The sequence below is a fragment of the Pleurodeles waltl genome, chromosome 6 (genome assembly GCF_031143425.1).
Source record: "Pleurodeles waltl isolate 20211129_DDA chromosome 6, aPleWal1.hap1.20221129, whole genome shotgun sequence".
Classification (NCBI taxonomy): domain Eukaryota; kingdom Metazoa; phylum Chordata; class Amphibia; order Caudata; family Salamandridae; genus Pleurodeles; species Pleurodeles waltl.
In genome coordinates, this window is record NC_090445.1 from 668,211,797 (window position 1) to 668,283,885 (window position 72,089).

At 45.2% G+C, this 72,089-nt stretch overlaps 1 long non-coding RNA gene across 1 annotated transcript; it reads right to left on the minus strand.

Moving 5' to 3' along the window:
* Positions 1–18,070: 18,070 nt before the first annotated feature.
* LOC138302015 (uncharacterized) lies at positions 18,071–55,932 on the minus strand. Its single transcript, XR_011205219.1, has 3 exons — positions 55,848–55,932; positions 49,251–49,353; positions 18,071–18,140 (listed from the first exon to the last, which is right to left on the minus strand). It is a non-coding gene; the product is annotated as an uncharacterized lncRNA (long non-coding RNA).
* Positions 55,933–72,089: the final 16,157 nt, after the last annotated feature.

The following is a 72,089-nucleotide window of genomic DNA, read 5'->3' on the forward strand; positions in this document are numbered from 1 at the left end:
CAACTTGTAAGTCAGCCAAAGTCAGTGAAATAGCATGCCAGATTATAGAATTCATGATTATGTATGCCCTGAGAGCAGGGAATGGACGCTTTCCTTCTGACAACCCTGCGAAGCCGACCTCTACTCAGGGAAATTATAGCAGTTTTATTGATTACGTTCTCATTGTTTTAAAGATATGGCACAAGATATTTGATCTGAGGAAAAGTAATCATCAGGATAGTGACTATTTCCCTATTATGGTAAATTGGGACATGTCATCCTTTAGACGGGGCGGGGGTGAGCTGAGCAGGACTCACACTCCCGGTAGTGGTGTTCAGTAATTAGCACTCTATCAAATGGGACAATTTTGTTAAGTCTGAGGACTTAGTAGCAAAATCTCATACTATGTTTATCAGCCAACTCTCAGAATTTACATCAAATGGCCTCTCTCCTGATCAAATAGTTGCTAAGCACACATTTTATTTCCATTGTCTGAAGTTGTTATATAGTAAGGAATCAAAAGGAAGAAAGCAGCCAAGTTTATTGAGGGCAAATAAGTGGTTTGACAATAGCTGTGGAAAAGCTAAAAACAGCCACTTACAGGTGATAAAACAGACGAATAGACCTGCGATAGTCCAAGCTAGGCAAGTCTATGTAGATGCTATTAAGGTGAGTAAAGCGAATTGGGAGGAAGCCATATGGAATAAGCTATTAAGAGCCTCAAGAGAAAAAAATAGCAAGTGTTTTTGGCTTTTGGTATATCAAAATGGGCAAAGGGAGAACCCCAGACCAGATTGTCATATTTCTGCTGAGGACTGGGCCCTTCATTTTAGTACCCTATACAGAGCTGAGTTTCAACAAACAAATGCTGCCGGTGATGTAACTATGTTTTGCAATAAATGGAAGGAAGAAGGGCCTATTTCTGCCATGGCTGCCTTCACACCTAAGGAAACTGAGGCGGCTATATACTTTTAGATAGAGAGGTCCTCAAAAGAGCTCCTGAGTTTGATTACTTGGGCATTCGATTACCAGACTCCCATAGGTGGATAGGCCAATTGGCAAAGTGTACTATGTCCCTAAAACATCAAGCGGGGGCATCCTAGGGTTTGCTAGCAGAGCACCAACTCTTCCTATCTCTCTGGCTTTGGAGATTTATAAAAGCCAGAGTTTGTGGGGCAGCTCTTTATGACACTGAACTCTGGGGGCATTGCAAATTGGATGTTGTGGAAAAAGCTGGGAGTTTTTTCCCAAAAATGTTAATTAAGATTCCCCAGAGCTTGCCAACTCTTCCCATTCGCCTAGTCTCCAACAAATTATCCATTGCAGATATTGCTGCCCTAAAGCCATTAAAGTACTGGATAAGGATATGGTCGATAGATGACCTACAGCCTTATAAGGAATGGCTTAGGGACTTATGGGAAGGTCCTCATGTTGATAAAACTAATTGGTGGATTAAAGTAAACAACTGTTTTTTTAAGCTAGGTCTGGGAATGTACTGGTCATAACCCTTAAACCTACTGAGCGATAAATTGCAGAAACGTAAAGATACTTCTTGGGGCTGTGTCCAAAGGGAGAAATTAGCAAATGTGCCTTCAGTCAGTTTGACCAACAGTTTTCTGTCTGTCAAATGCTCTTTTGAATTTGAACACTTTTTTGACACCGTCCTGCAGCCATTCGCAAGAGCACTTTATGATAGATTTAGAATTGGGTCTTTACTCTTGCGCACTTTTACTAGCAAATGAAAAGAGAATTCTGAAGTGTCTGATACTTGTCCTATGGGATGTGCAACCCAAGAGAATCTTGAGCATGTTTTTTTAGTTTTTTTGTTGCTTGTAAGAGACAATGGGCACAGTGGATTAAACCCCTCTGCAAACTGCTGGGACTTAACGATCGCCACTGTGCCTTGTGGATATGTAGAACCAGCTACCATGTGCTGTAGCTAGGTTTTTTACTGCTTTTTGGTATATTACAATGAAGAAATTAAGTGCTAAAGAGAGGCCATCCTGATGAAGACTGCATTATTGTGAAAGTTGGAATTCATATGTTTTAAAACTTTTAATGTTTTTGAATATGTATATAATTATTTTTTATTCAGTTTTATTTGTTGATCTGTTTTATATTCCTGTTTTTTTATATGCATCGGTCTACTTGCTATGTTGGTACCTTTTGTGATTCATATAAAACGAAATAAAGGAAATTAATTAATGAATACCAGTGTTACCATTTACAGCTTTAACTCAAACTTAGATTGCTCTTTCTGCACATGGATTGGTACCTTAATGTGAACCAAATCTCCAACCTGAATCTTATGATGATCATAAGGAACTCCATGTTTGCTATCAAACCATTGTTTCATTTTGTTTTGTGCTATTTCAACAATGGGAAGTATAACCTAATTCGGTGACCTTCTCATGAACAGAACGTGACTGACACTCCTTCAACTATGGAGGACCCATCTCACTTGCGGGCAAACAACCCCTCAATTTCAAAAGGTGTTTTCCCTGGGAAGGGCACTTGGACTCGTTCAGTGAGAAAACAACATACTGTCAACAGCTAGTCTTACATCCATCCTCTTTTTGACTGACCATTGAGCACAATCAACTAAAGTGTGATTCATCTTCTCTACCAAACCATTTGCTTGGGGGTGGAAATCCTTCATCTCTTTAGAAATAAACTGAACTCCAGTGTCAGAGACAAACTCTCAGAAACAAACCTTCTGGCATAAATATTATTTTGAAAAAATTGATCAGATTGTTTGTGTTGGGATTCTGGACAAATTCAGATTCCCACGTCCTACTGTAATAATCAACCATGACTTTTGAACATCTGAGTTTAAGTGACAAAGAATTGAAAATTCCTATAAAATCAATTGCCAATTTTGACTGTGTTCTCTAAGGAAAACTCACAGGATGAAGCAGTGGTGTGGTAACTTTTAAAGTTTTGTCACTGGTAGAACAAATTACACACACACACACAGTTTGAACAATGTCATTATCTATACGTGGCCACTAGTTCACTGAGTGTATTTTCCTTTTTGTGACTGTCTGCCCCGGATGACCATCATGCCCCGCCTGCAAGATTTTGTCTCTTAAAGCGAAAGGGGGTATGAATTTGTCTCCCTTACAAAGAATGTTCTCTTTCTCCAAACGTAACTCATCTGCAATTTTAAAATAGGGTTGCAGATTAGTTCGCAAAGATTTCTTTTCAGGCCAACCTTGAACCACATATTCCCGGACCTTATTCAATACTACCTCTTTCTCCAAACAGTCTAACCATTCATCTTGATCAAATGTTCAGTTCTGACATATATCAACAGCATTGACAGCAGCTATTAAACACTCTTCACCTTCTTTCATATTACAGTTCAAAGATGTCAATGGTGACCTTGACAAATAATATGCCCTAATATTTTTTCTCACCAGAAATGTGCTGTATTTTGAAATTGTATTGAAGAAGTTTCACACTCAATCTGGCTATCCTTGGTGTGAGACCCCCTGATGATAGCTCCTCCAAAAAATCCAAACTAAAGGCTTGTGGTCTGTTGAAAACACATATTTCCTCCCCCAAATCAAACTCTTAAACCTTTCAACAGCCCAACAACATGCCAGCAACTCTTTTTCAATAATCAAAAACATTTTTGATTGCCTCTCAATGCTCTGAAACAGGGTGCCACTTGTTCTTTATTGGTAGGAACGGGGCATCTTTAATGGCATCGAATAAACCTTGTTGAGGCTCAATCCTATGATGTGAAATAACATGACCTAAATTTTCAATAATTGGCTTGGCAAACTCACTTCTTCAAATTAGCAACAATCCCCACTGTTTCTAATAATTTCAAAACAATAAACACAATGTTATTGTGCTCTTGAATGTATTTCACTGCCACCAGTATATTATCTTGGAAAGCAACTACCCTTTGATGCCCTTCAATTCAGATTCAATGATGCATTGGAAAACTGAAGCAGCGGGTGCAGGTCTGAAAGGAAATCGTTTGAACTGAAATGTGTATACTGTAGAAATGAAAGCAGTGAGATGTCTGCAAGATTGTTCCACAACCACTTGATGATAAGCAGAAGCTAAATCCATCTTGCTGAAAATGTTGGCTCCTGCAAAACTAGTCAGAATATCATCAATTCGAGCAAATCCACCCAAATAGAATTATTCAAACTGCGTAGATCAATGCAAACCTGGAAATCTCTATTTCTTTTTCTGGCAATGACTAAAGGTGAAAGCCACAAAGATGATCTGACTGGCTCAATAACCACTTCAATGCAGATTTCTTTCCAGAACATAAGCAAGGTCTTTTCTGACACTAAAAGGCACATTCCTAAACTTATGTTTAACAGGTACAGTATTTTCTTGGTTTTTAATTTTGTGCTGAAATCCTCTGATCTTACCTAGTCTATCTTCAAAAACTTTGGGAAATTTGTCAGTCCATATGTTGCTTACGTCATCACTCTCTCTCACTAGAGAAACGTGGACCTCCTTACCCAACCTTAACATCATACCAAATAATCCTTGTTGATAACAACCCAAAATATTAAGTCCTTTCTTAGCAACATAAACCTTTCCATGAATGACTTTCTCCATGAATTGCAAATAAACTTCAAAATCTCTTAAAAAATCAATTCTTCTACCATCATAGACCACAGGGCAACAATCAAGCGCTATTAACTCCTTGTTCTTCCATGTATTCTTTAACAAAACTTTTGTAATGATTGTCCTTAGCCCCTGAATCAACAAAGAACTTCAAAGCTTTACCATCAACACCAATGTCAGTGTATGGGTCTCTACACCATAATGCTCTGTGTCCCTTATCATTAAAACCATATCCTTAGTTTTCTCTTCTAGTTCATGCATGTCATCACAGCTGTCACTTTCATGCAACACATTTACTCTTTTTCTTAGATTGGCAGAACTTGGCAAATTGGCCTATTTTCTTGCAAGACTTGCATGCTGCATTTCTTGTTGGTCAAGAGCACCCACATGGAGCATGTTGGGGGTACTGACATCTGAAACAAATAGCTTTTAGTTTGAAAAACTGATTTTTATCCCCTCTTGTATAATCAGTTTTTTCTCTTTTGATAACGGGATATACTCTTGTTCTGACTCCCACCTCCACTGGCCACAAAAACATGCATATCCACACTTCTTTTTATTAATTCGTTTGAGGCCTTATGTGAAATCTCCATACTCTTGACAATATCACAATATCAATTGTTTCTTCTAACAATTGATTTTTGAAAGTGAATATTTTTTCTTGCACTTTTTTATCCCAACATCTGACCACAATCTGATCTCTTATCATCTGACTAGTAAAATCTTCAAATTAACAGTCTGCAGCTACAAATGTGTAATGCTGTAACATAAGTGTCTATTGATTCCTCCCGGTGCTGTTCTCTTGTAAAAAAAACTGTATGTCTGTTGACAGTTATACTCAGTTGAACATTAAACTGTTTTCTAATTTTCTAATTGTCCATTGATACTCATCTAACTATTACTCTTCATCTGATCCTTCATGTACAGGAGGTAAATGGTCATAAATGGCTTGCCCTCCGAAACCTAAATTATGCTCCAACAAAAACCTTTCCCTCTCTGGGCAGTACCTGTTTCCCCCTATGGCTCCTAAATACTTCGTAAATGCTCATAACCAAGTTTTCCACTTAATGGGTGGTTCCCCTGGAGTTTGCAGGAAAGGTGGTGGTGCATTCACTGACTGCATACCAAAGGGTAAAAACAATGAACTGACTAGAATGAGTTACTCTATAATATTATTACACTGGAAACCAGAATTGCTTATAATGAGCACTAAAACATACTTAGGCCCTCATTTCAACCCTGGCGGTCGGTGACCGCCAGGGGAAATGTGACGGTAGTATTGCCAACAGGCTGGCGGTCCTACACAGAGTATTTTGACTGTGGCAAAAGCGCCATGGTCATACTGCCTGGACCGGCGGAATACCGCCATGGTAGTCCCGGCGGTCATAATCCACCAGGGCAGCACTGCCAGCAGCGCTGCTCTGGGGATTTTGACTCCCCTTACTGCCAGCCTTTCCATGCGGCGAACACTGCCATGGAAAGGCTGCCAGTAAGGGGATTCGGGTGCCCCTGGCGGCCCCTGCACTGCCCATGCACTTGGAATGGGCAGTGCAGGGGCCCCCAGGCACGGCTCCATCGCGCAATCCACTGCCCGAATTATGGGCAGTGGAAAGCGCAACGGGTGCTGCTGCACCCGCCGCACGGCCACATTGCCGTCGACTTCATTAGGAGCCGGCTGCAATGTTACGGCCCAGCGGGGATATCCAAATGCAGCCGGCATGTTCCTGGCTGCATAGGCGGCCGACTGGCGGTCCAGTACTGGCGGCCGGCCTCAGGCGACTGCCTATGTTGAAATGAGGGCCTATATGTCAAAATGGATTCATAGTGTATCAAAGTGAAAAATAAATGTTGCTATGAATATTCAAGTGTGCGTTTTACTGATGTAGAGATTGAAATCAATGTCACACAAAGTAAAACTTTACTAAAGTGTGCATTTCAATGACACGCTATTAATTCCTTCAATTTCAGCAATAGAAATCGAAAAATAAAGTATGATTGTCACTGACAATGACACACACGTAATTTCTTCGGGTTGAGCCAACGAAATCCAATAATGGAGTGTGCGTATAACTGACAATGAAACACTATTAATTTGTTCAGGTACAGCTAACTAAATCCAATACAGAAGTGTGGATATCACTGATGTTGACACGCTGTCATCCACTGTTTTAGTGAATATTCCCAAACTCCAATGGCACTCAGGTTAGACGTTCAACCTTATGAAACATATCTGGTTACTAACACGCAGCACAGATGAAGGGCATCAGCGAAAATGTCAATCAATGAGAACAGTGCTCTTAACAAAGATAGTGCATAAAAAGAACTAGTTCAGGGGGTACTCACAGGTGAGCGTCCAGTTGAAAAGTTTTGAAGAACGCACATGGTGCTTGTCAACTATGGAGCATGAAGAGGAATAAACCTGGGGGTACTCAAAGATACAAGCGGCTGAAATCTACGAGCACACATGCCATACAGCTCGAAACAAAGAGTTACTAATGGGTCTTAAAACCCACACTGACCTCAAATGTAAAAACTACATTGTCACATAAAGTCGTCAACCACCAAACTCAATGTCACAAAACCTCACCAGTTAGGTTGCTAGGTTTATATGGTGTGTCCAATAGCAAACACAAATCTGTCTGCCGTCAATTTCAGGAGATCATTGTCTCTGCTGGTTTCAGTGTTCAGTGACAAGGTGAGCGTCGGGTCCTTTTGATAAATAAAACTTGCTCATCGTCAAAATTGTTGTAGCAAATCTTCACAAATGAAAATGAGGGTAACTGGAGACACCTTTAATCATGTCTTTCATCAATCAGCACCAGGAGGCAGCTCCTTTCACCATTTGAAAGAACACATTCTAAAACTGATATTAGAATGTTGTTCTTCCATGCATCATGTGCGCACAGCAGGGATGCAAGAAAGGACAACACTCACTCATATATCCAACTTTGTAACTTCTTGTCTGTGGTAATGATATGGACCCTACTCCAGATGTCCAATCTTACTTACTCAGGGAATTTTTACACCAAGGAAGAGTGTTCAGACCTAGGGAGAAGAGTCTTGATGTGGTGTTATTCCAGAACTCTTGTTCTGTTGAATCGTAAAAGTAAGAGCACTTGATCAGTTATCTCCCCAGATAATGGCTGTCCCCGCTTTTGGGCTTGTCTTCCCCCTGAAGTAAGCAACTCAGGTCACATGTGATCAGTTTTATATTGAGAGTGGTTTCGCAGGATTATTTGTTCTGTTGGTGTAGGGTGTGTTCAGGCGGTTCTTGGAGTCAAATTACTCAGCTCTAAATGGAAACTTCTCTACTATGACCTACAGATACACACTCTATGCTACTTAAACAAATGCAATCTGACAATAAGCTGTACAATTCTTAATTTTACAATGCAGGTATTTTACACATATGAACGTACAAGCAATGGAATAAGTCTCCAACATTCTTCAGTCTTGATTAATCTGTCCAAGGTGTTGCTTAACACCTTCTAGTTCATGTAAAATGCTGTCAAAGCCTAATCCTACACAGCTTAGAGCCTTCTCAGTATTTTCAATGTCAGTGCTGGAGTTTTAGGTATCACTTTTACTTGTGTGAAAAGTTCATTAACTTAGCTGTATTATGCATGCATAGAAATGCTTTTATTTTCGGTAACTTGTTTGTTCATTGCTGGTTGTTACACTGTTTCTGATAACTTTCACTCATTTGTTTTTTCTCTTTCCAAGATCATTGGAGACTAAAAGACACCAAGTGATGTTGACCGAAGTGCTGCAGAATCGTTTCCAGGTAAGTTGCTCTCAAGACAAAGAATGCAGAGCTCCTTTCCTGTTGCTGTTCTCGGGGCAAAGCAGGATCTAGAATGTGGTTGCGGTTTAAGAGACTGCTCTCAAGACGTTTGCCGAGATTTCCCAAATTTTCACGAGAGTTCGCGAAATCTCAGAACATGCCACTCTCAAAACAAGCCTCCTAGCCAGGAGGGGTCAATGAGCTTATTGGGGAGGATGGGGACTGAGATATGCATAGTGTTACAATGATTGGGACATGACTGTAATATAGCTGGAGTTATATACATATGCCAATGGTGGCATTTTTTGCAGTATTAACACGTTGCATACTGCAAGTACAATATACCCTAACCCACTGCCTATACTTTGAAGTATTTTCTGGCATGTAGGCTTTACGCACCATCTCTCTCTCTTCCAGGGACACTAGGGAAACCCCTGCCTGCCCCCCAAAGCTAACTGGGACTGTATCCCCCCGAGCGCTACACTAGCCAACCCAGGTGTCTGAGCAGTGGTGGACTGTGCTCTCTTGGAACACTGGGAGTCGCCCTTAGAGTGTCCATGCTGGTATCACTCTAAGCATTTGGGGATGAATTTCCCTAATGTTCTATCAAAGTACGCTGGCTTCTTCCCAAATCTAGAAGATAAATGGTTACCACCCTTCCCCCCCTTGGGAATTCTTTTGGGGGCCTTTTGAGAACTCCTTATCTTTAAGTTTTTATCACCCCTCTTTCTTCTGTTGGGAACCCTGACCACATTTGTGGGTGTCCCCCCCAGATGCCTTCTTGGACATTCTGGTGCTAACCCAGAGGTCCGCCTCCTCAGCAAGCTTCCTGGGATCAGTCAGCTTGCTATCTACTAAGTGCTGGCGCAGCTCTGTAAAAGAAAAACTGAGCATATGCTCTCTCAGAATCACGTCATATACCCCTTTGTAATCATCTACTTTGCTGCCCCGCACCTGTCCATCCAGTGCCTTACTGGAGAAATCAGAACAATCTACCCAAGTTTGTGTTGAAAGTTTGGTGCCGTCCCTGATCCTCTGACGGTATCTCTCAGGGGTTAGCCCAAACTTGGCCAGTAAAGCGGCTTTTATGTGCGAGTAGTCATTTCTATTCTGTGGAGCTAGTGTAAGAAGTGTGTCCCTCCCCACTGCAGGTACATAAAGCCACAGGGCCGCCCCCCAGTGCTCCTCAGAGGTCCCTTGGGCCCTTAGTGCAACTTCATAGGCAGCCAGCCACTTGTCAATGTCACCTCCCACCACAAAACTTGGCACCACAGTCTTGGGTATACGAACCTTTATCTCTCCAACAGGTCCTGCAGCTTCAGCTCTCTCAGCTTCAATCTGTTTGGCTGCTCTTTCAGCCTCAGCGTGCTTAGCTTCTCTCTCTGCTCTCCTTTCCTCCTGTTGAGCCTCAATTTTTAGCCTTGCCATTTGCAACTGAAACTCTCTCTCCTTTCCTCTGCGGTCAGGCCTTGATCAGAGACACTGCTCCCTGGTTTGGCAGGGGGCATAGTTGCAGTAGTAACATCATCCACTGATGGCAAAAAAGCCTCTGGGGAGCCATCTTCTGGCTTTTCCTCCTCAGCATCCTCATCTGAATGGGCTTCTGCCCAGGCCCTCAGCGCCATTTGAAATTCTTCCTTTCTGGAGGCACCTTGGGTGGGTACTCCCATATCACTGCAGAACCCTTTCAGCTGTTTGACAGTATATATCTTCAACAGGGCCAGGTCAAAATCTCCTGCTTGAGACCCAGCCTTTGACATGTTGAGTGAGGATTTTGGTCAAAGAAGTGACAGGAAAAACAAACTTGCAAAAAAGAGATAAAAATCAAGTATACCTTCAACTGTGGGGAGGTAGTGAAATACTTAGCTACTGTATGTCACTGTACAAATACAAGTCCTATCCTGACCGCTGATCACCAATGTTAGAAATGGGGTCTTTGGTTGGCAGTCAGGCTAACCCCTGTCCAACCAAGGACCCTCACTCTAGTCACACACAATCCAAATTATCATGTACCCATCCTCTGGTAGCTTGACACTGAGCAGTCAGGTTTAACATAGAAGGCAATGTGTAAAGTATTTGTGCAATAAATCATACAATACCACCATATAGCACCACAAAAACAGACCACACAGTGTTTAGATATTTATCTGGATAAATCCAGCTCAAAACGATCAAAGATGCAATAAGTAAATGTAGAAATATCACTGAAAAGTGATATAAAGTGTCTTAAGTCTTTTATGGAAGGATGTGTGTCGAATTTCGCCGCACAATGAGTCCTTTTTGAAGAGATGAATTCTTTTTGGTCCTGAGACTTCAGGGAACAGTAGGCAAGCTCTATCCAAGCCCTTTTAGAGCACTTCTTCACCTCAGCCAGAGAGCAGTAAGGCAGCAGTGCAACAGCAAGGTAGCAGTCCTTCACAGAAAGCAGTCAGGTGAGTCCTTTGGGCAGAATGCAGGCTCTGGTTACAAGTTTCTTCTCCAGGAAGTGTCTGAGTTGGAAGTGGCAGATGCCCTGTTTATATACCCAAATGTGCCTTTGAAGTGGGGGAGACTTCAAAGAGTGGCTTAGAAGTGCACCGGGTCCCCTTTCAGTTCAATCCTGTTTGCCAGGGTCCTAGTAGGGTGTGTGGCAGTCCTTTGTGTGAGAGCAGGCCCTCCACCCTCCCAGCCCAGGAAGTCCGATTGAAAATATAGATGTATGCAAGTGAGGCTGAGTATCCTGTGTTTGGGGAGTGTCTGAGTGAATGCACAAGGAGCTGTCCACTAAACCCAGCCAGATGTGGATTGTAAGGCATAGAAAGATTTAAGTGCAGAGAAATGCTTACTTTCTAAAAGTGCCATCTCTAAAATAGTAATATTAAATCCAACTTCGCCAGTCAGCAGGATTTAAGGTCACCATTCTGGCCATACTAAATATGACCTTCCCACTCCTTTCAGATCAGCAGCTACCTCTCAACCAATGTATGAAGGCAGCCCCACTGTTAGCATAGGAAGGATGCAGGCCTCACAGCAGTGTAAAAACGAATTTAGGAGTTTTACACTACCAGAACATGTAAACTACCTAGGTACAAGTCCTGCCTTTTGCCTACACAGCACCCTGCCCTATGGGTTACCTAGGGCATACCTTAGGAGTGTCTTATATGTAGAAAAAGGGGAGTTTTAGGCTTGGCAAGTACTTTTAAATGCCAAGTCGAATTGGCAGGGAAACTGCACACACAGGCCTTGCAATGGCAGGCCTGAGACAAGGTTAAGGGGCTACTGAAGTGGGTGGCACAATCAGTGCTGCTGGTCCACTAGTAGCATTTAATCTTTAGGCCCTGGGCGCATATAGTGCACTTTACTAGGGACTTATAAGTAAATGAAATAGTCCAATTGGGTATGATCCAATGTTACCATATTTAAAGGGAGAGAGCACATGCACTTTAGCACTGGTTAGCAGTGGTAAAGTGTGCAGAGTCTTAAAACCAGCAAAAACAGTATCTAAAAAGTGGAAGGAGGCAGGCAAAAAGTTAGGGGTGACCACCCTAAGGCTGTCAGGTCTAACACCAGGCCACCCTCAAGCAGTGGACGTTGCACAATTGCCAATGCCACGCAGCGACAACCTGTGCCCCACATCAATTAAAGACCGTTGAGTTTCTGGAAGAAGTCCCTAGAAATCGCAGTGGGAGTGCGGCAAAGAAGTACAGTAGACTGGGGAGCACCAACATCTTGGTGCTCACCACTCGCCACAGCGCAGACAGAGGCAGCGAGCCCCAGAAAAGGGAGAGATCTTTCAATAGAACGTAACGCTCGATCCACAGTGCCCTCTTTTAGGGCCCTATCAGTGAGGTATGTTTGGATGCCCAACTACTTGAATGTATCATAACACTACTTGAGGCAACACTCTGACGAAGTGATTCTGTGAGACTCAGAAGAAATGGACAAGACTTAGGCCAATTTACCTTGAAGCCAGAGAAAGCTCCAAAATCATACAACCGGTGCATAAATGCTGGCAGGAAGGCTCTGACATTATTCAGGAAAACCTATGCATCATCCACATACAGTAACATGATGTAGTGAGCATCCAATTCCTAAATGCCCCACCAATGTGCCTGCAGGCGCAAACAACATACAAGTGGCTCCATGACAATCACGAAAAGCAGGGGTGACAGCGGACACCCCAGCTTGGTGTCTCTAAAGATCAAGAAGCTGTCCGAGATCAATTGTCCTGTTCTCACCCTAGCTATCAGGTTGGAATACAATGTACGAATCCACCCCTGAAGTCCCAGACCAAATCCCATACATCTCAACGTAGCCAGCAGAAACTCCCAGCTCAGGGAGTCAAATGCTTTTTCACTATCTAACCATACTGCCGCCCTTTTGTTTGCCTCTGACGGTGTGTCATGAATAATCCACAATAGCCACCTTATGATGAAAGAAGTATTGCCTCCTCATATGAACCCCAACTGGTCCTCTTGAATCAATGCACTGATCTGTTGGATCAGTCTATTTGTTAAGTTTGTACCCAAAACTTTGCAATCGAGGGTAAGGAGGGACAATGGGCGATAGGATCGTATGTTCAGTAAATCCCATCCTAGTTTGGGGAGTACCACTATTAGCACCTTGTGTTAGGAGCCCGGAGTTGGCCACAGGTTTAAGCCTCCTTAAACACCTCCAAGAGAGGTTGGGTGCAATGTGAGAAAAAATTGCCATAATATTCTATTGAGAGACCATCCGAGCCTGTAGTTTTGTTCTGGGCCCCCTAATCTCCTCCAGCCATATGGTTTCTTCCAGATCATCCCTCTGGAGTGGGGGAAAACAAGGGAGAGGAATCCACTCAAGAAACCGTCTAGCTGTTTAGGAGGGCGGTATCTCAACTGCGCCATACAGTGTGCAGTATTAATCTCAGAAGACATTGTTGATATCAGTCTGTGTAGAGGCCATGCATCCATCGTCATGCCTGATGGCCCCAATCGGAGGATGCTGCTTGTCCTCCCTGACCAACCATGCAAACGACCTGCCTGATTGATCACCTTCTGCATGTAACATTGTCAATCGAAGTTTATAGTCATGTCTACTCAGACGCATCTCTGCCTCTTTATACCATCCACGCAGGAGACAGAGTCAATCAATACCCTCCTTCTGAGTCACCACTGCCCTCTCCACGGGGCGCAACTCGCTTTCCACTGATGCCAATTCATCCTGTAATGCCCGCCTCCCCATGGCTGCCATGCACTGACCCCGCACCACTTCTTTATGCACATCCTATTCCGTTGCACAAAATAGGATGTAATCCCTATTGAGGTCAAAGTACTGTGTGATGTGGAACAGGAACTGGAGGGTCTTGAAGCACCTCTGGCTGTAAGCGCCAGGTAGGAATTATCTGGCATGGTCTACACATTGTAGCACCACCAATCCAAGTCTGGTGCCCAGAAAAGCTCAGGAGTAAGTGTATCCAAAAAGTGTGATTGATTGGCATTTGGGGCATAGATCCCCACTAAGGTCAGGTGGGAGACCTCCAAGTGTCCTTCTAATATCACATACCTGCTCCCTGTGTCTACATTGTGCTATGCCACCACATATGGAACTCCCGGTGCTATCCATATAAGTACCCCCTGGTCGAACGCTGAGGAAGATGTATCATACACTTGTCCCTGCCATTTTGCCCGGACTTTCTGGAGTTCCGTGGCCATAAGGTGAGTTTTCTGTAACATGGTATTAGGAGTATGGCGATGTTTAAGATATGCATGAATTTAATAGCGTTTGGTGGGGGTTGCCATATCGGCACGTTCCAGGTCAGCACATTATATAGTGCGGGACGACAATGGTGCATGTTCCCATAATGAATAATGACAGTGAACGTGCCAGATGGTAGATGGGATAGCCCAAAATGTCCCAAGCCCCTGCAACCAATAACAGTTGCATGTGGATATTACAGCTGCCGCCCAACTCATACCTCCTCCACCAGTACAGTTCTAGATACAAAGGCCTCACTTGAACAAGCATACCAGAACAAGACCAAACATAGACTTGAAGAAATTGTCCCCCACCAGGTCAGGCGACAATAGAGCTCCCGCCAAATGCCCCCAAACAATAACCAACAGTAAAAGGAACTATATGATAGGCAGAACATGACCATGTGAAAGTCTCCTAGGTGAGCGTGGAGGACAGTTGTTCATCAGCCCCATGGCTGAAGCCCAATACAGATGACTCAGCATCCAGCCCATAAAACTGTTCATAGCTTACCTTCGAGTTACCCATTCGCCCCAGCAGTCCAGAGGAAAGGGACCCATAGAACCTGCATTGGGGGCCATCCGCAAATCACAGAACGAGCTCAGCTCTGGTGTTCACCAACCATAAGCGACCCAGTGTACCCTGTAGTCAAACTGGGCCCCTATGGGTATTCTGAGCATAAGAGGACAGGAAGATCGATGTCCATTGTCAGTAAGTGACATCACAAGTCACACAGCTGTCTGTATCCTACAGGTCATCAGCTGAGGGTGGCGTGGCCTTTGAACTTTGAGGAAGTTCCAGAACCTGCTGTATTGGAACATGTCTCTGAAAGGCAATCAGTTTGCAGCAGTGCAAAGGGGTTGGCATTGTGGTGTGAGATCTGTATCGCCTAGCCTGCTCCTCCACTGCCTGATCTCTAGAGGGCTTGGAGTACATGGATTTCCGTCTGCATCATCGAGGCCCGGGCGTCAACAATTCCCCCACATTGGATTGCTCTGGGGAGGATTGAGCCCTACCTTTGGCGTGTAACCAAGTCCAGACAACCTACGGAGAGGAATATGAATCATATCTCCATCCACCACTCTACGTTTTGCTGGAAACAAGAGGACATATTGAAAGTTACATTTGCAAAGATGTTGCTTGACTTTGATGTATGACCCTCACCAGCCCAGCACTTTGCTATAAAGTCTAGGTATGCTGTAATGGAGGCACCCTCATAATTTCAGGGACCTTTCAAATGAAACTGCTGTAGCAACAGATCCCGATCACTGAAGTTAAGAAGTCGGGCAATAATTGGTTGAGGTGGGGCACCTGGAAGGGGCCGCCTGCCAGGTATCCAGTATGCCCTCTCTGCTGAGAAGAACATGGGTACGCCATCAGCCAACACTGTGTGCATCAAACACTGTTTGAGGAACAACTTTGCCCTGTGGCCTTCCGATCGGTCAGGAAATCCCAAAAGGTGGATGTTGTAACAAGACCGCACTTCAGCATCTTCCGCTGTGCGATGCAGGGAGACCACTTCCATTCCCAATGATTTCATTTGGTCTTGTAGTTCCTGCACTGTTGGTCTCAGAGCAGTCATGGAGGATTTCCCATTCAACCCAGTCGGACAGCTTGCTCAAAGTAAGTTGACGTCTACAGAAACGGTGTCAATTTTAGCCTCAAGTGACGTTTAGTCTCCAGGATTGCTTGCAAAATCTTCTCATATTAGTTGGAATGTGTCTACAGAGTTATCTCCAATTAGCTTAGGGCATCCAAGGTCCGATCTGTAGGGGTAAGAGGAGGTGCCGGACTGACAATATCTTGCGAAATAAGTTTAGAGGCCTTAGGCTTCACCATCATGGTACTGTGCAGTGTGATCCTCAGTGGAAGTAGGAGTGATAAGTGGTAAGTGCTACAGTGACTCAGTACCCATACTAGGGAGTGGTCCCAGTTGTGCCTGCAGCGAGCAAGTATTCGGCTGTCACCAATGCAGAACAAAATAGGGATGTAGCAAGTACGAGACACAATCATAGTGTACAGTGGCATGTTTGGCAGGAGTAGTCATCTCACATCGTCCAGGGGCAGAAAAAGGTACAAAGGCTGTCTGGCAGTGAAGCCAGTCAGCTAGGAGATGAGTTATAGAATCGGGCAAGTATGCAGCACCGTGGCAGTCAACACGCAGAGAGATGTGAGGTGTCCAGTTTCAGAGAGCGTCTACACAAACTTGCCAAGTCAAATCAAAGAAGTGCATGAGAAAAGCAAAGAGATATCCTCAGTGGAGACAGCAAAGCCCAAACTGGAAGAAGGTTTGCAGAGTAATCTTGCGCTTATTTCAAAGGAAGAATCAAGAAGAGAAGATCCAAGATGGCCGCTGTGAGTCGTGAAGGTTAGTTACAGTTCTAGTCTTGCAATCGGTTGGTTGCTAGGTTACGAGCTCTCCAGCTGGAAGCCTTGCACTTCAACTGAGGTCTGACAGGAATCAGCTGTGTGGAGAGAGAGCGCGCTTCAGAACAGAAACTCCTGTGAGGTAAAATTACATTTGAAGATTATATTACAGAAAACGGATAAATATTGTCAAGGTTTATTCGAAGAGTTTGATAGTAGACCGTTCCCGTGGAAGTCGGCAAGGCTACAGAGTTAATGTATGAATTAACCTTATGTTTACAAGGTTCTTGTTTAAGATATTAAAGTCAAAGAAAAAACGAACTTTAAAAGAGCAAGTATCTACAAATGTCAAGGTTATAAACAAAGGCCAAGTTTAAAGGAGAAACGAACTGTTAACAAATAAGCATTTACAAATTCAATGGTAATAAACCAAAATAGAGTTTAAAAGAGAAACGAACTTAAATAAACAAGCATTTACAACTACAAGTTATCGACAGATGTTGAAGTAAGGAAGGAGAAACTAACTGTAATAAACAAGCATTTACAAATACAAGTTATCAACAAATGTTGAAGTAAGAAAGGAGAAACGAACTTTAATAAACAAGCATTTACAAATACAAGTATTGACAGAAGTCACAATAAGACAGGAGAAATTAAATAACATCAGCTGATTTGAAGAACGCATTATCACCAACTATATATATGTATATAGCAACATAAAACCAATCTCTAACAAAGGTTGAGAAGTTCTTCCAGAATCAGTAATAAGCATCTTTTTAAGAAGAGCTATCATTTATAGAGAGAAGCAAGGCTACAGAGAACTCAGGGTGAGTGAAGAAATAATAGAATTAAAGAGAATTAAGTGTTGAGAGTAGAAAGTGAAAAACTGATGTTGTATGTCCCTAGTAATTGCGACTGTGACTCTTGCAGGTGCTGTATCCAATCTTAGATGTGAAGAGGCAGACTGAGTACTGGTGTTCATCATCTCTGTGGCAGTCTCTCTACCGTTCCCATTCCCCTTTCCCCCTCCGGGGTACTCAGCACGAAGGATTAATATTCGTTGTGAGTAGCTCGGGTCGGGACTGAGGAGTTATCTTCTGCTTCTGAGGAAATCGAATTGAAGTATCCTGACACTAGGCGACAACGTAATATACATATCACCCCCATTAATCGAGCAGAGGGCAGATGCTCATCACATACAGCCCGAGCCAGGGGAACGCAGGCTCAAAGTGGGACACCATTGATTAGGGAAGCTGCAGACTTTAGTGCCTTCCCCTCACTCCTGAAAGTATGCAACACAGGTCTGAGTCGCATCCAGTCGGGGAAGGGTGGAGCTTCAACTGTTCATCTGCCCCCAGGCTGGGACATTCAGTTCTCAGTCATGCACTAACTAAATCTCCCCAAAGTGCATCAAGGGATCCGGGGGGGGAGGGAGCCGGTGCACCAGTTTCAGCAGCAGGCTGGTCACCCATTAATAAACACCGCAGAAGGGGAGGAGAGACAGAAGCAATATCACACCTCTGCACCACAGGAGAGAGCGAACTCACACTCACTTGTACCCTTGCAATTCCTCGTAGTAACAAGCCAGGCACTCAAGATGCAGCCGTCAGTCGATTAGGGACTCCCTAATAGCGGCTGCAAGCTGTGGACCCTTAGATCTCGCTGAGATTTCCCTGTATTCGTAGGGTCGTCATGTTGACTGGAAAATAAAGAAAGACAAGATCTGGCTCATTCAAAATACGGCTGGGACGTCAGTCGACACTGTGGAGCTGAACTTTAAGTGCTGCTCACAGGCATCATCTTTTATACTCAAAAACTACAATGACTTCATGCATGTTACCTTAAAAAAGCAATAAACAAGTCACAGAATAAGACAAGTTGCTGTTATATTTCCACGTAAAGATCACACCACCTGCATTCTTGAACTCGAGTCCTCCTCTTCAGTTCCCCTTCTCTTGTGACCCTGACAGAACTAAGCTTTCCTCCCCAGGTGTGTGAGTGTTCTGTTGTGCTGTTCTCAGTGTTTCTTATCTAACTTCCTATTTTGCTGACTAAAACTACCTTTTGACGACATATTTCCAGAACAACATGTTTCTGTCAAGGATGGGAGCTCTTCCAAGCACATTCATTATATTTTCCTGTTTAACTAAACCTGCTGATCTTGTGTCCTGCTTTTCCTCTGAACTCGTACCTACTCTGTGTACTTGTGTAACTTAGGCTTGACTAAACTTTAATATCGTACAGTTCTACAATGCTCTCTGCTGCAGTGGTGAGATTTCCTTACATTTTCTATTTTCCTTATCATCCCCCCTCTAGCTGATATTTCAACTATTTCCTCCGACCCTGGAGCTGTGCTCAGTATCAGCTGATATATGTTGCCCTGCACATCTATTACTTAGGTGACCTAACTGAGTAAATCCCTCTCACTTTTCTGCTCATCCTCTTGCAGCAGGATATAGCTAATTGAAATATAACACATCAAAAGCAATAACACAATTATAGGCAACAAGGCCTTAAATAGTCCTGACATCCAGAATGGTAGCCAATCAAATCAACCCTTAAACCAGTGGTTCCCAACCTTTTTACTTCTGTGGACTACAACTTTATCATTACTGGTAGCTGGGGACCCCCACTGAATCATTATTGGAACAATTATCTTCCGTACTGTACTCTGTTTGATGCACCTGCACCAATACTAATTTAACTTTTAGCCTCCAATTTCGAATTCCTTGAAATTTTCGGTATGTTCAGTATGTTATATTTTTTTTAATTCTACATTCAGCCACTTTATTTATATACACTTTATTAATCTGTTAACATTATTTAATCTTCTAAACTGTCACAGACCACAGACCAGCTGAGTAGGTACCTTTAGTAAGCACCGCCCTGAGGAGTAGTATCAACTTTCCTGACACGGGAGCGGAAGCAGGGGAGGAGTGAGAGAGAGGGTGGCGGGGAACGCAAAAGGCACAGGAGCCCGGCGGCGGCTCCAAGTCCTCGAGCCCTCGAATCGAATTCTGAAAATCCTTGGAAAAAGACTCCTGTGTGAGGACATCACCCGGTCCCCGAGTCTCGGAGAGGGAGAGAAGCGTCCGAGACACACACGGAGAGACGGAGAGGAGAGGTAAGGTAGCGGCACAGCACAGCCTTGCCCAGTATATTGCCCAGCCCAGCCCAACCCTGCCCAGTACATTGCCCAGCATTGTCCAGCGCTCAGTGCTTGGGAAAGCCTGCGCGAGGTGAGGGGACTGATAGGGGTCTGGCAGACGGGCAGAGAGGACTTTAGAAAACGGCCCTGGGCACGGCATCTATATCTATTCGACCACCATTGGGGGTATTACCGGGGCTTTACTGGAGCCTGTAGGAGCCTGCAGGAGGTTAGGGGGGAGCCACAGAGCTATAGAGGGGGCTTTCCTGGAGCACTTGGAGCACTTTTGAGTAATGTATGTGGCAGAGTACAGTGATTGTGAGCCCCAAGTGCAGAAACCTGAGGACCTGAATATTTTGCTTTCGCTCTGCTCCCTGAGTGTCCCTGTGATATCCGCTAAGTCTGCTCTGGCACTGCTGGTGCTGGTGCAGTGCCTGCGCGGTGAGTGGATAGTGGGCAGTGAGTAGCCAGCAAGGTGCTGCAGGAGCTGCAGGGAGAAGGAAGCAAGGTGACGGACGGTCTTAGACCCTGGCTTTCATGAGATCTCCATTAGCAAATTGGTGCTTCTAACAGTTGCAGTAACAGTGGTGAGCAGCAGCGACTACAATTGCGGCAGACTGTGACAGCACTGCTACGACTACAAACGGACTATGTCAGATTGTAAGCGGTAAGAGGCTGACAAGTGGCTGTCAAGTGGCAAGCGGTTGAGGAGGAGGAGGGGGCTGAGAAGTAGTACAAAGGGGCGTGAAATGGGCAGACGGAAGGAGGGGGGTCCCCCAAGACAACCTTAAAATTAATAAAACTTTAGACGGCTTTCTACAAAAGGCTGTTGTGCCTTAGAAAAAGAGATTGAGAAGGCTGAAGGTCGCTTATCTACCCCGGTATTAATGGCACCTGTCTCTCATCTCCATCCCTGCCACAATTACCCCCACAGCTTCCACTGTCTCCGTCTCCGCAGCCTCAGCATACCCAGCACATGCAGTTAAACTCGGCCTCCTCATTAGTTGACCATCCAGATAATATCTGGGAGACTTCCCGCGCGGCCTTGGACGAGGCTATTGTAACAGACTTTGAGCCTGATTACAACTTTGGCGGAGGGGGTTAATCCGTCCCAAATGTGACAGAGATCCCGCCCACCATATTACGAGTTCCATAGGATATAATGGACTCGTAATACGGCGGGCGGGATATCCGTCACATTTGGGTCGGATTAACCCCCTCTGCCAAAGTTGTAAACAGGCCCTTTGTATCACCTTCATTGGGCTCTTTGGCTGGTCCACTGGCTCGCGAGCCAAAAGGAAAAAAAAAAGCGTGGTGTTACTAATTTAGGAAATAAACGAGCACGTACTATGAGTTCCACTAATCCTGGACTTGAACTCGGTAGTAATGGGCCCAAAACACCACAGGAGAGCACTGCTGGTCCATCAACACTGGAGTACATAATGAGGAGCTCACTAAGAGGCTGTGCCTTATTGAACTTTGTTTAAAGGCTATTGAAGACAAATTAGGGGGGTTCATCCAGCCCTGTGTGCTCAACATCACAGTTCGAGCAAATCCACAACTACACTGCCAGCTTCCAGCTCCTGGACAATCTGCTGGCACTGGTAGCAAGGCTCCTCCCTCACACTCTACTGAGGGTTTGATGTCACCTAAGGCTCATTGTATTCATTTCTGTTCCAATGATGCAGATACTGTTAATAAGGGAGCATGTGGTGCTGCCCCGACAACCAATTCAGTGTCTAAGACGCCTAAAGCTTCTAATATCTACGAGCATCAATGAGTTTGCCCCCCAATGACGGACTTGAGGCCTTGCAGAATTATACCTAGCATAAACCTTTCTGAAAACCATTGGGTACAGTTAGATGTTTTACATTTACCCCCGGAATCTTGTCCATATGTGCCTGTAATTACAAATGTTCCTAGGCTCCAAACAAATAGAGTGGAGGCTTATATACAGCTGAAAAATAAGGTCATTCATTGGTTGCATGCTAATGCTAAATTAGCTTTTTTTATGGTACCTTCAATATTAATGGTGAAGAGGGTGGGTTGGGTGGGCCCACTGAATAAGTTGGGTGAGGGAGATTGTGTTGTTATCAACTTTGATTCACCTGCCCTAGTTGAACAGATCTTCTGACTTTGCAGGAGTTTAAGATCCTCAGCTGGAGGTGTCTCCTTGCATAAACTCTCATCCTTTTATCCCTCAGTACCTGATTTTGCTTCTAACAGCTTGACATTTGACCTTCTGGCTCCTCCTGTTCCCATGTGCACCACGTATCACAGTCTGAATGCAGGCAACCTCTATCTTCTCCTCCAGATGCAGACTGACATAGAGTCAAAGTTATGCAGGGTCTTCTTGGGGTAATGGGGCCAAGATTAACCTCTGGGGAGTGCACTATTTTGAGAGATAAGGAACTAGAGGAGTCCAGAGTCAGAAGCCTGGCAGAAGAGTGGATTGCAAATATGGACTCCATGGGCCCCACCCAAGCAGTATTGACAGACAAGAATAATATTTTGGTCACTGTGTTTGGCCGGAACATGGCCGGCCCTGAATCCACTGGGATGTGGGATACCACTGGAGATAAAGACGCCAGGGATTCTAGAGTTGGTAACTTAGTGGAAGATTAAATGAGTAACCTGAACTCTTTGAGCCCCACACAGTCTGTATCACAAGCCCAGAATGATATACTAAAAGCTCAGGATGACAGGCCAGTTACAGCCCTTGGCTGGAACATAGCCAGGCTTGAGTCTAAAATGCAAATTCTAGACTGGGGCCTTTTTATAGATGAGCCCAAGATATGCCTGTTCCAAGAGACATGGGCCCTGGAGCCCAAGTACAGACCAGGTTTGAAGAGTTTCTGGGTCCCAGCGTGCAAGGTTACTTCTGGAAGACCCTCGGGTGGACTACTAGTTTTGGGTTAGTAGTTCTCTCCAGTGCCAGTTCGAGGAAGTGGGCATGGGCAGTGCGGATTTGCAAGGTTTACTATTATCTAGCAAGAGAGAAAAGCCCCTACTATTGGTAAATATATATAGTAGGAGCACGGGCAGCAACCATGAGTCTGATGCTTTAACCATTCTTGATAACCTTTTATCCAGTAGATTCACTACCCATTACATCTTAATTGCAGGGGACTTTAATCCTACTTTTGAGCCTTTTCCTCTGGCCCAAGAGCTTTACCATGAGTAGGACATTCTTTGGGGCATCTTGCAATTAGCACTGATTAAAGGTCTTAGAATCAGCAGATAGGCTTACCAAATTGTTGATATTACACTTGCATATGGTCTCCGTGCCTGTAATGGTCATTCTTGCTCAGACGCTGTACCCTTCCTACCTTTAGACATGGAGCCTATAGGAGCCATATTGATTACTCTTTACTAGATATTCGTTTGTGGGGGCATATTGTTGATATGAAGGTAAAGGAACATGAAGAAAGCGACCATAATCCAATGATTCTATCTATCAGGGGTTTGTTACCTAACATAGAGGCTCCACATTCCAGGGAGTATGTGAACCAGCTTACTACGACAAATAATAAACGGAACGTCAGGTGGGATGCTGTAAATTCCTCTCCAGACTCCCTTTCATCAATATATAGTCTTTAGGCAGATCAAATGGAGCACATGCTCCATTTATCTGAGGATGATAACAGGCTCCTGGTTGCACATAGGGAACTAATCAATTCCTTGACTTTTTTTTTAACAAAGAGGTGGTCGCCAAAATAAGAAACAGGTTCAGTAAGAGGTGGTTCAACCATTCATGCAGGGAAGCCAAGCATAAATTACTGAGGGACCTGAGAAGGGGGATTAGAGAGCCAATAAGACAATCAAGAGAGAGCTAGAGGCGGGAACTTTCCAAGGCACAAAGATGTTGGGAGTAGAAGCGTTGGGCTGCTCTCATGGAGGCTGCAAGAGCTAATGATGCCTCCAAATTTTGGAAGCTAATCTCAAATGACAGTGGTGATCCCCGGCCCTTGCCTGGTACTCTTGATTCTCCTGGTAGTATGGGTAAATCATTTTGAGTCACTCTACTCAGGGGTAAATGAACCGAAGCTCAAGGAGTCGACTAGTACTAGGGAAATTGGTGTTCCTTCAATCAAGTTCTCTCTAGCTGAAACTAAGGCCGCAATAGCTTCCCTCAAGGGGGGGAGGCCCCCAGGGAAGGCCCCGGGACTTGATAAAATTCCTGGTGATCTCTATAAGTCAAACCTCGATAGCTGGGCCCCCTACTTGAACAAGGTTTGTAATGCATTTGCTGCAGGAGCACCTATTCCTTGTACATGGAAGGGAGCTGAGATAGTCCCCCTTTTTAAGAAAGGCAGCTCTTGCGACCCTTCTAACTATCGTCAAATAACCCTACTTGATAATTTTCAGAAAATGTTTGCGAAGCAGATCTTGTTCCACTTAGAGGATTGGATTTCAGAAGGTGGGGCCATCTCTGACCTACAGGCAGGTTTCAGACCTGTGGGTAGCACAATAGACCAAGCCCTTAGTATTTAGCAACCAAATGGAAGACAGTGGATATCGGAGGTGGAAACCTATATGTGGCCTTCATTGACCTTCCAGCGGCCTTCGATTTGGTACCCAAGAGTAAATTATGGCTGACATTGACTAACATGGGAGTCCCTACGGGTCTTCTGAACCTTATTGTTCGACTTCATGAAGGTACTTTTGCCTGAATTAGAAGTGGTAAGGATGGTGAACTAACAGAACCAGTTTTCATTGAGAGAGGGGTAAGGCAAGGCTGTGTCCTCACCCCTACCCTCTTTCTTTTATACATAAACAACTGTATTATGTATCTAAATAATTGTAATAATGATGCCTAGGTTGGCAGTCAAGAAAATCCCAGGACTGTTCTATGCGGACGATACTATCATCTTGTCAAAATCACCCCTGAGATTGCAAAATCTGGTCGACCAATTCGGTCTATTCTGTAGAGACTTTGGCCTGGAAGTCAATGTCTGGAAAACTAAGTTTATGGTCTGCAGTCCGCGAAAGAAGAAAGTGAAAGCCAGTATATTAATGAACTCTATCCCATTGGAAAGGGTTAACAAGTTTGATTACCTAGGGATTAGGCTGATGGATTCAGGTAGATCGGATGCACATATTAGAAAAGGAGCACATATAATATGCCAAAGAGGAGGGGCTTTGGGACGTAAAGCCAGAGTTGTAGTTAGCCCCCACTAAATCCCATTGCATAAATCTACAAAGCACAGATCCGGGGCGCTGCACTGTATGGTGCAGAGCTATGGGGCTTTCAAAGAGAATGTGACGCACTACACATTAAAGAAAACAATTTTATCAGGCATATAGCCAGGGTAGGGAAAGCTACCACGATGATCCCTCTAAGATTTGATCTCGGGATGAATAGCATCAAAGATGTAGTGGGTTTGAGACCCCTTTTATATTGGATCCGCCTCTGGAAAACAGAGGAGCTAGAACCTTTCTGCGAGACTATTGAAGACCTTACAAGGAACCAAAGCAACTGGAGAAAGGTCAGATGGCTGAGGGAGATGAAATCAGTCAGGGACGATCTGGGCTTCCCCCAATTTTGGGAGAGGCCTGAGTCGATCCCAGCTAATGGTATCCCATTGGTCAAATTGAGAAATTGGTAGGAGGCTAACGAGCAGATTCTCCACAGTAACAGGGTGGGTCATTTAACATCAGAATTTCTGCTCGTTAAACAGAAGCCATGTCCCGGGCAATTCCTAGATCTTTCAATACCTGCACGCGCTCGTGCTCTATTTCTCCAGTTCAGATATGGTACCCTGCCAGTTAAAAGTTTTACTGCCCGTTGGTCGCAGAATTGTTCTGAGGCCGACAGATGTATATATTGCAATCTATCTGTGGAGTCAATTGAACATGTGCTTTTCTTCTGCCCCCTATATAAGTGCCCAAGGGAAATATGGATCATCCCATTGTGTAAGCCTCTGCTCTTGTCTGATGGTACAGATGCTCATAGAATTAGCAAATATGACCCGTCCACTCTAGTAGTAAGTGTGGTTACCAAATATCTGTCAGCTGCTTGATCGATTCGCTACAGGGCTATCAGAGTGCCAGGTCCTAATGCCTAGACCGCACCTTCGGCAAGATTCATTTGACCATGTGGTTTGGGCATGGCCTTGGAACAGATCTCTCTTAGGCAACACGCAGGTAATTTTCCTCTGTTTTTGCTATTTTGTTTTTCTTTTCACCTGTGTTAGCTGTAACAAGCTATTTTTAAGTATCTGCTTGATTTCTGTGCCAATTTAATACAAACTTTATAATTGCTTTAAGATATTAAATACGTTTTCATTACACCCTACACGTGTCTCTAATGATTCGACTGTGTTCAAATCCAGCTTTTATGACCGTGTAGGCAGAAGACTCTTTTTGTCAAATTATGTCATCTAAATTATTATGAAACTGAGCATTTGTCAATATCAACCTTGCACTTTAAACCTTGGGCTGGGCTGTCTGGTTTTTATATTGACGATGGTGTCAGTTGGGAAATTTGAATGTGTAACTATCTTTTAACTATTTTGATAATTTTTAAACAACTAAATTATTCTCTCATTTTGGTATAGATGTTTTAGAAATCCTGGAATCTAAATGATGAATTATGTATCGGGAACATCAGTGAATTACAGCAGGCTACTCCCTATGATTGTTATTTATTGCTAGTACCTGAAGGTTTTAGAAAAGCTATGTTTACTCTAACTCTTATCTTAAGTCACTCTGACAGCACAATGATAATGAATGCATTTTCTTTTTATTCTATGTGTAAATTTTATGACCAATAGTTGAAATAAAGTATGATTTGATTTGATTTGAGTAGGCTTCATAGACTCCATGTGGTTTAGCGGGATAGCAGTTGTGGAAAGCACAAACTACTCAAGGAGTATTTTGGACATATGAGAGCAGTTCCCAGGAACGGTTTTCAGGGCCATACCTTTTCTGGTCTACTAGTCAAGAATAGCCCATACCTCATATTTCCATTCCCGTCTATTTTCACTGGGGGTGGGGCTATGGAAGATCGTGTATTTAGGTTCCAGGGTTTTAGTAACAAAATATGGAACATTGGATGTATGTGTAGTGTCGGTGGTAAGTCTAATTTCAGTGCAACTGGATTTAGAACCCGGATGATTTTAAAAGGGCCTATAAAACAGCAGTTTCTTTTTTCCCATGCAAAGACAAATATTTTGTTGACAACCATACTTTATCATGCTTTAAACAGGGTGGTTTTTGTCGTCGATATTACTCGATTGAAAGTTTGTAAGATTGCTTGGCTTGTGCTAAATGCAATCACGTTTGGTGTTCTAGATTGCATAAATGAACATTAAAGTCTTGTGCCACTGGTACTTTTCCAGGAATTATGTTCTCCCATGGGGTAGTTTAGAATGTTAATCTTGGACGCAATAAAAGGGAGACATTTCAAGGGATGCATGGTCAGTATTATTGTACACAAATTTTATAGCTCATAGCAGAAAGGCCCAAACACCTTCAAAATTAAGTAACAGACAGCACAAATTCTGCTCCATGGTTTGATTGGTCTTTTCTTCCTGACCAACTGTTTGTGGTTGGTAACTTGATGACAGGCGTACATCTAATTATTTACACAAGGTGGTCCAGAACTTTGCAATGAAAGGTGATCCACGATATGTGATAAGAACCAAAGGTAAACTGTGCAATTTAACAATTTCAATCATAAAAATTTACCCAAGTTCCACAGCTGTGGTGAGTTTCTTAAGAGGAATGAAGTGAGCCATTTTTGAAAAATGATCCACTACAGTAAGTACAAGAGTGTGTCCAGAACTGTTTTTTGGCAATTCCACTATGAAATCTAGCGAGACTGTGTCCCATTATCTTGGTGGTATGGGGATGGAGAGTAGGAGTCCTGTAGGGAGCCATGCTGGGAGTGCAAGTGCCCACAAATTCTTGGACATCCTTGGACAGAGATGGCCACCAAAATTGTCTTTTGAGTAACGCCATTGCTATTTGTGTACTTGGATGTCCCACAGGAATATTATCATGGCATAGTTGTAAAGCAATTGATTGCAGTTCTTTGCAAAGTACAAACAATTTGTCTTGGTCAGATTCTCTTGACTCTCATACCAGCTCTCCATTGTTTTTTGGTTCAAACTCTCTTTCAAAGTGTCAAGGGAGGTTGATGTTAACATGGTGCCTTGGAATCTGTTTAAGGGGATAATGTCTGAGGCTTTTCTGGTGGTGCTGAATTCTCTGGTTCCTATATTCTTGATAAGGCATATGATATTGTGCTGTCTTTTCCTGGGTGGTAAGGTATGATGAAATCATAGTCATTTAAAAAAAGGTTCATTTAAGTTGCTGTGCAGTTAATGCTCGGGCTGACTTTAAAAATAGCAAATTCCTATGATCAGTATAAATGGTGACCGTATCCCTTATCCCTAGTAGGTCATGTCATCAATCTTCAAAAGCTGCTTTTATTGCTAATAGTTCGTGGTCTGCTATTGGACAATGTTATTTGGCAGGGAGAAGTTTCCATGAGTAAGATGCAATTCCCTGTATTTGTCCAGTACTTTTGTTTCGTTGCAAAAAATTCCCCCAACGACTGTTTGAGAAGCATCCGCTTTCACAATAAAAAGAGCCGAGGTGCTGAGGACATACCCTAAAACTTCTACTTGGGCAGCATGAAATTTGCTTTTCTCCAGTTTGACGTATAGATTATTGTCTAGCAGTTTTCGAAGGCCAGCCCAAACCTGCTTTACATGAACTGACATAGATTAAGAATATATGAGTATATCATCAATATACACAATACAACAAATGTCTGTGAATTCATGGAGCACTTCATTAATAAACAATTGAAAGTCGGCTGGGATGTGGCAGAGTCAAAAGGCATGACTTGGTATTCCGACAAACCAAACTTTATTAAAGAAAGATGTTTTCCATGAATCAGCATTTCAGACTCGCACCAGATGATAAGCCCCCCGTAAGTCTAACTTGGTATAGACAGTAACCTCTTTCACATGATCTAACAACATGGGTATAAGAGGTAGTGGTATTTGTTTTTCACTGTGATGTCATTCATTGCCCTGTTATCTATGAAGGTTCATAAATCCCCTCATTTGTTGGGAACGAAAAATAAGGGCAAGGACACAGAGAGTCTCATAAACCCATTTGCCAAATATTCATCTCAATACTGTTAGACTTGGCATCCTTGGCGTGGTCTCCCCTAACTTTTGCCTCTCTTTCCCAGGTTGTTGATGTGTGCTGGACTCTGTTTTTGTTACTCAGGGCACTTTACCATTGCTATCCATTGCTAAAGTGCAAGTGCTCCTATATTTGATTTACTGGTAAGTCCTTAGTACAGTGCAGTAGAGTTGCCCAGGGCATGTAGATCAAATGCTACTAGTGGGCCTGCAGCAGAGGTTGTGCCAACCACATTAGTAGCCCTGTACACATGGCTCAGATCTGCCACTGCAGTGTCTGTGTGTGCAGTTTTAAACTGCCAATTCGAATTGGCAAGTGTACCCACTTGCCAGGCCTAAACCTTCCCTTTTCTTTACTGTAAGACACCCCTAAGGTAGGCCCTAGGTAGCCCCATGGGCAGGGTGCGGTATATGTTTAAGGTAGGACATATACTAATGTGTTTTGTAAGTCCTGACAGTGAAATACTGCCAAATTCGTTTTTTACTGTTGCAAGGCCTATCCCTCTCATAGGTTAACATGGGGGCTGCCTTTAAATATGAATAAAGCGTAGATTCCCTTTGGGAGAAGCTAGACATGTGGAGTTTGGGATCTCTGAACTCACAATTTAAAAATACATAATTTAATAAAGTTGGTTTTGAGATGGTGTGTTTGAAAATACCACTTTTAGAAAGTAGGCATTTTCTTGCTTAAACCATTCTGTGACTCTGCCTGTTTGTGGATTCCCCATCTGGGTTAGTTTGACAGTTGGGCTGTTTGCACCGCTCTCTAGAGAGTGACACAAAGGGAGCTGGGGTGTAGCCTGCATATCCTGATGAGCCATCTGTGCTAGGACGGAGGGGAGGGATGGTCACTTACACCCGAAAGGGCTGTGACTGCCATCACACAATTCAGTCTCCAACCCCCTGATGTGTGTCTGGGCCTGGCCTGGGCAAGGCAGGAGCTCACAAACAAGAGACACTTTTCTTTGAAGTAGGCCTACTTCAAAGGCAGAAATGGGTATAAGAAGATCACACAAATCCCTGAAAATTAGATCACTTCTGGAACCAAGAGGAACCTCTGCGAAGGAGAAGAGATGAAGAGCTGAGAAGTGCTGCCCTGGCTGTGACTGTGCTTTGTGGAGCTATCCTGTAGATGCTGCTTCTGCCTGTGAAAAGGGATAAAGTCGGACTTCGTTGTGCGTTCCTGCTTGTGAAGAATCTCCAAGGGCTTGAACTGAGCTTGCCTCCTGTCGTTGAAGACTTAGGGACATCAAAGACTTCCCCTGCCAGCACCTGGACTCTCTGCTGAGACTCCTGCCCTGCCAAGTGGTGCCCTATCCAGTTCCTGGGCCCTTGAAAGGTGAAGCTGGCAGACAAAGACTGAAAATCCATGCACATACGGCGTGCAGGGAACTTTTCGGCGTACCTTTCGAGACGCGGCTGAGAAACGACGCGCCGCCGGCTTCACGGCTGAAATCACCACTCCACCTGCATTGTGGCTGGACGATCGAAGCAACGCGGCTGGAGAAACAATGCACAACACCCGCTGGCGGAGGCTGATAACACTGCAACCCCACATAGCGTGGTTTCCTGATACTGTGCGCCTGGATTTTAATCGCAACATTGCTGGGTGCGGAAAAACAACACAAAGCCTGCCCGGACCCGAGGTGCCCATCCAGATCAACGCATCGTTCTTTTGCGGGAGAGAAGAAACGACACACGCCAACCCGACCGGAGGATACACAACGCACAGTCTCGCTTGCGGATGCAAAATTGATGCATCGCTGGCCTTTTCGTACGCACACTCATCTGTGCAGTGTTATTTTCACGCTACCCAGGTACTTTTGAGCGCTAACAACGTTCTCACTGTTTTCAAAAGGATCTAAGACTCTTTTGCTTTCTAAATTTATAACTTGACTTGTGCATGTTGGATTTTTGTTGTTTTGGTCTTGTTTTGTTTAGATAGATATTACCTATTTTTCTAAACCTGTGTTGTGTCATTTTGTAGTGTATTCACTGAGTAACTGTGTGAGTTGGTACAAACACTTTACATATGCTTCTGAAGTTAAGTCTGCCTGCTCGTGCCAAGCTACAAAGGGGGCGGGCGGTGGTTAACTGAGGGTGTTTCTCCTTTACCCTGACTAGAGTGAGGGTCTTTGCTTTGACAGTGGGTAACCTGACTGTGAACCAAAGACCCCATTTCTAACAGATACTGTTGCAGATGATCAGTTTTCTTGTCCTTTAGGGCATACACCTGACTGCAGGGTAGTTTGCATCCGGGCATAAGTTGTATTTGACAATCGAATTCTCAATGAGGTGGCAATTTATTGGCCTTTGTTTTATCAAACACTTCAGCTAGGTCAGCTTAAACAGCTGGGAGATGCTCTTTAAATAACACAATCTTGGTACTGAAAGATAACCTGTGAGCGCTGATGTAGTGTTCTGAAATTTCCTTAGGATAACAGTGCTTTTTGCAATGGTCTACGTTTAATGTAATTATTCCTGTTTTCCAGTTTATTTGTGGGTTGTGCTGTATCAACCATGGAACACCTATGATCAGCTGAAACTGGGGAGCGCCTATATTGTCAAACTGCATCGTTTCTTGATGCCCGTTATCATATGTCACTATTAGTTTTTCAGTACGCAGTTGAATGGGACCGGAAGCCAATTTTTTTCCGTCAATGACTCTGACCACTTCTTGTGTTTTTTTTTTTCTTGGGTTTGAATCCCCAATGTGACCACAAAGTCACCCGCAATCTAGCAGAGCTTGTACTTGCAAAAACCATCCAGAACAAGATTACAATGTTATCTTTATAGTTAAACAATGGTACATTGCACAGGGGTGTTCATCAGAAGTCGAACTGAGAAAAGTCCTCGGTAGCCGGACCTGGTCACCTACTGAGCTGCTTCGTTTTCCGTTGGCTGATCCAGCTGACTACTGAAGCTGTCCCAAGATACCCTTTACTCTTGGTGGGTCGAGTCGGGCATTCTCTTACAAAATGTCCTGCCCTGCCACAGTACAGGCATTGGTTTAACTTTTGCCTCTTGTCTTTTTTCTTCCTTAGAAAGAACATTATTTAGTAGAGCCTATTTGCATTAGTTCGGGATGTCTACAGCTCAGCCAAGTGTTTTTGCTTTGTTTTATTGGAAAATGCAATCACCTTGTGATCAATATGCCTACCTCTTTCGGATTTGCTCTCCATGAGCCCATGATTAAGCTTCACTGTGAGATCAAAATATTCTGCACAATCCTCAGCACGCTGTAGAATTTGTGACAGTAAATCTTTAGTTCTGCCTTAAGGCCTCTATAAAAAAAGGACCCTCTCTTGCCTTCTGACCAGTTGGTTTCAACCACCAACCAGGGAAAAGAAGAAATATAGGCCCTCATTACGAGCCTGGCGGTCTGTGACCGCCAGGCTCGCGGTTGGCGGGAGCACCGCCGACAGCCCGGCGGTGCCCCGCAGGGCATTCTGACCGCGGCGCTTTGGCCGCGGTCAGTGCAGGAAAACCGGCGGTCTCCCGCCGGTTTTCCGCTGCCCGTTGGAATCCTCCAAGGCGGCGCAGCTTGCTGCGCCGCCTTGGGGATTCTGACACCCCCTACCGCCATCCTGTTCCTGGCGGTTCGCCCGCCAGGAACAGGATGGCGGTAGGGGGTGTCGCGGGGCCCCTGGGGGCCCCTGCAGTGCCCATGCCAATGGCATGGGCACTGCAGGGGCCCCCGTAAGAGGGCCCCGCTTGTATTTCACTGTCTGCATAGCAGACAGTGAAATACGCGACGGGTGCAGTAGCACCCGTCGCACCTTCCCACTCCGCCGGCTCGATTCCGAGCCGGCGTCCTCGTGGGAAGGTTGTTTCCCGCTGGGCTGGCGGGCGGCCTTAAGGCGGCCGCCCGCCCGCCCAGCGGGAAACTCAGAATGCCGGCCGCAGTCTTCAGACCGCGGTGCGGTATTCCTGCGGCGCAACTTTGGCGGGCGGCCTCCGCCGCCCGTCAAAGTTGTAATGAGGGCCATAGTGTAACAAGTGAGAAGAGCCCTGTTTTAAGTTCAGTAGCTAATTATATTTTGCCTGTACAAACGTGTGGTGAGCAAACAATGTTTTCATGGTCTCTTTAAAATTATGAAAGTTGTAAGGCAAAGGGTCATCCTGTTCTATGAAAGGGATAGACCACAGGGTGGCATCACCAGCCAGATACGAGAGGATAAAAGCCAACTTACTGTCTTTGTCAGGAAACGCAGTGGGGCATGCCATTAAGGGCAAATGGCACTAGTTCATGAAGATGACGAATTACTGCTATCACCAGTGAATTGCTTCGGAGGAGCCAAAGGAACTGCAGTGGGGGGTAGTATTTAGGGTTTGGTGCTCAGGTGCTGTGGCTCCCTCAGAAGGTGAGCAGGTTTTAATACTGGCTTAGGTTTTGCATGCATTGGAGGAGGAATAGCCCGTAGATCCTTTACTTTTTGTGTTGTTTCCTCTCCAAAACTGTTATGTCCTGTCTCAAGGCAGCATTTTCTGGCTGGATATTTGCTAACGCTGAAGCTATCTCCTGTAATGTCAAAGTTTGGGGATCCATGTTGTCAGGGTGAAGCACTGCTCGTGGGCTTTGGCTTCTGTCAGACTATAAATAGGAGCCTTACCTTGCGGCTTCATAATGGACATTGCAGAGACGATATGGACCCACCTCCACTACCTTTCTTCTAGAAGGACTAGTTCACAAGAGACTGGGCCAAGCTCAGGGAGAAGGGCCTGGGCCGTTGGCATCTGGACTGATGAGTCACTGTGTAAGGAAATGCCTCCTTGGCATGGTTACCACCTGACTTTTTGCCTTTGCTGATGCTAAGTTATGATTTGAAAGTGTGCTGGGACCCTGCTAACCAGGCCCCAGCACCAGTGTTCTTTCCCTAAACTGTACCTTTGTCTCCACAACTGGCACAGCCCTGGCATGCAGGTAAGTCCCTTGTAACTGGTGCCCCTGGTACCAAGGGCCCTGATGCCAGGGAAGGTCTCTAAGGGCTGCAGCATGTCGTTTGCCACCCTAGGGACCCCTCACTCAGCACATGCACACTGCCTCACAGCTTGTGTGTGCTGGTGGGGAGAAAATGACTAAGTTGACATGGCACTCCCCTCAGAGTGCCATGCCAACCTCACACTGCCTGTGGCATAGGTAAGTCACCCCTCTAGCAGGCCTTAAAGCCCCAAGGCAGGGTGCACTATACCACAGGTGAGGGCATATGAGCATGAGCACTATGCCCCTACAGTGTCTAAGCAAAACCTTAGACATTGTAAGTGTAGGGTAGCCATAAGATTATATGGTCTGAGAGTTTGTCAAACACGAACTCCACAGTTCCATAATGGCTACACTGAAAACTGGGAAGTTTGGTATCAAACTTCTCAGCACAATAAATGCACACTTATGCCAGTGTGCAATTTATTGTAAAATACACCCAGAGGGCATCTTAGAAATGCCCCCTGGAAACATACCCGACTTCCAGTGTAGGCTGACCAGTTCCTGCCAGCCTCCCACACACCAGACATGTTGCTGGCCACATGGGGAGAGTGCCTTTGTCACTCTGTGGCCAGGAACAAAGCCTGTACTGGGTGGAGGTGCTTCTCACCTCCCCCTGCAGGAACTGTAACACCTGGCGGTGAGCCTCAAAGGCTCACCCCTTTTGTTACAGTGCCACAGGGCATCCCAGCTAGTGGAGATGCCCGCCCCTCCGACCACTGCCCCCACTTTTGGCAGCAAGGCTGGAGGAGATAATTAGAAAAACAAGGAGGAGCCACCCACCAGTCAGGACAGCCCCTAAGGTGTCCTGAGCTGAGGTGACCCTTACTTTTAGAAATCCTCCATCTTGTGAGTGGAGGATTCCCTCAATAGAATTAGGGATGTGTCCCCCTCCCCTCAGGGAGGAGGCACAAAGAGGGTGTAGCCACCCTCAAGGACAGTAGCCATTGGCTACTGCCCTCCTAGACCTAAACACACACCCAAATTCAGTATTTAGGGGCTCCCCAGAACCTAGGAAAGTAGATTCCTGCAACCTTAACAAGAAGAAGGACTGCTGACCTGAAGCCCTGCAGTGAAGACGGAGACAACAACTGCTTTGGCCCCAGCCCTACCGGCCTGTCTCCCAACTTCGAAGAAAACTGCAACAGCGACACATCCAGCAGGGACTCCCTGGCGACTGTGAGCCCCTGAGTAGCCAGAGACGACCCCCTTGAGCCCTCACAGCGATGCCTGCAGAGGAAATCCAGAGGCTCCCCATGACCGCGACTGCCTGTAACAAGGGACCCGACACCTGGAACCAACACTGCACCCGCAGCCCCCAGGACCTGAAGGAACCGAACTCCAGTGCAGGAGCGACCCCCAGGCGACCCTCTGCCTAGCCCAGGTGGTGGCTACCCTGAGGAGCCCCCCCTGTGCCTGCCTGCATCGTTGAAGTGAACCCCGGGTCCCTCCATTACTTCCTATCTAAAACCCAACGCCTGTTTGCACTCTGCACCCGGCCGCCCCTGTGCCGCTGAGGGTGTACTTTCTGTGCCTTCTTGTGTCCCCCCCGGTGCCCTACAAAACCCCCCTGGTCTGCCCCCGAGGCCGCGGGTACTTACCTGCTGGCAGACTGGAACCGGGCACCCCTGTTCTCCATTGAAGCCTATGTGCTTTGGGCACCTCTTTGACCTCTGCAACTGACCGGCCCTGAGCTGCTGGTGTGGTAACTTTGGGATTGCCCTGAACACCCAACGAAGGGCTACCTATGCCCCAACTTTGAGACTTGTAAGTGTTTTACTTACCTGCAAAACTAACCTTTACTTACCTCCCCCAGGAACTGTTGATTTTTGCAGTGTCCACTTTTAAAATAGCTTATTGCCATTTTTACAAAGACTATACATGATATTGTGTTCATTCAAAGTTCCTAGAGTACCTAAGTGAAATACCTTTCATTTGAAGTATTACTTGTAAATCTTGAACCTGTGGTTCTTAAAATAAACGAAGAAAATATATTTTTCAATATAAAAAACCTGTTGGCCTGGAGTAAGTCTTTGAGTGTGTGTTCCTCATTTATTGCCTGTGTGTGTCCAACAAATGCTTAACACTACCCTCTGATAAGCCTACTGCTTGACCACACTACCACAAAAGAGAGCATTAGAATTATGTACTTTTGCCATTATCTTACCACTAAGGGGAACCCTTGGACTCTGTGCACACTATTTCTTACTTTGAAATAGTATATACAGAGCCAACTTCCTACACACTGGCATTGCTTTCTGTCATTGACTTTAATTAGGAACGAGTATACAATACTAAGATCCAGCTGTGGTTTCCTCCCGACTCTAGTAATGCCCATGATGGAAACTTAATCAGATGATGGCTCTGATTTCCCTCATTACTTTCAAAATGTGAATAAGGAACACTTGCAGTCACTAGGAGAGAAAACACAAATATAACAAAAGAACATTACCAAGCACAGCATAGGGCCAGAAAACACTGCACTTATACACTGTGCAATGTTACATACATTGGTTGATACATGCATTTTAACACTCACTTGTAGGTTGCAGTTAAGGTATTTTCTTCACACCTTGCATTTTTAGTTCTTGATTATGGACCAAACGTAAACGTTCTTAATAATCACTTTCCTAATTTGCTGCTTATCTCAAGGATTAGTTCATGATTAATGATTTGTTGCCTTTCTCAAAAATTAGTTAGTGTCACCAAAGTTTGAATGTTGATTAACTGCTAAGAGTAAAAACAGATATGTTGGTAAGCGCTTAATAACTTTGTTCTGCATCTTTTCCTTTTCAGCAGCGGCTCCTGGAGATGAAGCGATGACTGGATTCAGAGATGGAGACAAAATGCTGCAAACAGAAGAAACAGGATCTGGAAGACTTAGTTGTAGCTAGTAAACATATGAGCCACGTTCCAATGAGAGCAGAAAGGGGGACATTCCGAGATCTGCAAGTGTTTGGAGCCAAAGTGCTTGTGTTTGGCTTGGGCGTGACTTTTATACCCAGTCAAGCCCAGCCGCACCCAAAATAACAGCTGGGTTCTCCGAACCCCGTTATTGCATCCTGAAGGTCCTGCACACTGTACAGTTGCAATGCCAAGGTAGTGGCAGCGGCAATGTAAACATAGGCAAATAATGTCATACTTTCTGCAAAAACAACTGTGGGGAGGTAAGGTTTTTCTGTATTTTAGGTAAAGTGTAGAAGCATGAGAATCTTGGTCTATCTACTTTCAAGTATATATACTCATCCTCATCTAATAGACCCTGTAGGTACCATATTTTCAATAGGTTATTGATTTGATTAGTTAAATTGTTCATAGGGTTAGATATAAGACTTTCGTAACAATCTTCATTCCTTAATTGTCTATAGATCTCATATAGTCTATACGGTTCATAACTACAATATTTCCTCCCATGTCAGCTTGTCTTGTGATAATACTCTCATCTCTCTGCAACTCTTTCAGTGCCTTCCATTCACCCTGACTTAAGTTGTTTCTGATACTACTGGCCTTCTTTTTGGTAAATACTTATCTAGATCATTAGTCACTAATTTGTGGAAATCCTCAATGTTACTGTCACTCCCCATCCTAGGTATCCAATTTAATTTTGTCTTAAGACCACTTGGTTCATGTAAGTTGGGTACAATATTCAAATCACTTAGTATTCTTGAAGTAGTTGTTGGAAGATCCTGACAGACATACAATTGGAAAGTGGTATGATCTTAGTAACTTTAGATGTGGTGGCACTATATACAAGTATTAAACATGAGGTGGGTTTGAAAGCATTGAAGTATATGGTATATAGAAGGTCGGCTAGTCTTGATCTTGAATCAGAATGTATTCTTATTTAATAAGAAATGGTACAGACAAAAGCAGGGAGTAACAATGGGCTCCAGGTTCTCTCCTTCTTAAGCAAATCTTTTCATAGGATGGTTTGAGGAGAAGTGGATCTAGGGACCAGGAGCAGCGACATGGCAGATATTCATACTATATTGAGGACGATATATAGATGATTGCCTTATCATGGATAGGGACCACAGAACAACTGGAGGAATTTTACAATTATCTAAATGAAAATGATGCAAATGTGAGATTCACTTACAAATATAGTAGGGAGAAAATATAATTTTTGGATGCTGAACTGTACATTAGGAACAATATTATTGACAGTAAACTACATAGAAAACCGACCTCATGTAACGCTATATTACGTGCGACAAGTGCACACCCGATGCATCCAATAGGTGCAATCCCCTTTCGGGAAATGATAAGGGCAAGATGGAATTGTAGCGAGTCTGAAGAATTTGAAAAATGTATCAAGGACATGGGTAGGCGTTTTACACAAAGGGGTTACCAGACAAAAGTGATTACGAAAGCACAACAGAGAGCCAGACATATTACTAGGGAAGAGACTCTAATGTCTCCGGATACGAAAACAAATAATGGAGACAAAGATAGGATCAGGTTAGTTACAGAATACACAGAGACCTCGAACACTAGGAACAAGATAATGAGATTGCATTCGAATGTATTGAGACAGGGCTTAGTTCCGGATGATTGCATAACAAATAGACCAGAAGTTACATATCGAAGGGGAAGATCTCTAAGAAACATCCTATGCCCTAGCTATCCGACATGTAACAGAAAGGCAGATTGTCTAACGGAACAAACTTGAGGGTTCTTTAAATGTGGTCATTGCAGAGTGTGCAAATGGGCCTGGCATGGGAAAAAAGACATTGTGGACCATAATGGCCACAGTTTTCAAATACAGACAAACATCACTTGTGACACAAACTTTGTAATCTATATAATAGTATGTAAATGTGAACGTTTATATGTGGGAAGTACCATTCGTCCCCTAAAAATTAGAATGCGTGAACATCTGAGGGCAATTAGACAAGAGGATGAAAGCTATCCGATTGTGCAACATTTGAGAACATGTGACTTTGAGTACACTCACCAAAATATAAATTTTTTGGGAACAGAAAATGTACCTATAGACCCCAGGGGAAGCAACAGAGAACTGAATTTGAGAAGGAAAGAATCCCTATGGATTATGAGATTACGGGCAGTGGAAAAAGGTCTAAATACTGATTCAGAATTGGAATACTTTTTAGGAACGTAATGTAATATATATGTGAATATACATTATCTGTACACAGTATAAATGAAGTTGTCTTGGGTTGTGATATTGCTTACAATGAAATGGAGAAGGACTTATGGAGATAGTATGTACATGCACACACATGTAGTAAAACAAATAATGGATAACTTATAAGGAGTAAGTTATTCATACATCCAGATAGAAGAATAAATACATGTTAATTGGAAGCGAGGGAAGTTATATACAGTAAAGCACTTCAATATTTAAAGCGTACTATTTAATTTGTGAGATTATGGATATATGGCCCACTTGATGATGCAGATGCAGAACTAGATCAAGTAATGGATAACTGAGAGGTAGGTAGACATTTGGATTACGGTTCTCTGTTATATAAAAAGAACCGGCTGAGAAAGCTTGGTAAGAAAAGAAGAGAGATGGAGAAAGGACTGACTAGATAGAAGGAAATTAACCTGTGGTGAACAAAGCAAGAGCACGTAGGTGAGAGTATTGGGGTATATACATGATTGGGAATGATTTTGCAAGAACTTATGTACATATCGGGACGAGTAAACAATCGGGAGCAAAGCAACAAACGGGAATCTTGATATGGCTCACTTAATATAGCGGGGAAAGGAAGGGCCTCATGATTTATAAATGCGGTAAACATAGACAAAAGGGACAAATAAATGGGAAGCTAATGCCGAGTACGGGGGCACGCTGTAAATTCTAGTGCACACTATGAAAATAGCTTACCTCATATAGTGGGGAAAGGAAGGGCTTCACGATTCGTAAACGCAGTAAACAGACATAAGGCACAAATAAACGGGACGTTAACGCCGAGTACGGGGTGCACGCTGTAAATTCTAGTGCACACTTTGGAAACATGAATCATTATAACCACATGAGAAGGGCACATACTGAGACGGGGAAGTGGGGTGCATATGAATAGGGGATTGTAATGAGAGCTCAGACTTACAGCGAACCCGGAGTACTTTTGAAGGAAAGAAAATATTTAGACAACATTCAGAGCAATTTATCAATAGAGATAATCCACAGGTACTACAAAGGAGTTAGTTGGATATGTACCTCACTTGAGAGGTGTAGAAATAGATCATAGGGTCACACATTTGTATGCATGTACACGCAACTGTCTTTCACTCCTAAACTGTTTCAAAATATTGCCTATTGTATATGAGATTTAAACTGACTAGAAGTGGGGATATATAGATGTGTCAGCACTTTGTCGCACAAACTATGGGCAAACAAAAGGGATCACAAAAGATTCCCAGGGACTTCACAGCAGGTGAATTGCACTATATAAGAATTATCTCGATGCAAATTACCAGATACAGAATTTGTTGTATACATGTATTTGCAGCCCTGAGGAAGTCACTGGGAAATACCCCAGACGAAACACGTTTTGGCTAAAGTGGCTGGACTGTCTGAACCAGAGCGGCTAAAGTGTCTGGACTGTCTGAACCAGAGCTGTGTATAACTGGAGGAAGAATACGGAATATGTATTATTATTGCTGTCGGCGGTTTATCGTTGATCTCAGGAATTTGGGGTGTTTTTCCCTGGAAGTTCACCGTCTGAAAAATGGATAAGTATTGTGATTGAATTAAAATATAGAAGCAACAGGAAGCGCCATCACTCCTTTAAACCACCCACCAAACGGAACAATACTATCTAGGTGCTGTGGAATGCTGAACAATGCATTCTTTATCTATAACAGAGAAGTACTTTGTCAATATCACAGAGGGATCTGGTTCTACTGGGAATTCGGGTATTACAATGTTGTTAAGGGGGCACAAGTCTTGAATCATGCACCACAAGCTACCCTTCAATTTTTTCACAGGAAAAATTAAGGTGTTACATGGGAAAACCCGGGGTATATTACCCCTTGTTCCAGTAGTGCCTGTATGGTTGCAGCTATCTGTGCAGTGGCAGTAAGGATGGCCCCTTCTGTAGTAGTCTTTTTAAGTTTCTGCTGAACTAACTTAGCAGCTGTTTTGTCAACCTGTTCCTGTCTCTTGTTTTCTTTTGCAAAAGTGAATGATTTGTGCTTGTATCTCTGGCCAAGGCCTTGCTTCCAGGCCCACAATCCCATCAAGGATCGCCTGCACGTCGGAAGGCAAGCCCTTTTTCATTACATTATAGAATAGTACCGGGTTTCCTCCTGTGCTTTCCCAACTGTTTCCTACCTTCTATACCCACCTCTCCTTAATTGTGATGTAATGGCCTGTATCACCTGTGCTTCCCATGGTCGCCTTCATGAGAGTCCCTATAACTGTCCTGTCTGGGTAGGTTACCCCCCTATTAATGATCTGTATGTGTCACGATCAGCCTTTCGCTTACCGCACTGGTCAGTTGAAACTGGAATGTGACCTCGGTGCTTGCACGTTCTGATCTGGCCGAGATAGGGGTGACCCTTTCCGGTAGCCACGGTGCTGTGGACAAGAAAATGCCTAGGCAGTCCATGCCCTCCAGAAGGAGTCCCAGAGGAAAAATACAAAAGGGAAAAAAACTCTTTTGCAGGAACTCCCAGAAACAGGAAAAAGGTGAATGTCACGACAACAGGACTTCAAGAGCTGGAAACTCCAAAAGCTTCAGGAAAAGACAAGCAGGAAAAACACTCCACAAGAATAGCAAGCATGAGCGAGGACCACCACCAACAGGAAGTATTGCAACGCAAGGAAAACAAGAATCTGGCTCCTTATATACCAAAGGACAGGAAGTGACATGTAGGTAGAAATTGGGAATGCTCCAAAGGAATAACTGGAAAAAAGACACCATCTTCGAAAAGGAAAAAGAAAATCAATGCATGCAGGGAAGAGAATAAAATCCTGGGAAGACGAAACATGGCCCCGAAAGAAGAACAGTAAGGAAGAGCCCCACGACCAAGACATAAGGTAAGTATAAAAAAATAGGGGGATCGCGGGCACCTTTGAGGTATAACATCATGTTGCCCGTTGAACCTGCTGAGGCCTGAAATCCGACCCCGGGCCGTCCAACCTTGCAGCGGACAACAAAATATGCTGCGGCTGAGCATGCAGCCCGGGAAACGGACCGCCGACCCCACAGTGGACCAAGAATGAGGCACCGCGGGCACCCACGGCATGACAATAAAGGGTTAAAAAGTGCGCCATCATATTTGCTTTCCATCAGTGTCATCCCACTCACTCGGGCCTTCTGAAATATGGAACCAGTCTTGTCTCCTATTAAGGAACTGGGAGACTCTTAATATCCCCTATAGCCAATGTTATGCCTGCTATATTTTTTCTCAAAAACCTCTATCCATTTGCCTGCCCCTTCCAAAAGGGGGATAGTGCCTTTTTCAAATTATCTTTGTCCATTTGTGGCCACGGGACATAGTGCAGCTATGTCCTGAGTGACTCGTGACCTGCTTTTAAGGTCAGAGCTCGCTACACACGCTGCGCAGCTCCACCAGACTGTGCCCGTGCCCTCTACCCCGCCCTCGCTGCTGCCACAAGTTCGAGGCCCTCAACCACCCGTAGGCACCCACCTCATCCCTGGTGTCTAGTGGGTTTCCGTAAGTATTGTGTGTTGTTTTGTAACTGTCTTTGTGCCATTTTCTGTGTTTGTTTAGTTGTTTTTCCTCTCTTTTCCCTTCTTTTGTGCCTGTTTTGGCCTTTTTCCTTCTTTGTGCCTTTGCGTCCCTTCCTCCTGTTTTACGGCTCTTCTAAAGCCGTTCTTTCCCACTGATGCGTCCCCGCCCCCCTCGCATCCCCATTTGTTCACCGCTCCTGCCTCCCAGCTGCTCCTCCCTCCAACCTACCCTTCTTAATGGTGGCTGCTGCACAACGCGTGTGCCTCTGGCGCCCCAGAAGCAAGCCCATCCGCGCCTGGACCGTGTCAGTCCCCCTGGCCCGCATGCCCCCACGCCGTCAGATGCTACCATAGTGCCAATGAACTCCACACCCTCAACCCAGGCCGCTCCACCGCCTGCGCCCAAGCCACCCAGAGACACACCCATAGACCCTTCTCCTGTCGGATCTGCAGCTTCACCTGCCCGCAAGCCGCCAAGCACCACGCCATAACCGCACACAACCTGCTCAGCTGCATCCTCCTCAACACCCGCTCCGTCCACAAACACGCCGTCGAACTCTGGGACCTACGCACCTCACCTATCCCAGACGTCACCTTCCTCACTGAAACCTGAATGACTCCCTCCTCGGAACCTGACATTGCCATAGCCATCCCCGAAGGCTACAAGATCACCCGCAGAGACTGCACCAACAGACTGGGAGGAGGTATCGGCATAGTCCACAAAAACACCATCAAAATCTCAACTAACACCAATGACATCCTCGATGCCGCCGAACACTTACACTTCAAGATCCACATCAACATCAACACCACCCTCAGAGGAACCCTTGTCTACAAGCCCCCCGGCCCGACCTCAGTTCAGTGACTCCATCGCCGACATAATCAGCACCCAGGCACTTACAGACTACATTCTCCTCAGCGACTTGAATTTTCACCTTGAGAACGCCAACGACAGAAACTCCACTGCCCTGATCACCAACCTCGGTCTCAAACAACTGGTCACGACGCCCACACACTCCACTGGCCACACACTCCACCCGTCTTCTCCACCAGCAGTCACGTCACCTTCAGCCATACCACTGAACTCTACTGGACAGACCACCGCTGCGTCCACTTCACCTACCAGAAACCTGCCACTCACCACCGCCCACTACAGATCCCCCACCGCAGCTGGAACAAGATCTCAGACGACCAACTGATCTCCACTCTTGCCCGGGCCCTAACGCCTAGCGCCACGACCCCAACACAGCAGCCCTCAACCTCAGACATTGGATAGAAGACTGTGCCAACACCCTCGCTCCGCTCAGGAAATCCTCCAACAACGGCACCAGCACCAAGGCCATCTGGTTTTCCGCCGACCTTCAGTGCTCCAAGCGGGAGTGCCAGAAAATTGAAAAAAAGGGCATATCGAACCAACAGAGAGTAACCACGCCACCCTCAAGACAGCCATCCGCAAGCACCACCAGCTCATCCGGACCAAAAAAAGATCCTTCTACAAAGATCGCATCGACAGCAACGCCTACGACAGCAAAGAACTCTTCAGCATTCTCAAAGAACTCACCAACCCCAGGTCATGCTCCATCGACCCCCCTCCATCGGAAGACCTCTGCGACTCCTTCGCCACCTCTTTCCATCGTAAGATTACGGAAATCCACAACAGCTTCAACTCCTCGCCCCCCACTACCACCACGACCACCACCAACCCCAACGCACCCAGCCACACCAACCTCTTGCTCTCCTGGACCCACATCAACGACGAGGACACCATCAAAACCATGAGGACCATCCACTCCGGATCTACCTCCGATCCCTGCCTTCCACCATGTCTTCAACAAAGTGAGCCCCATCATCGCCCCCAACTCCTTATGATCACCAATAGATCCTTCGAAACCACCACCTTCCCGGAGAGCTGGAAGCACGCCGAAGTCAACGCCCTACTAAAGAAACCCAAAGCGGACCCCGAAGCCCTCAAGAATTACTGACCCATCTCCCTCCTTCCCTTCCCGGCGTCAGTCATCGAGAAGATTGTTAACGGCCAACTGACCTGCATCCTGGAGGACAAAAACACGCTGGACACCTCCCAATCCAGATTCCGTAGGAACTATAGCACCGAGACCGCCCTTATCGCTGCAACTGATGACATCAGGACCATGCTCGACAAAGGCGAAACCGCGGCCCTCGTCCTCCTGGACCTCTCAGCTGCTTTTGACACCGTCTGCCACCACACCCTCTGCGCCTGCCTCTACGACGCCGGGATCTGCCACAAGGCCCTGAACTGGATCACATCCTTCCTCTCCGGCAGAACTCAGAGAGTCCGCCTCCTTCCCTTCCTGTCAGAAGCCACCAAGACAAGACCATCTGCGGCATTCCCCAAGGATCTTCTCTCAGCCCAACTCTTCTTAACATCTATGTGGCACCACTCGCCAACATCATCCGGTCCCACAACCTTAACATCGTCTCCTACGCCAACGACACCCAGCCGATCCTCTCACTCACCAAGGACCCCGCCACCACCAAAACCAACCTCCATGACGGACTGCATGCCATCGCCAACTCGATGGAGAAGAGCCGCCTCAAACTTAACTCAGACCTCATCCTTGGCTCCAACTGCTCCGCATGGGACGACTTCCTGGTGGCCAGACACCCTAGGAACCACACCCACCACCCACGCACAGAATCTAGGCTTCATCCTAGACTCATCGCTCACCATGACCCAGCAAGTCAACGCCGTCCTGCTTCAACACCCTCAGCATGCTTCGCAAGATATTCAGATGGATCCCCACCAAAACCAGAAGGACCATCACCCATGCCCTCGTCAGCAGCAGACTGGACTACGGCAACGTGCTCTACGCAGGAACCACAGCCAAGCTCCAGAAGAAACTACAACGTATACAGAACGCCTCTGCACGCCTCATCCTCAACATCCCACACCGCGCTCACATCTCAGCCCATCTCAGAGACCTACACTGGCTTCCTGTCACCAAGAGGAACACCTTCAAACTCCTCATCCACGCCCTCAAAGCTCTTCACAACACAGGCCCTGCCTACCTCAACGAGCAACTCACCTTCCACACTCCCACCCGCCAACTCCGCTCCACCAACTTTGCCCTTGCAGCCGTCGCCTGCATCCATCGAACTACAGTCGGCGGGCAGATCCTTTTCCCACCTCGCCGCCAAGACCTGGAACACCCTCCCCGCCCACCTACAACAGACCCAGGACCTCCTGACCTTCAGGAAACATCTCAAGACCTGGTTATTCGAGCAGTAGCAGTCCTCCCCCCCACCCCCTTTTCGCCACCTTGAGACCCTAGCGGGTGAGTAGCGCACTTTACAAATGACTGATTGATTGATTGATTGATTGCAGCTGGTCAAGGTCTGTTACTCATCAGTGGTACCTGTGTTACTAACGTGGTACTGGCCATCTCTGTGGCTGCATTGGGTTTTCCCACTACGTAGCTTTCTCACACTAAAAGACATTCTTGCATAAAGGGATAATCCCAGTTGGGATTGCCCTCCCCATATCTTCTGCAGGAGCCTTGTCTTTCAGTTGGAAGAATCCCTCTCTAGGCCATGGCCTTCGTTGTGGCGCCTCACACTCTGTCCATCCTGATAATTTATAGCAGAAGGGGTAGCAACATTAATCCCCTTCCCTTTACAACATTGCTTGTTTGGGGGTCAACACACTGAGTCCACACTGCCTTTCTGGGACTTACACTCGGAACTTTCTTCCTAACAGGGCATTGCTTTTTTTTTCCTCTGCTGTTTTTTTGCCCATGCCATACAGTCCTGTAAGTCTGCCTCCAGGGCATCATAATCTAGTGTACCATGTTGTCCACTGGCCCTTAACCTCTGCACCTTGGTGGTTCTTGTTTGGCACGGTCTGTCTCTTTTCTGCCTATTTCCCACTACATGCTCTAATAATTTACTTGTGTCTTGTATATGGCTGTCTATTTAATCTATATGCTGTTTCACACTTTGTCACTTGCTCAGTCTCCTCATTGTTTGAACCCTCACTTCTGTGGTGGTGGTGAGATGAGTTTTATGCTTTCCTTGTCTAACTCTGATCCTAATTCAGCCCGTACCTATGTCTAATCACTATCACCTGAGCCTTGTTCATCCCCTGACTGAAAGTCTTCCCGCTTCCTATCTAATCTCACCTTAAATTGCACTTCACCTTGCCCAGTCATTCACTTCTCTCCTTCAGCAGTAGGCTTGTGTTATCACTAGGCTGTCTCATGATACTACTACGCAGATGGGTGGGGTCTTTCTGCTTCACCAAGGGAGGAAATGGGATTTTCATAACCTATGGCTGGTTGTTCTTGCTTATGTATAGGCGTGTACAATTCCGACGTGGAACTCTGTGGTGTAGGGAGATGGTGGTGCACTAGCGGGTGTGATGTAGTCTGAATCTGGGTTTGTGCATGGACAGAAATCCTGCCACATGGCCAAGGTGCCTTCCCTTTTCTCTATTTTCTTCCCTTTGTGTTTACTATTGAGATGGGTGGTGTGTTCTATTATCTTTTCATCGAATGTGCCTTCCTGTGGCCATGAAAAGTCATGTTTCTGTGTTTCGCTATAGCACTCCATACAGTGTTTCTCTATTCTCGTTTTATCTGAGTTAAATGTATTTTTCATGTGTTCCAGAGGGTCCCCATGGTCCCCTTTATTTCCTTGAAAGTATGTCTTCTGTCCTCTTACATTGTCCTTTTTGTGTATAATACTCAGCCATTGTGTCTATGTGGACCATCCCTCAGAAAACCTACTTCTCTCAACCTCTCCCTCTCTCAATTACTTGTGGCCTCAGCACCACTAGGCATAACCTCGGCAGCAACATAAGTGACTATCATGCCCTATGGGTACTCTGGATCCAGGCCCAAGGCTTGGAATACTGTTTCCTTTAGTACACCGGTAAAAGGTGAATGGATAGATGGGTGTGACAGTTCTGTTCCTGATGAATACCCCACTACACAGTTGTTGTGTATGTGGATAGTAAATCTGGTATGGGTATGGGTAAGGGTCTGGCAACTGGCATCCACAGAAAGGCCCTACAATGGATACACTTATTCCTGGCCATCAGAACACAGAGAGTCAGACTCCCACCTTGTCAGAACCTACGGAGATCAGCTGTGGAGTTCATCTCCTATTCCGATGACACCCAGCTGATCATCCTACTGACTGAAAACCCCACAACTGCCAAGAAGAATTTCCACAACGGGACGGAAGTTGTCGCTTGGATGAAGGACAGCTGCCTCAGGCTCAACTCTGACAAGACCGAGATCCTTATCCTGGGACCCTCCACATCAGCCTGGGATGATGCCTGGTGGCCAGCCACCCTTGGCACGCCCCTCACCCCTATAAACCACGTACACAGCCTCAGCTTCATCCTGAATTCATCGCTCACCATGACCCGCCAAGTCAACTTAGTCGCATCCTCCTGTTTTCACACACTCCGACTTCTCTGGAAGATCTACAAATGGATCCCAAAGGACTGCCGTAGAACTGTAAACCATGGCCTGGTTACCAGCAGACTCTACTACAGCAACACCCTCCATGCCGGCACCTCGAAAGAAGAATCTGAAGAAACTACAACACATCCAAAACGCCTCTGCCATACTCATCCGGGACTTCCCCGCCGCAAACACATCACTAATAGACCTCCACTGGCTTCTTGTTGAGAAAAGAATCAACTTCAACCTCTTCGTCCATGCATACAAGGCCCTTCACAACCTAGGACCCTCCTACCTCAACCACTGCATCACCTTCTACTCCCTCCACCAGACCTCTCTGCTCCGCTCAACAGGCAATAGCCACGGTATCCCGCATACGGAAGACCTCGGAGGAAGATCCCTCACCTATCTTGTGGCAAAGAGCAGGAACATCTTGCCCCTGCACCTCAGGCAGTTACCACTGTTACCTCAGTTCAGAAAGGACTTTATAACGTCGCTCTTCAACTGAAGCACAGAGGACAAACCTCCTCAGGGCCTTGAGACCCTTACGGGTGAGTAGTTGCGCTCTATAAATCATGATTTGATTTTTCTCATGGCAGACTAATTTAGGTTTGTCATTAACATTGCCCACATATCGGTCAATAATGTGTTTACTAACCTATTCATAACTATCTCTAAATCTGTTACAATCGTTGGTCCTGAGCAACATACAGGCTACCCACTATGATGTTTGAAGACCACTTTCAATTCAACCACTTTCTCTATTTGTAACCATCTATGTGTGCCTGGCATTTGTCTTGTATAAATTTTGTGAGAAACCAACAGGGACCTCACGTCCAGTGGTGGGCCATGGACACTCTATTATTACTGGAACTATTTCATGTACTTTATGAATCTCCCTTTTTTGTCAATATACTCAGTGGGTGCGTTAATGTCAAATATATGTTCGAGATCTCTGTCTAACTTACTTTGGGATATTTTATCTGTGATGGGTTCACAGATTATTTCGGGAAAGTGAATTACCCTTTCTCCATTACAATTATGAAGTTATATACAATTTGTGTCATCCTCTTTACTCATGAAGGGATATCCATTCATAAATGAATACGCTTTTCAGATTTTGCAACCAAAGCTCTGACAGTGCTCAGGGTAAAGTCAATTGGCACCAACCAGCTGGCTTTCTCCTTACCAAAAGTCAGACTCACATTGATTGAGAGTCAGGTGTCTGACCTTGCTCAGAATCTAGCCTGCAGGCACTGATCATGTGACCAACTACTTACCGAAGCATCAGACTTAACAACAGTTGCCCAGCCCTCAATTCTACTCGTATTATATACTTCCGGATTTAAATGAGTTGTCTTACAATCCGGACACTTTAGTTAAACAGGTTGTCTGGTTACCTTATTTTCTGCCCAGTAACCTATTCGATCAGGGCAGACGGCTCTCCATCAGCAGCAGTCAGTGACGACGAACTGGACTCCTGGCTGGCTCGCCAAATGTTGACTGGGAAATAAAGAAAGACAAGATCTGTTGGAAATACAATATAGATTTAATCACAATATGGCAGGGACGTCAGCCAACCCTGTAGAGCTGGAGCTGATCCTAAAGTGCAGCCCACAGTCAGCCCCTTTAACACTGAAAAACTGTTATGACTTCCTGCATGTTATCTTAAAAAGCAATAAACAAGTCACAGCCAAGCTGCTCACATATTTCCACGTAAATACCACACCACCTGCCTCCTTGAAATTGTGTCCTTCCTCTTTGTTCCCTTTGTCTTGCAATCCTGACAGAACTTTGAAACTGACTGTGCATTAACCTTTCCTTCCCGAGTGTGTGAGTGTTCCGTTGGGCAGTTCTCAGTTTTTCTTATCTGACTTCCTGTACTGCTGACTGAAACTACCTTTTGACCACATATATTGTGAACAGCAAGTTTCTGTTAGGGTTGAAGCTGTGGCCTTCAAACCTTCCAAGTCTATTAATTATGTTTCCTGTTTAACTAAACGTGCTGCTCTTGTGCTCTGCTTTTCCTCTGAACTCACACCTATTCTGTGTCCTTGTGACACTTAGGCTTGTAATGTTCATTAATTATGTACAGTAATACAATGCTCTCTTGCTTATGTCTGTGGTTGGGAGATTTCCTCACATTTTATATTTTCCTTAACAGTCGGCGACCTCAATCGCCACTATTCTTGGGCCTGCATCTTCTCAATCATAGGACAGGCCCCTTTCTGTGTTTTTATTTTTTTTGTCCTTTAATGACTGTCATCTCCAGCGACTACAGGGTGCCAGCAAAATGAAAGGTTGCGGGCAGCTGGCTGCACTACTGTGTCCTTGGGTGTCAGGCACCCATGGAGGTGCAGTCAGGAGGTAGTGCGCTCCTCACCACTGCATTGTGCAACCCTCGGTCACCGCAGGAGTCAATAGACACAGGCATGGGTGTGCGCTCTACATAGGCACTCAACAGCACTGGGGATATTCCAGAAAGGCTGTGGTTGTGCCACCGAGATCTCCAGGCCTAGCTTACCAAGCATCGTGCCATGCTTAGGGTCTCACCGGTGCAGCAACGTGCTCCGTGAAAGGGGAATTCAGTGGTGCCGACTCACTGTGCAGGAAGCCCAGGCATCAGTTTTATTACATTTTGGGCTGGATGGTTAGGATATGTAGATGACAGCAGTCTGGCTGCCACGGAGCTTTGAACAGCGTGTCCACCAACTTGGCCACGTCCCGGGGCCATAACCCTTTCAGTCCACTAAACAGTAAATTTTTTCACTTAAGCCCCACATATCGAAAAAGACTTGGACTTCGCACTCTTCTTCACCATCTACAAGGATGAGGAGTGGAGATGCATCCACTCTTTTATTTGGACTAAAGAGTTTTAGTAGAGACACGCTGAAAACTGGGTGCACCTTCATGGTAGGGGGAAGTTAAATTGGATGGAGACTGGGTTTAGGACTGCGTTGGTTTTGAATGGGCCAAGAAAATGTGGTAAAAGTTTTTGTTTTTTTACCACGCAAGGGCAAATTTTAACTGGAGAGCCAGACCTAATTTCTGGTGGTGTATGTGGGTACGGAGTGTCATTGTTGATTAGCAAATCTTTTAAATGATTTATTGGCCTGTGTGAAATGGAAATGGGCCTCCTCTAGTTAATGTTGCAAAAACCTATGATACTCATGAACAGCTGGTACCCGGTCATCGGGAAATGCCTCACATAGAGTGATTTGGGGATGATAATTATGTAAAGAATAAAATGATGATATACCCAATGTAGCATGATCAGTGCTATTGTATGCAAACTTTATGGCCCATAGGTCTGTAGCCCAATTATAGTCCAAATGCAGCAATAAACATCCTAGATAATGGTCGATTATTTGATTTGTTCTTTCAGTCTGCTTATTCATCTAGGAATGGTAGCTGGAAGAAAGTCCAAGGGTTAAAAGGGTCAAGGCATGGGTCTCATGCATCCCATCACATTATGTTTTAGAAAACTACTTCCTGCAAAACAAAATTACCCAATACAGACCTAGAACTTCTTGCCATTAAATGCAGTTTAAAAGCACCCTGTAACAATCTATACTGACCACAGGAACTTACAGTTTCGTCATTCGTCCCAGGATTCACAACATTGCAATTGATATTGTATTGTAGATTACAATCTCATCATCACGTATCGCTAAGGAAAGGAGAATGCTAAGAAAGATGCTCTCTCTTGCATAGGAGAACCTGAATAAGACATTTTCCATGAAGAACCCAAACCAATAATTTCTTTGGACTGATTTCAAGGAGGGATATCCTAATCAGCCTTAATTGACGATCTGAAACTGCAATGAGCCTAAAAACAAGAGAGAAATAGCTTCAAGACCACACTGAATTACAATACCATGATGATTTTCTATGGTTCTATGGTTGAATGACACACTGTACTTTACCTGATTGACAGTCTCAACAGCAAGTATTACAATTATGTCATGACTCCATATTGGCCAATCTTTCAGAAAGACAAAAACCTCTGAGTATCATATGTCAACAATTCTGCTAGCCATCCATATCCAAGGACACACAAGAATACATGTCCAGGTAACAAAATCCTCACACAACCTCTGCCCTCAGGCTTATTACATCTCATTCCTGTACTCCCAAAACCATGGCACTGTTGTCGTTTGACTCTTGCTCTGGCAAGACTGCAGGTTTAAGGATGATAGTACTCCTACAACAAGGTGCAACTGTCGTCCTAACCCTCCGCCTCACAAGCAGCACCTCACCAAAAACCCCAAACAGTAAAAGGTGATTTGTGGCAGCCTTTTCGCATAGACTCAGGAGTGCGACATCTCAGGAAGTATTGTGGTTAAACAGAGATTATCCCTTTCTCACATGAACAACATGTCTCAATCAAGCACAGAGGCAATGAGAGAGATGCAGTAAAGATTTCAATAGGTTTTATTAACAAAACTGCAATCTACAATGAGTTGCATGGGCTGCAATAATAAGGATAATGAATAATGCAAGAAACAGAATAGTGAACACGAGAGTCATTAATACAAAGACCTCCACTATCTTGCAATAACAAAACAAAATGACATGAGGTATGAAATATGTCCTAATACCGTAGCATGATGAACCTAAATTCTAACCTAAAGAGCGCTAGGTGTGTCAAACCTAATCTGCCAATGCCATGTCCATGAGAAGAGCCCCAAAACCCTTGTTACCTTGGAATGAGGTCTCTAGCTCAGACTCTGTAGAGACATGAAGACTGGGTCAGCATCAAGGCGACATGCAGCATGGAAAGCATTGATGGCATCTGGAAGGAATCCCTCTGACTATCTGTCTATGTAAGGTGCATTTATACAGATCTGCTCGGACCCTTGACGTAGGTCTGTTCCCAAACAATAGATAACAAAACATGCTTGGGGCGGCAATTACATAAACAATTCCTCGAAAGCAAAAAGGTGGGAAACTACCTAATGGGAATACCTACATCTTATCCATCTCTGACGCTGACAGTGACGCCTTAGCAGAGTGGCACTGACTGCAGGAAACTAAAACATTGTCCTAACTTAAAACAATGCAGCCATCTTGAAACAATATAATTATATAATTGAGCTAAAACAGAGCAAGCTAAGTAGGGTAAAAGCACTGGGTGACCGGGGCACAGGCCTGCAAACCAGAAGGCCAAGCTAACTCCTGTTTCCCATTTAAAACAAGATAGGATTCACTACAGCACACAGTATCCTTTGACTTTCTATTGGAACTCCCAAGAACCAAATCAGGCTATACAACCATATTGACAATGGTTGATCACTTGCCCAAAATGACACACCTTATTCCATTAAAAGGCCTTCCAATGGCCTCTGAATTAGTTTCCATTTTTATAGCCAATATTGTATGCCTTCAGTCAGGGAGTACCCTAATTTTTAATCACTGATAGAGGAACACTGTTGGGTTCCCAATTTTCGACAGCCCTTTGTCAGTCATTGGGAATTACTCAGCTCTACACAGAAGCTTCTCCGCTAGGATCTGCAGATACACACTGCATGTTACTCCACATAAACAAATGTCATCTGACATTACACTGTACAATTCTCAATTTTACAATGCACATATTTTACACTTATGAACGTACAATCAACTGAATAATTCTGCAACATGCTTTAATTTTGATTATTCTGACCAAGGTGTTGCTTCACACTTTCTACTTCGTGTGAAATGCTGTCAAGCGTAATCCTACAAGGCTTTAGGGCCTTCTCAGTTGTTTCAATGTCAATGATGCAGGTTTAGGTATCACTTTTACTTGTGTGCCAAGTTCACTAACTCAGTTGCACTATGCATGCACAGCTATACTTTTATTTTTGGTTACTTGTTTGTTCATTGCTGGTTGTTTTAACTTTCACTAATAATTATCTTTCTCTTTTCATGCTGCAGAACCATTTCCAGGTAAGTTGACAAATTACACTGAGCTTCTTTCCTGTTGCTGGTCTCGAGGCAAAGCAGGATCTAGAATGTGGGTACGGCTTAAATAGAGAATGGGCCAAAGATGATCACACTGTGAGAAAGGACCTCTTTTTGCATGGTTAGCCAACCACCTTTTGGCTGGAAAATGAGGTGGTTTCAAACGTTTAAGTGCCCTGGGCCCCTGATAAACAGGTTCCCAGGGCCAGATCTCTTTCCCCAAAAACTGTACCATGTATTTACACTTCAGCCACCTGTGTAAGTCTCTAGCAAATGGTACCCCTGGTACATAGGGCATGGGTACTGAAAAGGGTCCCCCAAAGCTGCAGCGCCAATTGTGCCACTCTGAGAGGACCCACACCAGCTGCATGCAGACTGCTATTGCAAGTGAATGACAAGGTGTATCCAAAAGTTGCAGATTCAGCATGACACTCACCAAGACTGCCCTGTCCACTAACACTGAATGCACTATAGGTAAGTCATCCCTCTGGCAGGCCTTACAGCCCTAAGACAGGGCCACTAAAATTCATGTGAGGACATATGTTTGCATGGGCAACTATGCCCCTCCTGTTTCTTTACAAACCTTTAAAGCATAGTAAGTGTACAGGGGAGCCATAGCAAATGCATGTGTTGGACACTTGTCATTACAAGTTCCCTAGCTACATAATGGCTACTCTGAACTCTGGGTTGTTTGGTATAAAAAAAGAGTAATAAATCCTCACTGGTACCAGTGTTAGATTTATTATCAACTGTATCCAGAGGCCACCTTAGAGGTGCCCGTGCAAACTTTACACTGACCTGGCATGGTTGCTGCATGGTCATAACCAGCCTGCCACCCCCAGACACGATTCTGTGTTTCTGGGTTGAGAGCTCCTGCTCTCTGGGACCAGAAGACAAAGTCCTTCCTGAGCAGAGGGGTCACACCTCCTCGCCAGGAATGTGCCCTGCTCTGGCAGGAAGCTTCAGAGGCCCTGCCACCTTAGAAGCACCGCTCCAGCCACTGACTGCTAGCAGCTGATGCCCCCCGTCCCAGCCCCCACCTTTGGCAGGAGGAATGGTGGGAAAACTCACAAAGGATAGGGGGAGTGACCATCCTCAGCCTGAACCACCCCCCCAGGTGTGGCAGGTGAGGTGACCACTCCATTTCATTGTCCTCCATCTTGGATGGCAGGAAACCAGCCTATCAAGGTTAGGGATGTGACCTCTTTTCACAGGAAGTGGTCACACAGTGGATGTAGCCACTTAGGTAAGTGGACCATTGGCCACTACCAGTTGCTCCCCTTAACGCCCACTAAATGCAATATTTAGTGGGCATCCCTAGATCTGCAGATCAGATTTGACGGACACCAGAAGGCCAATAACAAAGAAGACCCAAGACTTGAGAGCAGAAGTCCTGCTGCAAGAAGGAAAAGGAAGAAAAAGGTGCCAAACCCTGCCTGCTGCAACCAGGACTCGACAATCGCCACTGAGGGGTCGACTGGACATTGGACGGACTCTAGGAAACCCCAGAGGACCTTAAACCTTCTAGAAATTGCCAATAACCTCTATCCATAGTGAAGGCATCACTCCCTGCACCCAGCAGACAGGAACCAGTGAAGTCCAGTCCACTGACCGGCCAGTAATCAATGAACCGGACCCAGCAGCCAGACTAAATTTCACCTGACGAACACGGAGGACAAACCCTGGCAGAGTGCCAACTTTGGTGGCACTGCAACCTCTAAGGGGTGAAATGTACCATAGCCTGGGGTACTAGACCCCCAACATCCGACACCCAGCAGAAACGTCCACTGCAGACTCCCCATTGACCAGAGGCAGGCACCAGTCAACGGACTCCAGGACACCAAAGAACCATTCCCCAGAGTGGCCCTGCTGACCTGAAATCCACCCTCATAGTGACCTGCACCTGGCTCCAGGAACCCTGGGACGCACAACCCTTGGATGACCTATCTGCACTGCACCAGGCCTCCCTGGCCCCTGCATCAGAAAACCAGCTGTGCTCTCAGGGTCCCTAACCCCTTGCAACCTCTACCCTCCAAAGGGCCCCCCGGACTTACCTCTAGGTCCTCCTGTGCAGTGTGTTTCCAAGTGCTCCCCTTCTCCGTTTTGCACCAGCTCCAAGACTTTCAGCCGCTGCTCCAGCTTGAACCGGGAACCACCCAAACTTCTCCAGCTGGCCAACAGGACAACTCAATGACCTTGACCTAAAAATAGAAGGTGACACTTGTGAGAGCATTAACTGATTTTATATGCATTTTTAAACTTTTACCCATTCCAATGGTGCGCAATTACAAACAAAAAGACTATTTTTGTTAAAGTTTGAAAAATCATAGCTTGAAAAGTACTTGCCCGATTTTGATGTGTTTGGTCTTAAACATTTTATAAACATCGGAAGTATTTTTGTAAATTGGTACTGAGGTATTCTTTTGAGCGTGTGTCCACATTTATTGATACAAGGGGTTTAACAAATGCTTAGCACATCTCCAAGATTAGCTTAACTGCTCCACCAAGCTACCACTAAAATAGAGCATTAGGTGGTCTACTTAATCCCTCTGGATACCAACGTGGGGTTGTTTGGACTCACTGCACAGTGCACATCATTTTTGTACACTATATAGACAGACAGCCTCCTACACGGCGAGATTTTATGAATTTTCATGAGAGTTCATTAAATCTCAGTACCTGACCCGTTCAAAACAAGAAACATGTAAGTACAGTTCTCCCAGCCGGGGGGGGGGGCTGAGATATACGCAGTATTACAATGCTTGCGCCACATGACTGGAATACCACAAAGGTTATATACAAATGGCAATTGTGGCATTAACAACACATGTTGCATACTGAGGACAATATACGCTATCCTAAAAGGAATGTGATGAGTCACTTTAGCCATTTACTTTCAGCATACTATGATTGAGGAGGCCGGTGCACCTGGTGGACCATGACACTTCTGCTTACCACAGTCACCTATCTTCTATTCTAATATTTCTTGTATCTGTTTTTTGACCCCACTCTTTTATCCATCCCAACTAACCGTGGAATCACAGAATCTGGTCTTACTGTTCTCATACTGTCTGTCTAAGTGATCCATTTCACTTTCTTGTTGATTCTCCCTTCCCACTCCTTCAAGCATGCCAGTCTGTGCCCCTAAATGGCTCAGCCATGGGCCCCACCCTCTTCTTACTCTACATCACATTCATGGTAACAGCACTTCCTTCAACTCTTCCTAACATGCCTAAGTAAATGATAACAAAGTATTTCTTGTTTCCAACTCTCACTCCTTCACTGAACGGCAGTTTGCTAACGAATTTTGAATTAAATAAAAATAAAATATATATTCCTATTGCCTCAGAAACGGCCTCCCTCCTTAACCCTATTAAATTTCCCACCTATATCATGGCCGTAGCGTCCTCAGCCAGAAACCTATGGATTAATTTTAACACAGCAATCTATGAAAATAAATGCTTGCCTAACCAACACAGCAGCAAAACTCAGATTTCATATTACTAAATATGTGGAACACAGCAAAGACACTCATCTCACTTACCTTTAACAATTTTCTTCTAGTAGATCTCCCCCTATAGGTCAGCACAAAAGAGAAGACCAAACCTTCAGATCCTTTAAATAATTCTCCATAGACAACCTAATGCCTAAAGTAATTTCTCATTGACCATCTCCAAGGCAGAAGCCTACACCCTTCTACACAACGTCCATACATTTGTTTTTAATACTAAGTGAAAATCCGCACCCCAATTAAAACACACGAGTGCAAGCAAAGCTTTTAGCACCCTAGTATTCCAAGAACCTTACTGACAAGTGACCCATCTGCATACAGTAAAGAAGATGGAAGGAAAACAGAACTCTTGATGACCTCATGATACTGAAGTTCCTCTAAGTAACATGCAGACAGCTCATCACATCAACTAAAGCAAAGTACTATACCAATACCATTAATGAAACTACCAACAGAAGCAAAATGCTTTTCAAGACAATCAAGGACTGCACCAAGCATCTGTTAGACCCACCTATTTCTCACTCCACAGAAAAGTGCAATACCATCAACATCTTCAGTGGAAGAATCAGAAAGATTAGACAGCACATCAACACCACAAAACCTGCTTCATCTCTCATGTGCAACTCTTCCTGTAGAATCTCACAATAATCATCCACTCACAGATCTTGCTGACATTCTCAACTCCCTCAAAGCTGGAACTTCATCAAGGTCTCTCCGGGGATGTTCTCTCACTCTAACCATTGTCAATGCCTCCCCTCACTCAAGGCATCTTCCCAAAAGCTTGCAAGACAGGCTAAAGAAACTCTACATTAGATCCTGATAATCTTACCAATTATGAGCACATCAACCACCTGCCATTCATTAGCAAGATCACTGAACAAGCAGTCTCTGTTCAGCTCCAAGATCAATGTTAACCATCTCCTGCATGACTACCAGTCTGGCTTCAGATCGCTAAGTAGTATGGAGCTAATGCTCTCTTGGCCACAGCTGCAGATGACCTCTGCCACCTGATATTGCTGAACCTCTTAGCTGCCTTTGAAACAATAGATCATCCTTCCCTCATATGGACCCTGGAGTTTCAAATGAGATTTACTGGGAATATCCACTAAGGCCCTCATTCTGACCTTGGCGGGCGGCGGAGGCCGCCCGCCAAAGTCCCGCCGTCAGGTTACCGTTCCGCGGTCGAAAGACCGCGGCGGTAATTCTGACTTTCCCGCTGGGCTGGCGGGCGGTCGCCTTCAGACCGCCCGCCAGCCCAGCGGGAAAGAGGCTTCCACGATGAAGCCGGCTCGGAATCGAGCCGGCGGAGTGGAAGCTGTGCGACGGGTGCAGTTGCACCCGTCGCGTATTTCACTGTCTGCGCAGCAGACAGTGAAATACATGTAGGGGCCCTCTTACGGGGGCCCCTGCAATGCCCATGCCAGTGGCATGGGCACTGCAGGGGCCCCCAGGGGCCCCGCGACCCCCCCTACCGCCATCCGGATCCCGGCGGTCGGACCGCCGGGATCTGGATGGCGGTAGGGGGGGTCGGAATCCCCGCGGCGGTGCAGCAAGCTGCGCCGCCGTGGAGGATTCAATGGGGCGGCGGTACACTGGCGGGAGCCCGCCAGTGGTGCCGGTCCGACCGCGGCTTTACCGCCGCGGTCGGAATCCCCATTGGAGCACCGCCGGCCTGTCGGCGGTGCTCCCGCGGTCCTCCGCCCTGGCGGTCTTTGACCGCCAGGGTCAGAATGAGGGCCTAAGTCTCCTCCTACCTTTAATCAATCATAGCATTTGTAAAGCGCACTACTCACCCGTGAGGGTCTCAAGGCGCTGGGGGGGGGGGGGCTACTGCTTGAACAGCCAGGTGTAGAGGTGTCTCCTGAAGGTTAGCAGGTCCTGTGTCTGTGGAAGGTGGATAGGAAGGGTATTCCACGTCTTGGTGGCGAGGTGGGGGAACGATCTGCCACCGGCGGTCGTTCTATGGATGCATGGAACGGTGGTGAGGGCAAGGTCAGTGGAGCGAAGCTGGCGGGTCGGGGTGTAGAAGGTGAGTCATCTGTTGAGGTATTCTGGTCCACCATTGTGCAGTGCTTTGTGAGTGTGGGTGAGGAGGTTGAACGTGATTCTCTTGTTGATGGGGAGCCAGTGCAGGTCTCTCAGGTAAGCTGTGATGTGGTTGTGGCAGGGGATGCCCAGGATGAGGCGTGCAGGGCGTTCTGTATGCGTTGCAGTCTTTTCTGGAGCTTGCCGTGGTTCCTGCGTGGAGGGTGTTGCCGTAGTCCAGTCTGCTGCTTACGAGGGCTTGGGTGACCATCCTTCTGGTTCAGGTGGGGATCCATCTGTAGATTTTCCGAAGCATGCGGAGGGTGTTGAAGCAGGAGGAAGAGACGGCGTTGACGCTGGGTCATTGATAGCGATGGGTCCAGGATGAATCCCAGGTTGCGTGTGTGGTCGGTGGGTGTCAGTGCAGTTCCCAGTGTGGCAGGCCACCAGGAGTCGTCCCATTCTGTATTTCAAAGCCATAAACTGGTCCTCACTGAACCACCTCTCTGTACATGCCTACTCACAGCCTATGTTCAGTCAACAAAAATCTCTTAGCTATATCAAACCCTCCTTGTGGAGCATCTATGCACTGTTCCCTGCAAATACTGCGGACAATACACTGGAACTCTCCTCCAAAAGAAATGTGTTCACTCTCTTGATCTGCAAGACTCATCACAACTACTATATCTACACAGTAATTGGATCACTGTAATTTTGTACACAAGATAAATATATTACTGCTCATTATTCAGCATAACCAGTCCCATCCTTATGTACCCATCCCTAATTGCTATGATGTCTTATGTACAGTATTGTTCATCATCCAACATACCCAGGCCCATCTGTATGTACTCACCCCAAACTGCTATGATGACCTAGGTACAGGGTGCTGTTTTAATATACATCATTTCTAGTAAAAATGTTCTTTTGTTTGAAAGTCATTAAAGAGGATAAGCTTGCCCAGAATACACGCCACATAATGTTACTTCAGCTACTGTGAAAAGCTGCTTGCAGGACTCTCACAACATCAATAAAAGTGGCTGGTAACAAAGGCCTCAGTGACGTCCTGGGATACCGAACGGTCCCCACTACAGCTCATAATGTAATTCATGAGGCCATCCAATGGACAATCTTAAATGGGGCAAAAGTGCAGCAAAACAAGTGCAGTATATCTGCTGTGCAGCGAACAAGCAAACTTCCCTTATGCAACACTCGCAAAGTTGACCGGTGTGTTCTGCGCGGCCCCCACAACAAACATTTAATTTACATGAAAGTAGTCTCCTAGCACTGGTGATGTATGTCCAAGGAATGTAGCTCCCTTTCTGCCATAGTGATAGGGTTGGAAACACAGACTTAAGCATCACTGGTTCATTTGGATGAAAGTGAGTTGGGTCTTTGGAAAGAAACTTATAGGTGGTTTGTAGAGTTATTCTTTCCTTGCGATCTCTGAGCAAAGACTCACCGGTGGCGAAAACCTGAAACTCGCTAATCCTTCTATGTGCAAGCAATGCTACTACTCTCTAGGAGTCCCCTGAAGTTGTATTAGTTCATAAGTGCTCTTCCTGATTTGGGAGAGCACTCCATTCATAACCGTCTGAAAGCACCTAGTACCCAGCTAGTTATAGGAAAATACACTTATAGGAGGGGTGTAACAACCCAAACAACCCCACTCGCAAAGCTACAGCCCTTCTCCCACTTGCCCCACTGAAGGCGTATCAGTGGAAGGGTGCTAAAAAAAAAAACTTTAAGCTCCTTAATGATTCTCTATGCGATAGATAAGTTATGAGTGCATCAGCAAAACCTACTGATGGCAGAGAATGGACTGTGCTGAGCTATGCTAAAGGCCTAACTTACAGGGCCGGCTCCTCCATTAGGGCCGAGGAGCGTCACCCCCTAGCCCCCCCATCAGCAGCAGCTGCAAAACCTTTGAAAGGAAAGGATAATAAACTTTGTTTATCATCATTTTCTTTTAAAGGGGCGGGCCACGGGGGTGATGAGCAGCGAGGGGGGGTGCTCACTCCACCCTCAGAGTGCATGTATGTTTAGCCAGCCATCTCGGGCCGGCCAAACATACATGTGCAGTGGGATCTGGGCTGCATGCTCCCAGTCTGCCTGGGAGTGCCCTGGCTTGGCGCTCCAAGCCAATCCTGACACTGCTTTGAGCAGGCTGGGAGCCTGTGCCTGCCGCAAGACAAAAGAGAGGAACGGCACAGGCACTGCGAGTAGCAAGGTAAGTGTTTTATTTTTAAAATGTAATTTCTTTTAATGTTTATTCTCCCCACTGACCCCCACCTCGCGCAGCCCTGCCCCTTCCACGCCCTACGAGCCGCTCCTGCTAACTTGGCTAAATCCGGTACAGTTGTGATGTGAGCAGATGTAGGCCTTGTGGGCCCATAAGGCAAATAACCTTTCCACTTACTTTGGTATGTCTATCTAGTTGAAGACATCCTGCTGTGAGACGGGATGTGACAGCAGTACACTGGGATCTTGAACTGTACAAACTCAATGTATTAAGAATCAAGGTCAAGGATGCATGGTTCATGAAAGAGCACCAGACTCATGCACTGGAGCATGGGGGCCCAGATTTACATGGAAGAATTGCAAAGGAGGGCAGCAAGTAAAGTCACTACACTTCACTGCATGAACGGGAAAAAGCTGAATAGCACCGTGTATCTACTGAGATGTGGCTCTGTCCTGCTCCCTCTCTGCTGGCGCAATATCTTGGTTGCCAAATGAAAACACAGACACCTTTGCACCATGGAGCTAGAATGTCTGTATTGTGGGAAGTATAGGTTTTGTACTGGAAGGGAGTCCTTATGAGCCCAGATAATTGCCAAACAGGGAAAATGGTTTGCAGGCTTGAGTGTGTTTTTATTAGTGGGCAAACATGGAGAACCATGAAAGCACGTAGGCAGTAGTTCGACAACTGGTGTTGGGCGTCATGAATAATCAAGTGGAGAAACCAAAAAACAAACTTACCAATACACACAGCAAACAAAGTCACTTTCAGAACCTACATCAGGAGTCCAGGTAAAAGATGACGATGAAACAAGAAACTGCGGTCAAACGTGTGTGAAGGAAGAAGTTTACACAAAAGCACGTTCAACAACATCCACAGCAGATGATCAGTGACTTTCATGACCAGCAATCGGAAACGAGAAACTGTAGTCGAGGTATGTGGAGGAGGGTTCTTCACAAGGGCAAAGGACAGATGGGGCCACGAGGGATGCCGCTACCGAATAAGGGGCCAGATGTATCAAAGGTTTTTACCCATTCTGTGTCTATGGGAAAATGTGTTTGTACATATGACCCAAACTTTTGTTTGCTTTTGTGTCAAGTAGATATGGAGCTGTTACAATCATTCTGGCTAATCTTCATCGGAATGTCACCTTTACAATGCATCTTTTTTCATGACAAAACACCATTACGTGAAGTGTTTACTGAGTAGTCACGTACCACGCAGCCCATTTTTAAGGTGCCTTTACAAAGAGGTACTTTACCGCGCAGGTTTTTTTTTTTTATGACATACAATATAAGTATGAGAGCAATGGTGTGTGTATATATCAGGGCCACTAAAGTTATGCAATTGTGCGGCTGCAATGTTTTTCGCATAGATATGGATTTGCAACATAACAACATTTGCAGCATAATCTGCAGATTTTAACAAAAAAAGATTTTGTTTCTAGCTCAAACGGTTCAAAGGTTATGACAGCAGCAACACGTGTTACAGCGCAGTGGAAGGCCTTTGCAAGGTTGGACTTGTCACTTTCTGCTGCGTATGCTAGATTTGTGTGTTAAACTGGTACTAATGAAGCGCACCTATGCCTAGATATTAACAAGTATAAAATAGAAAATGAAAGTGTACTGTGTAGAATTATGCTGCATAATTTACCATGTCTTGCTACTTAACAGTCAACCTTGCTGCATATTTTGGCCCTCCCCTGCACCATAATTCTAGTGGCCCTGTGATATAAATATCTGTATTACCTACTGGCAGCTGCCAGTAGATATAGGTAGGACCTAGTTTCTATAGGAAACGTATTTTGTGTTTTGACAATAACTGTGGCGTCGTTTGGCGAATTCTTATGAATTTTTCATAACTAGTGTGTGTATATATATATATATATATATAGAGAGAGAGAGAGAGAGAGAGAGGGCAGGAGGAACAAACACACACACATATATATATATATATATATGGAAAATGTCACTTACCCAGTGTACATCTGTTCGTGGCATTAGTCGCTGCAGATTCACATGCTGTGCACATCCCGCCATCTGGTGTTGGGCTCGGAGTGTTACAAGTTGTTTTTCTTCGAAGAAGTCTTTTCGAGTCACGAGATCGAGGGACTCCTCCCATTTCGGCTCCATTGCGCATGGGCGTCGACTCCATCTTAGATTGTTTTCCCCGCAGAGGGTGAGGTAGGAGTTGTGTATGCTAGTAATAGTGCCCATGCAATGGAGTGAATACGTATGTACATAATGTAGTTTAAAGTAATATATTTACAAATTTACAAATGTTCAAGATCAACTTCTAAACGGCTACAGGCTCCCGGGGAGGCGGGTGGGCGCATGTGAATCTGCAGCGACTAATGCCACGAACAGATGTACACTGGGTAAGTGACATTTTCCGTTCGATGGCATGTGTAGCTGCAGATACACATGCTGTGCATAGACTAGTAAGCAGTTATCTCCCCAAAAGCGGTGGTTCAGCCTGTAGGAGTTGAAGTTGGTTGAAACAATGTTCGTAGTACTGCTTGGCCTACTGTGGCTTGTTGTGCCGTTAGCACATCTACACAGTAGTGTTTGGTAAATGTATGAGGCGTAGACCATGTAGCTGCCTTACATATTTCGGTCATTGGAATATTTCCCAGAAAGGCCATGGTAGCACCTTTCTTTCTAGTTGAGTGTGCCTTTGGTGTAATAGGCAGTTCTCTTTTTGCTTGAAGATAACAGGTTTGAATGCACTTAACTATCCATCTAGCAATGCCTTGTTTAGAAATTGGATTTCCTGTATGAGGTTTTTGGAAAGCAATAAATAATTGTTTTGTTTTTCGAATTAGTTTTGTTCTGTCAATGTAGTACATTAACGCTCTTTTGATGTCTAATGTATGTAGTGCTCTTTCAGCTACAGAATCTGGCTGTGGGAAGAACACTGGTAATTCTACTGTTTGATTTAAGTGGAACGGTGATCTGACTTTTGGTAAAAATTTAGGATTTGTCGGTAGAACTACTTTATGCTTGTGTATTTGAATAAATGGTTCTTGTATGGTAAATGCTTGAATCTCACTTACTCTTCGTAAAGATGTGATGGCAATTAAAAATGCAACTTTCCATGTTAAGTATTGCATTTCACAAGAGTGCATGGGCTCAAAAGGTGGACCCATGAGTCGTGTTAAGACAATGTTGAGGTTCCATGAAGGAACTGGTGGTGTTCTTGGTGGTATAATTCTCTTTAGGCCTTCCATAAATGCTTTTATGACTGGTATCCTAAATAGAGAAGTTGAGTGCGTAATTTGCAGGTAAGGTGAAATTGCTGTAAGATGTATTTTAATGGAAGAAAAAGCTAGCTTTGACTTTTGCAAATGTAGTAAGTATCCTACGATGTCTTTGGCAGATGCGTGTAAGGGTTGAATTTGGTTACTATGGCAGTAATAAACAAATCTTTTCCACTTATTTCCATAGCAATGTCTAGTGGTAGGTTTCCTAGCTTGTTTTATGACCTCCATACATTCCTGTGTAAGGTCTAAGTGTCCGAACTCTAGGACTTCAGGAGCCAAATTGCTAGATTCAGCGATGCTGGATTTGGGTGTCTGATCTGTTGTTTGTGTTGCGTTAACAGATCTGGTATGTTTGGTAGTTTGACATGAGGCATTACTGAGAGGTCTAGTAGTGTTGTGTACCTAGGTTCTCTTGCCCATGTCGGCGCTATTAGTATGAGTCTGAGTTTGTTTTGACTCAACTTGTTTACCAGATATGGAAGGAGTCGGAGAGGGGGAAAAGCGTAAGCAAATATCCCTGACCAACTCATCCATAACGCATTGCCCCGAGACTGATCTTGTGGGTACCTGGATGCGAAGTTTTGGCATTTTGCGTTTTCCTTTGTTGCAAATAGATCTATTTGTGGTGTTCCCCAACTCTGGAAGTAAGTATTCAGTATTTGGGGGTGAATCTCCCATTCGTGGATCTGTTGGTGATCCCGAGAGAGACTGTCTGCTAACTGATTCTGAATTCCTGGAATAAATTGTGCTATTAGGCGAATGTGGTTGTGAATCGCCCAATGCCATATTCTCTGTGCCAGGAGACACAACTGTGTTGAGTGTGTCCCTCCCTGTTTCTTTAGGTAATACATCGTTGTCATGTTGTCTGTTTTGACAAGAATGTGTTTGTGGCTTATTATGGGTTGAAATGCTTTCAGTGCTAGAAATACTGCCAATAGTTCTAAGTGATTTATGTGAAACTGTTTTTGGTGAGTGTCCCATTGTCCTTGGATGCTGTATTGATTGATGTGTGCTCCCCACCCTATCATGGAGGCATCTAAAGTTATTACGTATTGAGGCACTGGGTCTTGAAAAGGCCGCCCTTGGTTTAAATTTGTATTGTTCCACCATTGAAGCGAGGTGTATGTTTGGCGGTCTATCAACACTAGATCTAGAAGTTGACCCTGTGCCTGTGACAATTGTGATGATAGGCACTGCTGTAAGGGCCGCATATGCAATCTGGCGTTTGGGACAATGGCTATGCACGAGGACATCATGCCTAGTAGTTTCATTACTATTTTGACTTGTATTTTTTGTTTTGGATACATGGCCTGTATTACATTGTGAAATGCCTGTACCCTTTGTGGACTTGGAGTGGCAATCCCTTTTACTGTTTTGATTGTCGCCCCTAAGTATTGCTGTGTTTGACACGGCAGAAGGTGTGACTTTGTGTAGTTGATTGAGAAACCTAGTTTGTGGAGGGTTTCTATGACATACTTTGTGTGTTGTGAACACCTTTCTAGCGTGTTGGTTTTGATTAACCAATCGTCTAGGTACGGGAACACATGTATTTGCTGCCTTCTGATATGTGCAGCTACGACTGCTAGGCACTTTGTAAAAACTCTTGGCGCAGTTGTTATTCCGAATGGCAACACCTTGAATTGGTAATGTATCCCTTGGAATACAAACCTTAAGTACTTTCTGTGTGAAGGATGTATTGGTATATGGAAATATGCATCTTTTAGGTCTAGTGTTGTCATGTAGTCTTGTTGTTTGAGCAGTGGGATTACGTCTTGTAATGTCACCATGTGAAAGTGATCTGATTTGATGTAGGTGTTTAATGTTCTGAGATCTAATATAGGTCTCAGACTCTTGTCTTTTTTGGGTATGAGAAAGTACAGAGAGTAAACTCCTGTTCCTTTCTGGTGTTTTGGTACTAATTCTATTGCTTCTTTGAATAGCAATGCCTGAACTTCTAGTCCTAGAAGATCTATATGTTGTTTTGACATATTGGGGGTCATTACGACCCTGGCGGTCATGGACCGCCAGGGCCGGGAACCGCGGATGCACCGCCAACAGGCTTTACCACCGCGGTCAGAAAAGGGAAACCGGCGGTTTCCCGCCGGTTTTCCCCTGGCCTGAGGAATCCTCCATGGCGGCGCTGCAGGCAGCGCCGCCATGGGGATTCCGACCCCCTTACCTCCAGCCTGGTTCTGGCGGTTTTGACCGCCAGAACCTGGTTGGTGGTAACGGGTGTCGTGGGGCCCTTGGGGGCCCCTGCAGTGCCCATGCCAACGGCATGGGCACTGCAGGGGCCCCCTAAAAGGGCCCCACCAAGATTTTCAGTGTCTGCATAGCAGACACTGAAAATCGCGACGGGTGCAACTGCACCCGTCGCACCCTTTCCATTCGGAGCCGGCATCCTTGTGAAAGGGGGTTTCCCGCTGGGCTGGCGGGCGGCCTTCTGGCGGTCGCCCGCCAGCCCAGCGGGAAACTCAGAATTACCGCAGCGGTCTTTTGACCGCGCAGCGGTATTCTGAAGGCGGTACTTTGGCGGGCGGCCTCCGCCGCCCGCCAAAGTCGTAATGACCCCCATTGTGTGTTTTCGGTGGGACGTTTGGAGGGAACTTGAGAAATTCTATGCAATAACCATGCTGGATAATTGCCAGTACCCAAGTGTCTGTTGTTATCTCCTCCCAATTTTTGTAAAATTGGCTTAGTCTCCCCCCCACAGGTGTTATGTGTTGGGGATGTGTGACTTGGAAGTCACTGCTTGTTTTGAGGGGTTTTGGGGCTTTGGAACTTCCCTCTATTTTTTTGGAATTGTCCCCCTCTATATTGCCCCCGAAAACGTCCCCGCTGATATTGGTTTGATAAGTGGCCCTTGCTTGTGAGGTTGTGGCCTCTGTAGGTTGACCTCGAAACCCTCCCCTGAATTGTGTTTTGCGAAATGTGCCTCTGCTTTGTGGGGAGTAGAGTGCGCCCATGGCTTTTTTGAGTTTTTCAATAGCAGTGTCGACTTCCGGCCCAAACAACTGCTGTTCATTAAAGGGCATATTCAGCACGGCTTGTTGTATTTCCGGCTTGAATCCTGACGTACGCAACCATGCGTGTCTCCTTATCGTTATTGCAGTATTTACTGTCCTTGCAGCCGTATCTGCTGCATCCATTGCTGACCGTATCTGATTATTGGAGATACTTTGTCCTTCTTCTACCACTTGTTGTGCCCTTTTCTGGAACTCTTTGGGTAAGTGTTCTATGAAATGCTGCATTTCGTCCCAATGAGCTCTGTCGTATCTTGCCAAACGTGCTTGTGAATTGGCAATACGCCATTGGTTTGCTGCTTGTGCTGCAACCCTTTTACCTGCAGCATCGAATTTGCGACTCTCCTTGTCTGGAGGTGGTGCATCTCCCGAGGTATGAGAGTTTGCTCTCTTGCGAGCTGCCCCAACAACCACAGAGTCTGGTGTTAATTGCTGCGTAATATAAACAGGGTCTGTTGGCGGTGGCTTGTACTTCTTCTCCACCCTTGGAGTTATGGCTCTGCCTTTTACAGGATCCTGAAATATTTGTTTGGAATGTTTTAGCATTCCCGGGAGCATAGGTAAGCTTTGGTATTGGCTATGAGTGGAGGAGAGTGTATTAAACAAAAAGTCATCCTCAATTGGTTCTGAATGCAAGGTGATGTTATGAAAAGAAGCTGCCCTTGAGATTACCTGCGTGTAGGATGTACTGTCTTCAGGAGGCGATGGCCTCGCAGGGTAACAGTCTGGGCTGTTATCTGATACAGGAGCATCATAAAAGTCCCATGCGTCGGGATCATCTTGACTCATTGCAGTATGAGTCAGGGATTGCATCAGTGGTGGAGTGGCTACCGATGATGTGTGCATTGATGGTGGTGGAGATGGTGGTGGAGTTGTTTGTCTTGCCACCTTTGCCTGTGGCTGCTTGTCCTTTTCTTGAAAGGCAAGTGTTCTTTTCATCCTAATTGGGGGAAGAGTGCTTATCTTCCCTGTGTCTTTTTGAATGTGGAGCCTTCTTTGAGTGTAGTATGGCTCAACTGATTCAAGTTCCTCTCCGAACTTAAGTCCTTGCATCTGGGAGGACAATCCCTGTTCCTCTGTGTAGAAACCTGTTTTCGGTTCCGAGGCTGGATGTTTCGGAATCGAAATCTTTTCGGTCGCCTTTTTGGGCTCTGAGGAAACCTTCTTTATTTTCGGCGTCGTGGTGTCTCGGTGCCGAACCATTTCGTTGCCACTGTCTCAGTGCCGAATCTGCTCGGAGCCGCTGTCTCGGGCCCGAGATTGTTGTGTGGCGGTATCTCGACCGGAGTCGGATGACTTCGCCACATGCATGCCCTTTTTCGGTGCCGATGATCGGTCACCTATTTTTCGGGTTAAGCCATGGCCTGTTGGCGGTGGCGTCCCCTGTGCTTTTGTTGTCTTCTCGTGAGTTTTATGTTTCGACATCTTACTCACGGTTTTCGGCGTTTCTTCGGGATCGAGCTCGTCCGAGTCCGAGTCCGATTCCTGGATGGAGAAGGTTTCTTCTTCCTCCTCGAAACGCCCTTGTCCTGTCGGCGCCGACGCCATCTGCAGTCTTCTCGCTCTTCGGTCTCTTAATGTCTTCCTCGACCGAAACGCTCGACAGGCTTCACAGGTATCCTCCTTGTGCTCTGGAGACAGACACAAGTTACAGACCAGATGCTGATCTGTATATGGATACTTGTTATGACATTTTGGGCAGAAGCGGAATGGGGTCCGTTCCATCAGCCTTGAAGAGACACGTGGCCGGGCTGACCAGGCCCCGACGGGGGATCGAAAAAAAAAACAAAGGGCCACCGGAGCTCTTCAAAAGTCGGTGTCGATCTGTTGTAACTAACCCGATACCGAACGCAAACAATACCGACAATTTTTCCGAGATTCTAACTAACTTTCCGACCCGAAACACGGAGCGAAAAGGAACACGTCCGAACCCGATGGCGGAAAAAAAACTCGAAAAGACTTCTTCGAAGAAAAACAACTTGTAACACTCCGAGCCCAACACCAGATGGCGGGATGTGCACAGCATGTGTATCTGCAGCTACACATGCCATCGAACATATATATCTTTTAGCTTTCAGGTAACAAGTCTGTATACATTTTACTATCCATCTGGCTATGCCTTGTTTGGATATAGGGTTACCAGTATGGGGTTTTTGGAATGTGACGAACAACTGTTTAGTTTTACGAAATGCTTTTGTTCTGTCGATATAATACATTAGAGCTCTTTTTATATCTAATGTATGCAGTGCTCTTTCTGCCACTGAGTCTGGCTGTGGGAAAAAAACTGGAAGTTCCACTGTTTGGTTTAAATGAAACAGTGAAATCACTTTTGTTAAAAATTTTGGATTTGTGCGGAGAACCACTTTATCTTTGTGTACTTGTATAAAGGGCTCTTCAATAGTGAAGGCCTGTATTTCACTAACTCTTCATAATGAAGTAATTGCTACTAGAAATGCCAATTTCCAAGTTAAGAATTGGATCTGACAAGAGTGCATGGGTTCAAAAGGTGGACCCATGAGTCATGTAAGTACAATATTAAGATTCCACGAGGGCATTGGTGGAGTTCTTGGAGGTATGATTCGTTTTAGTCCTCCATGAAGGCTTTAATGACTGGTATCCTAAATAGGGATTTTGTGTGTTTAATTTGCAAATACGCCAAGATTGCGGTGAGGTGTATTTTGATGGATGAAAAGGCTAGATTTTCTTTTTGTAAGTGTAGTAAGTATTCTATGATGTCTTGTCTGGACGCATCCAGTGGTGTGATGTGTTTTGCTTGGCAGTAGAAGACAAATCTTTTCCATTTGTTAGCATAACAATGCCTGGTGGTAGGTTTTCTTGCTTGTTTAATGACTTCCATACACTCGTTTGGAAGATTTAGATAGCCAAACTCTAAGATTTCAGGAGCCAGATTGCTAGATTGAGCATTGCTGGATTGGGGTGTCTGATCTGCTGTTTGTGTTGCGTTAACAGATCTGGTCTGTTTGGAAGCTTAACATGAGGTACTACTGAGAGGTCCAGCAGTGTGGTGTACCACGGTTGGCGTGCCAACGTTGGTGCTATAAGTATTAGTTTGAGTTTGTTTTGACGCAGTTTGTTGACTAGAAATGGAATGAGTGGGAGAGGGGGAAAAGAGTAAGCAAATATCTCTGACCAGTTGATCCATAGAGCATTGCCCTTGGACTGAGGGTGTGGATACCTGGACCTGGACGCAAAGTTTTGGCATTTTGTGTTTTGGTTTGTGGCGAACAGATCTATGTCTGGTGTCCCCCACTGACAAAAGTGTTTTTGTAGTACTTGGGGATGTATTTCCCACTTGTGAGTTTGCTGGTGATACCGACTGAGATTGTCTGCTAATTGATTGTGAATCCCTGGGATATACTGAGCTATTAAGCGAATGTTGTTGTGAATTGCCCAATGCCAATTTTTTTGTGCTAGGAGACAAAGTTGCGATGGGTGTGTTCCGCCCTGTTTGTTTAAGTAGTACACCGTTGTCATATTGTCTGTTTTGACAAGAATGTGTTTGTGAGCCAGAAGAGGTTGAAAGGCTTTTAGTGCTAGAAATACTGCTAGCAGCTCTAAGTGATTTATGTGTAGCTGCTTTTGATTGCTGTCCCACTGTCCTTGTATGCTGTGATTGTTGATGTGTGCTCCCCACCCAATCATTGATGCATCTGTTGTGAGAATGGCGTGAGGCACAGGGTCTTGAAAATGCCGCCCTTTGTTTAAATTTGTGGGATTCCACCACTGAAGCGAATAGTGTGTTTGGCAGTCTATCAACACTAGATTTTGGAGATGACCCTATGCCTGCGACTATTGTTTTGCAAGGCACTGCTGCAAGGGCCGCATGTGTAACCGTGCGTTTGGGACAAATGCGATGCATGATGCCATCATGCCTAGGAGTTTCATCACAATTCTGACTGTGTAATGCTGATTTGGTTGTATTTTTGGTATCATGATGTGAAATGATTGCACCCTTTGTGGGCTTGGACTTGCTATTGGTTTTTGAGTGTTGAGTGTAGCTCCTAAGTACTGCTGAATTTGGGATGGTTGAAAGTGTGATTTTTGATAGTTTATCAAATACCCTAGTGTGTATAGGGTGTCTATTACATAGCGTGTGTGAGCTTGACACTGTTCTTGAGTGTTGGCCTTTATTAGCCAATCGTCGAGATAAGGGAATACATGAATGTGTTGCCTCCTTATGTATGCTGCTACCATGGCAAGCCATTTTGTAAATAC